The following is a 72,089-nucleotide window of genomic DNA, read 5'->3' on the forward strand; positions in this document are numbered from 1 at the left end:
ATCTGCTCCACTGCATGGCCATTATACACCCTCATCTCTGCCAGACCCTAGCAATCACCTCCTGGGTGGGAGGCTTCATGAACTCTGATCCAGACAGACCTCCCAATGGCCATGTCCCTCTATTGACATCAACTGAACCACTTTTGTGAGATGCCTGCATTCCTTAAGTTGGCTTGTGTAGACACAAAAGGAACAGAGGCGAAGATATTTGTGGCCTAAGTCATCATCCTGGTTGTTCCTGCAGCACTCACTCTTGGTTCCTATGTGCACCTTGCTCAGGCAGTGCTGAGGGCCAAGTCCACCACTGGGTGCAGGAAGGCTTTTGGGATTTGTGGGTCCCACCTCCTGGTGATTTTCCCTTTTTATGGCTCAGCTGTTTACATGTACCTCCACCCCCCCCCCAACAGTTATTCTGAGAGGGAGGGAAAATTTGTCACCCTTTTTTGTACTAGTATTATCCCCATTCTCAATCCTCTGATTTATATACTAAGGAAAAAAGGATGTGAAAGGGGCTGTGTGGAAGGTACTAGGGAGAGGCAGAGACTTGGGGTAGGGGGAAAGGAGGGCCAGTAAAGTCCTTTGTAATAGCTCTCTGATCATGGAGCTTATTCAGTCAGGAGGGAAGTTGGTCAGTAGAAAACAGCCTTTAGTAATTCTTGGGGCTTTAGTACCTTTCTTGTTTGAAAATTGGAAGTCAGCATTTTTTTGGACTCTTTATTGTTCAGTGTTTACGATCATTGTATAGTCAGGAGTATGTGTTGATCTACATCACAATTTTCCAGAGAAAAGAGCTTAGGGAAAGGGTGTATTGTGTCCACTTGTTGAGAGTGGGATGGGTTCTAGGCAAATCTGAGAGTGATAGAAGACTTGATTTGGGATGACAACACCTTTCCAAAGTCAATGACTCCCAGCGTGGTGCCATGCAGATGGCACTGTGCCCACAGGTAGAGGACATGAGTTTCCCCTGCTCTTCTAGTTAGTGTGACCTGACCATGTCCCCTCACATCTCAGGGCCCATTTCTAAGATCTCTAACAGTGGTTGTCTGTCTGTGATGCTTGGAGCAAATAAGGAGATCATGAACAGAGGTACTTCATGGGGCATGTAGAGTTTCAGACTTGGGTGTCATTTACCTACTTGAATAAAAATGCAAAATCATTAGGGTGGTGCTGAGTAAAGGGAGGCATCAAAATTTCATCAGCTGCACCAAGAATCTCAGACATGCTGCTTGGTGCCATGGACAAGATATTTCCCATGCAAAGGAGAAGAGAATAAAGAAGAAATGAGCATATAGATAATAAACCAGGAGGAATGGATACACAAATAGAGTGGCAAAAATACAAAAAGGGATTCCTGGGAAGGGAGTGGTAGGAGGTTCAACAGGCCTGAGGCTGAAGTGTGGAGACAGTGGATTCTTGAAATGCCACCACCATCATTTCATTCTATGTACAAGATTTCCTGTCAGAAACATACACTGGGAAAAAGAATCCTTATTCAATAAATGGTGCTGGGAAAATTGGGTAGCCACATGTAGAACATTGAAACAGAATTTGCACCTCTCATCTCTCACAAAAATCAACTCACAGTGGATAACAGACTTAAACCTAAGGCATGAAACTATAAGAATTCTAGAAGAAAATATTGGAAAAACTCTTATAGACATCGGCCTAGGCAAAGAATTTATGAAGAAGACCCCAAAGGCAATCACAGCAACAATAAAAATAAATAAATGGGACATGATCAAATTAAAAACTTCTGCACAGCCAAGGAAACTATCATGAGAATGAACAGACAACCTACAGAATGGGAGAAAATATTTGCATGTTACACATCTGACAAAGGGCAGACAACTGGAATCTATATAGAACTCAGGAAAATCAGCAAGAAAAAAAATCAAACAACCCTGTCAAAAAGTGGGCAAAGGACATGAACAGAAACTTTTCAAAAGAAGATAGACTAATGGCCAACAAACATATGGAAAAATGCTCAACATCTCTAATCATCAGGGAAATGCAAATCAAAACCACAGTGGGATACCACTTATCTCCAGTGAGAATGGCTTTTATCAAAAAAGTCCCAAAACAATAAATGTTGGCATGGATTCGGAGAGATAGGAACACTCATACACTGCTGGTAGGACTGCAAACTAGTACAACCTCTGTGGAAAGCAATATGGAGATACCTCAAAGAACTACAAGTAAACCTACCATTTGATCCAGCAATCCTATTATTGGGCATCTACCCAAAAGAACAAGACATTCTATAAAAAAGACATCTGCACTCGAATGTTTGTAGCAGCACAATTCACAATTGCAAAGATGTGGAAACAACCCAAGTGCCCATCAATATATGAGTGGATTAATAAAATGTGGTATATGTACTTATACTGAGTATAGCTATAGTATAGTACTATAGTATAGTACTTATAGCTGAGTACTACTCAGCTATAAGAAACAATGGTGATACCTCTTGTATTTTCCTGGATAGAGCTGGAACTCATTCTACTAAGTGAAGTATCCCAAGAATGGAAAAATAAGCACCACATGTACTCACCATAAAATTGGTTTCACTGATCATTACCTAAGAGCACATTTAGGAATAACATTAATCTGGTGTCAGGCAGATGGGGGAGGATGGGTGTATACATAAATGAGTGCGATGTGCACTGTCTAGGGGATGGACATGCTTGAGGTTCTGATTAGGGGTGGGGAGGGGGAAGGGCAGTATACATAACCTAAACTTTTATATATGCAGGAATAAAAAAAAAGGTAATTCATTCACATTTACATAAAAGGGGATACAGGTGCTCTTCAATGGAGTCATGTCTGGAGAAGCCCATCATAAATTGAAAATAGTGTATTTTGATTTTATGATATTTTCAATCTATAATGGCTTCATCTGGATGTAACCCCATTATAAGTTGAGGAGCCTACTGAACCTAGGTCACTTTTCCACCATTATAAAGTAGAAGAATCATAAGTTGAACCATCATAAATGGTTCCATGTACAAGGACATGTATCCTTTCCTTCTCCACCTGGTCGTCTTCCATACACATAGCCAATGTTAGTAGTAGCTTTTTGAATATGTTTCCAGCAATATATTTTACATACACAAACTAATGCTTTCTGCTGAACTTTTTTCTTTCTTTATTTTTAAAAATAGCACATATGGTAGAAGGTTCTACTAACATGCTGCAACTTGGTTTTGTCACTTAATATATATTCCACATCAGCTTAAAATAGTCTTCATTTTTTAGGGCACTTTTTGTCTTCCAGGCATGGATGGTGCCTCACTTTGTTTTGCCAATCCTTTGGGTTGATGAGTTAGATTGTGTCCTGTCTTTGCTACTGCAATGTTGCAATGAATAGCCTTGTATACACAGCATTTTGCACATTTGTGAGAATATCTATAGGCTAGATTTCAAGAAGTGAATTGCTGATTCACAGGATTTGTCATATGTAATTTTGATAGATACCACAAATTTCTTTCAATAGTTTGTTCCAATTTACACTCCTATGATTAAACTTTTTATGTTTACAAAACTGAATGTGAAGAATGGTACTGTAAAGTAGATTGAATTGCATTTCTCTTATGAGTGAGATTGAGATCTTTTCTTAGTTTTGGAGTTATTTGTATTTCCCTTTGTGGGAACTCACTCTTCACACCCCATTTTATCTACTGTCTCATTATTGTCTTTCATAGAAGCTTTTTAATAATTTAGGGAATTTAGCTGTTTATGTGATAAATTTGTGAGTTGTGAATATTTATTACAATTTCAATTTTTCTTTTGACTTGGTTTTGAAGGTTTGTGAAACATAGAAGTCAATTTATGAATCTTTTTTATGCTTTTTGGCTTTGTGTTAATGTTAGAAAGGCCTTCCTGCAGGTTCAATAAAGAACCCAGCCATGGTATCTTCTAGTTATCTTCTAAAGTCTTTTTTTTAGGGGGGGGGTAAAATATTTTTAATTTCCTTTGGTCCACACTTTGAATCTAAAAAGTTTCACATATTAAAAGCCAAGCTGATAGATTTGCAGAAACTTGGGTTAGAGGTTGTTAGAGGTAGACAAAGGAATGAAAAAAAAAAAAACAGAGATAACTGGAAAAATAGCAAATTTAAACATATTGTCCCATATTTTAATAATTATTTATTTATTTTTTAAAAATAAAGTATATTTTATTTTAGGACAAAATATAATTCAAAATTGTATGATAAAGTACATTCTAATATAACATTTAATAATATGTATGACACCTAAAAGTAAATTTTTACTTTTTTATATTTAACAAGTGCAAATAGTTTAACTTACTATTTAATTATGTAAGAAAAGGCATTATTTATGTGCAAATGAATTATTTTAAGTGTGTTGAATTTGAGTTTCAGAAGGACCATTTGTATTAAAAATAATGGATTGAGTCTGGGAGAAGATGGCGGAGTGGTGGTGACTGCCTGGATCTGCACTCCCGGTGAGGAGGTCGTCGATTCAGACCTGCCACAACGCTAGAGGACGGCTCCCACACAGGAACAGCGGTGTGAATCCACAGAGAATCAGCGTGGGACAAACAGAGCGAGTGAGGTCTGAGGTGAACGAAAATTAGGAACGTGGGATTCTGCAGAACGTGGGACAGACACTAGCCAGCGGAGCGCGGGTCGGCTACACCCGCCCCCAGCTGGGGCGGGTGCAGCCTCTTGGGAAAGCGGCTTGCTCTCCTCAATGTCCTCTGCTCCCTATTGAATAGAGCCCTGCCCCAGGCCAGCGCAGAATCACTGAGGGATATGTGGGGCATTGCAGACAGGAGGCTTTTTTGCGAAATTACCTTAGAACCTGGGGGCTCTCAGCTGAGACAGTGCTTGGCAAGGAGGGACGGATCTGCACCAGGGCGGAAAAACACAAAAGATTCCCGGACAGCAAATAGTGTTGTACCCCGTGCTGCCTTTTTCGGCAGTTCTCCAGCCGGTCATCCGCAATAGGTGTCCTTGCTGACCAGTCCCCGGGCAGTGGCGGTCTCTGCCTGCCGGGGAGCCGGCCCCCTCCAGGCCGGAGCTCTGCAGGTGCCACCTTGAAAGCGAGGGCGAAACCGCTCGGGAGCCATAAAGTGCCCAGCGGCTCTCTCTGCCCGGCGCCCTCCGCTGGTCTCTGAACCAACGCCAGGAGTGCGGGATATGCATGAGCACGCTGGGCAGCAATAAAGGGAGCGGCTTGGACCCTGGAGCAATCTCCCCTGGGGCCGCGCTCGGGGTGAAGGGGCAGAGTTGCGCTAAGGCGTAAAAAAAAAAAAAAAAAGAAAAAGAAGAAGAATAATAGGCTCGCTGAACTGTATGTTTTGTTCTTGGTGAATTTTTTCTGGGTTTTTTTTTTTTTTTTTTTTTTTGCGGGGGCTCACAAGCCGGACAGCCTCCTCGGGCGCCTTTGCCCTCCGGGCCTCTGGCTGCCGCGCCTTTTTGAGTGTGGAGGCTGGATCCCCACCACCCTCGGAGCTGTGCGGGCGTGCAGACGCCATCTTGAGATCCACTGCGAAACCGCCCGGGACCCAGCTGGTCGGGCGTGAAGGGGCGGAGCTGCGCTAAGGCGTAAAACAAACAAACAAAAAAATCATTGAGTCGCTGAACTATATACTTCAGATTTGTGTATCTGTCCGCTTTGCGGTGTGGTGTGGTGCTATGTAGTTTGTTGTTGTTCATTTTTGTTGGTGTTTTTTGGTTTGGTTTTTTGTGTTTCGTTTCTTTTCTTTTTCTTTCTTTCTTTTTTTTTTTTTTCTTTCTTTCTTTCTTTCTTCTCTCTTTTCGCCTTCTAACTGAGGACCCACAGTGAGCTTCGGAATGGGCGAGGTCCCCGACTCTGGTACATACCGGATGCTGAGCAGTCACCCCCAGCGCTGGCGATCTGCGGGCGCGCAATCGCCATCTTAGTGCCCACAGCCAAGTCACTGCAGAGCAATAGGGTACCAAGAGGCTCCCTGGGCGGCCTCCTCCCCTGGTCCACGGACCTTATATAGGGGCCCCGCCCATGTGTAAACACTGAATACTTCTCCAGAAGTATTCTTCCGCCCTGTGCACATGCTCATAGACTAACTGGTGGGAACAGGGCGTGAAAAGCAGCCTACACTTTATTCCCTGTGTCTGCTGTCCTGGTTCACACAGCTGTGTCCTCTGGAGGACAGATCCCTTTGCCCATACAGGTCTGATAGGGGTGGCATTTTCCTAATTCCCATAAAGGTGCTTATAATCTATTTATGATTCTGAAAACCAGAGAGCACTGGATAACATATATGAAGACCAACATGAATCATTTGAGCCAACAGAGACACACTGGGAAATCCAATATTGTGTTCTATTCATTGTGAAGGTTGGGTTGTTGGGAGATACCTGTTTTGTTTCGTTAACAAGGTCCAATGTAATCCAATACACCAGGCCAAACTTACCTAGAAAAATGAATTCACACTTAAAAAATTTTGGAATCCAGCTAGCTGTTCCTATTGTGTATTCCAGGAATTGAGTAAGTTTAGGTTTCCTTTTTTGCGGCTTCCTTTCTAACAGTTACAAAGCCAGAGCTAGCCCTCCATCTGCAGGTGACATAAAAATTAAGGGTATGAAGGGAGATGAACTTATGGCATTACTGTATTGTAGGCATATCTTGGAGGCCTCATCCCTCATGCACATACTCATTCCAAAGACTCAGCTGGCTGAGCGTCTGTTTGTCAGTGTTATTAACAGTGAGAGCTCAAGCCTCCAGTAGGTAGTGGGAAGAGGCAGAACTTTCTGAGTGATAGGGTAGGAAAATTCTCTTCTTACAGCTTCATTCTTTTATCTCAGTAAATAATAACTAAACAAAAATGTTTTCAATGAAAAGAGCAGCATTATAAATCTGTATTTACATGTATTTACATGTATAAATCTGTAATTACATGTATTCTTTTGAAGAGCTTTTGTAATTCTATATTATATTTGAATAACATTTTACTTTTTCTTTTTTTGCCATTTTTTTCTCAGTTTAACTTCCTGTATGGGCCGGGCGCGGTGGCTCACGCCTGTAATCCTAGCACTCTGGGAGGCCGAGGTGGGCGGATTGTTTGAGCTCAGGAGTTCGAGACCAGCCTGAGCAAGAGCGAGACCCCATCTCTACTAAAAATAGAAAGAAATTATATGGACAGCTAAAAATATATATAGAAAAAATTAGCCAGGCATGGTGGTGCATGCCTGTAGTCCCAGCTACTCGGGAGGCTGAGACAGGAGGATTGCTTGAGCTCAGGAGTTTGAGGTTGCTGTGAGCTAGGCTAACGCCACGGCACTCACTCTAGCCTGGGCAACAGAGTGAGACTCTGTCTCAAAAAAAAAAAAAAAAAAAAAAACTTCCTGTATGTACTTAGGTGAAATATTATATTTTATAACAGAAAAAAGCAGAGCTAACTCAGAAGGATTTAGTGATACTTGTTTGTTCTTTTAAATTTGAAGAAAAACTTTAGTATATTTGTAATGTTTTTAGCCATTTAAAATTATTTCCCAAAATATAATATTTTTCAACATTTTCCATGAACTAGCTTTTGGGAGATAACCTGAGGGATAATTTTGGTTTATTCTGTTAGGGTAATTGCCAATACATAATTTTTTAGTCATGACACTTGTTATTATAAAACTCTCTAGAATTATCTTATTCTGTTATATATCATGTTTTTGTAGAATGACTGGCTAAATTACAAATATGTGTGCTTACAATATTAAGCATGTTCACAAAGGCTTAAATATAGTTTTAGTATTATATATTCAAGTTACATACAAAACCTTCTAAAATGCTCCATTTTACATGTTATTTTAAGTAACAATTTTTATTAATGGGAACACAATAATATTCAAATTTTGAAGGATATAACATATCCTCATTATTAAAAATCTTCTAAGTTTTATTTTCATATAGATTCCTCTAACAGTTTTAAATATGGAATTTGCTCATTGAAACATATACTTGCAAATGCTACAAGTATATTTTAATTTTATTGTTGAAATTTATAAGGTTAGTCTGTGAATTTAATAGGGATAGTGTTTTCTGGTGTCCATGTTTCTTCAAAAGGAAGACAGAGAAAAAGAAGTAAAAGCAAGTTGAAAACCAAACAAAAAAAGATGATGATAATAATTGCTCGTTTGAGGCCCATGACAACATCAAACCCTCAATAAATTGAACAGTACACAAATTCTATGTCTCCGAACATAAGAAAAGGAAATTAAAACATTTCTACATGCTTTCAATATTTGTATTTTATGCATTGGAGGAGGATAATATAAGACAGGAAGAAAATTAGCTGCTCCTAATCAGTGTACATACAGATCAAAGCACATATTCATCCAAGTTCCAATATCAAATTTGAAAGATCCCTCCAAATTCAGTAATGGATGTACTTGGTAAGATTTTCATCATCACTTTAATGTGATACACAGGGCAATGATTTCATAAGACCTTGTGGACCATTGGAAAAATAAAAGTGTTACATTTGCTGGAATCTTAATTGAAATGATCAGAAAGAAAGATACTTCTAACAGAACTTTTAGATTTTCAAAAATTGCTAACACAGAATTTATGATCAAATACCTCCAGTGTTTTTTCTGCAATTTACTTTTGTAGTGAAACTCCATCTGGCTGTGCTTTCCCTCAAGGCAGCTGTGAATTAAATGTCTTGGAATTATAAATATTCTTGCCAGCAAACATTGCATTTGTAGCAGCATCTGCAATACTAGTTCAATTTATAAATAGTGGCAAATGCATTCCAGCCATTCATCAGCATATGATGCCTGTCATATTTATTCTTCTAGCCATTGTCCATTTCATAAAGATATTTTCATGGAATTAATCACGATGGGAATGTATTTTCCTTTAGTCAATTTGCCAGCTGATTTCCTCAGGTTTTCAACTATTGCCATTCATTAACCATCCGTTCAACTTTGTACCTGAAATTCTCATAATCATATATACTGTCAATTACCAGTCTCAGGTCTTAAAAGGCTACCCAATGAATGTAGGAAAACGTATGATGAAAATGACACTTTTAATTACTATAGTAACAAAATGTGTGTTTTTAATTACATGGATTACATTCTTAAATCTGCCAGGGCAAAATGCAAAGTTCACTATTCAAATAATTTTATTCAGAAAGTAACATTACTCTAAAAATATTATGTTAAAAATGAGAAAATAGATTTTACCAGCATTGAAAAGCTAAATCACTGTGGGAAATGGCCTCCCGTATGGAATATCATGAAGGCAAATGAGTCCCAAACTCTTGACCTAACAAGGCAATGATGATGGGCTCTGATACAAAGAGTTTGAGACAAATGTTAGAATGGCCTAAACCCCTCACATTTTATTGTATAAACCATTCTAATAAAAGTGATGGTTTTTATAGGCTTGGGGGTCTGGAAGGGCAGAGGACCTGCCTGCTTCATGAGATCTCTGAAGCAAGTAGTTAAAGCAATAAAAACAGTAGTAAAACACAAAAGTATTCATGCAATGGTATAGAGTGAAAACACACAAATGTGCACTCCGTGATATTTCTTCAAGTATGTGAACAGGCACTTTGCACCCGCCTCAGTTGCCAGTGGGCAGAAATGGAGGCCAGAATCTTTTGGAGGGTTCTGTGGGCCACTCAAGTGAAAAAGCCTTAGAACAGAGCCCAGGGAATCCCCACATTTGTGTCTGGCATCTGGGCCCACCCAATTCTTCTTGGGTCCCTGATTGTGGAGACCACTCTCTGTCCACTCTCACCCTAGAGCAATTGTGGCCATGGTTAGTAGTGTGCTTTGTCCAAGAATATGGAGTAGTTGGCCCCAGCAAACAGCTTCTCACTGATCTTTCACATGAAGCTCTACAAAGAGACTACCTGGTAGCCAGGCCAAGAGGAATCAATTCCTGCCTGGCTGTCCATACAGGGGTATGGACACACTTGAAGCTCTGACTCGGGGGGATGGGTGGGACATGGGCAATATATATAACCTGAACTTTTGTACCCCCATGATAAGCTGAAATAAAAAAAAAAGAATATATCAAAGCCAACGTAAGAGAGAATAAATGACATTGAAGAAGAAAATAAATAAATAAATTATGCTTCACAGATTAGACACAGAGGAACATCTCCATAGATCTGTAGCCAGGAAGAAAACCACATGACAGCTCAAGTCTCAGAATCAAATCTGGGTAGATCATCTTGAGCCTCAACACTCTAAGTCCCATCCTGTGAGCCATGACCTGGAGCACAAACAGAACAGATTTAGAGTTCCAACAACAATCTACTCCTGCCCATGATGGTCCCCTCATCTCTTGCTTTCCCCCAACAACCCCACATAGTGATGCAGAGGGTGTGAAGGTCTTTTCACATGAGACCACAGATGAGGACTGAGCTTGATGGGCCTGCTCTCCACTGCCCTGTGTTACATTTAGGTGCTTCTTGCCAAATGCCCAGAAACATATGAGGGGTGTGAGGCATGAACTAACATCTCTCACTTGAGCTTTCCTGAGGCAAGAGCCTGAAAAAGTCACAATACAGCAAGAGAACTTCTTTTTCTCATGAGAGTCTCCTGGCAAGTGAGCTGGATACATGGTTGTCTTTAGAATGTGGAAGCCTGATTACCAGTGTTGTAAGTTGTATTGGGGTCTGTCACCAAGGAACTCAGGTAACTTCTTCAAGATTTTATCACAAACCTCCTTCCTTCAATAAGGCCTACCCAAAGGCCCCACTGGGCTGCCAACTTCTCATTCTCATCCCCCATGTCACCTCCTCCCCTGTACATAATTATGCAGAAACAGCCCCCCTCAGTTCTCTGGGAAGAAATGAAAGTATCCAGGGCCCCAGGTTTCAGGAGACAGGGTGTGGTCAGAATCTCCAGTTTCCTTCCATTTCTGTGACCCTAGATAAGTCATTATGGTTTTGGTTGCTTCCCCATCCTCCTAACATGCACGGTGAGGAACATGCTAGCATCTGCTTCCTAGGGTACTCATCAGGTGTTTATGAGTAAAGCTTATTAAAAATCATGTTGTGATGTCACACGTAGGATAATGCACAAAGTTAGAGATAGAAAAGCTACAAGAAGAGGTGAGAGGTAGCATGGAATACAAATCAAACAGGCCTGGGTTCTAGCAGTTGGATCTTGGGAAAGTCACTTCTACCTTTGTTCCCATTTCCTGAGATCTACCATAAAGGAGTTGATATTAAATACAATTTAGATTTTGTCATCCTGTGGCAATAAAACTTCCAATGCCTTCCCATTGTCAGTCCCAACACAGTCAGGCCGAAGTGAGTTGCCTTGGCTCATGTTGTGAGCAGTGTCTAATATGGCTCACAGTGATCCCACCTCCAAGAATATTCATCCTTGTGTAACCGTTAAGTGTTTAGTGATTCACTTGTAGTCAATAGAATACAGGTACATATATGGTCTGTCACGTCCAAGATTGAATTACTTAAAGATTGTGACTTGCATTTTACTTTGTCTCATTTCCTTCCTTCCTGCCTGCCCTCTGAAATAACTTGCTCTAGGGAAGGAGCTTCCCTATTTACAGGTCATGTCAAAATAAAGGCAATGAATTGGGCAATAGATACAAAGAAAATCAGGCCCTCATTTCAAACTGAATGATGCCAACATCCAACCATATTGGGCTTGGAAGCCAACCCTCCCCCAGTCCAGCTTCAGTTGAGAACAGAGTTCAAACCTCATGAGAGGCATTGAGTTGGAGGCTAACGGCTAAACTGTGCCGAGATGCCTGGTCCACAAAATCTGTGACATAAATCATGTTTGGAGTTTTAAGCCACCATGTGATAAGGTAACATTGTCAGAGAGCAGTAGATAATGGCAATCTACCAGACCCCAGCATCTGACCATGCCCTCTTCCTTTGTCCCTTCATCTCTCCCAAGGCTTGTTGAAGATGCCCTGGCTGCCTTTGTAGCCTTCTCTGACCAAAATTATTTTTTCCTGCAAGACTATGCACCATGGGTTCCTTCTAACTATCATATTGTATTATCCAGTGTTCCCTAAAAACAGAAAACCAATAGCATTTATAGAGATATACAGGAAGAGATTTATCATGATACTGGCTCATACAATCATGTAGGCCAGGAAGCTCCATAATGTGCTATCTGCAAGCTGGGGAACAAGTAATGTCAGTGGTGTAATTCAGTCTGAAGTCCTGAGAATATAAAACCAGGAGCAGGTCCAGTGACAAGAGAACCAGGAAATTTTAATGTCCGAGACACAAAGGTCTTACTAATAAGTCTGCAGTGGTTGCTACTTCTTACTCCCTGAGTCTGATAAGCATAATGTCATCAATGTAATACACCACTGGGCCATCTTGTGGAAGGGAAAGGTGATCAAGGTCCCTGTGAAATAAATTACCAGATAGGGCTGGAGAGTTGATGTACCCCTGAGGAAAGACAGTGAAGGTGTATTTCTGGCCTTGCCAGGTGAAAACAAACAGACTACTGGGGGGCCCTATGGGCAAGTATGGAGAAAAAACAGCAATAGCCAGATCAATAGCTGCATTCCAGGTACAAGGAGATGTGCTCTTTTGATCAAGCAGTGAAACCACATCCGGTACAGTAGCTGCAATTGGACTCACCCCTTGGTTAAGCTCAGGAAAACGCACTGTCATTCTCCAGGATCCATGTGTCTTTCACACAGGCCAAACAGGAAAGGAGAATGGGGATGTGGTGAGAATCACAACTCTGACAAGTTTGTTGTTTCTACAAGTTCTAGATGGTGGCCCTGGTCTCTGAATTCCCTGTGGGAATGTGGTGTTGCTTTTAATTTACTAGTTTTCTAGGTGGAGACAGCTCCAAATGCTTCACTTCAGCCTTTTCCACCATAATAGCCCTCACTCACAGTTAGAGAACCAGTGTGGGGATGGTGCCAGATGCTAAGTACAGGCATTTCAATCATGCATCTGAAACTGGGGAAATAATCCCAGGATGGTTTTGGAAACCCACTTGACCCACTTAGAGTCACACCTGAGTTAAAAAGCCTGGGAAGAGAAAGTATGTGTAGCCCCAGGCCGCCAACGGCAAAAGATTTCTCTGGCTCAAATAGGCTTCCTGCTTGCCCTTCAGGCCTGCAGAGCCCCTGAGGTTTGAGGGCAGACTTACTGTAGCCAGTTCCTGCTCAAAGGGGACAAGGTAGGCGTAAGAATGTGTCTTTCACATCTAGAGCATGGCAGTTGTGTGGACATAAGTGAGGGCAGGTGTTCTCAGCTTTAAACAAGTATAAAATACTAGCTTGAATGCACCTGCTGGAGCTGCCCTCTGGGGAGCCATGAGCTGGTGTGTTTATAACAGTGGGATGACAATGCATGTGATCTGTGTAGAATGCCCTTTTTTTTTTTAATTAGCAATGTGCATATACAATTGATCCATGACTTTGCATGACTTCACAGATTATTCTTTCCTCTAGATGAATAGAATTGCATTGCATAGAAATATCCTCTCTTGCTTAATCATGACTTTTTGAACATCATGCTGCAAAATTGATGGAATATATTTGCAATGGTCTGTTTTGGGCAGTATATTCCATTCCATTTTTCTACTCATCTATACCCTCACCAATATCACACTGTCTTTATTACTATAGCTTTATATTAATAATAATCATAGAGGTATACAGGTCTAAGTTGTTTACCTTAGTTCTTAATTCATATATCATCTAGTCTAGTTTAGAACATGGGTAATTGAGATCTTTGCTGGGACTTTGACTGGGATTCTGCTCAATCTGTAGATCCTTAGAAAGAATTGCTATCTAAACAATGAGCATATTGCTCCTGAACAAGAGATATCTCTACATTGATTTATATTTCTTTGGATTTCCTTGAAACATGTTTCAAATTTTTCTGAAGCATATTTGTATGTATTGTATTAGATATGTATTTAAGAACTTCAGTTTTGGTGTGGTATTGTAAATGGTATCCCATTTTTTTGCTGTCTCCATCCACTCTTATCAAGGCATAGGATGATGGGTTTTACTTTAGTTTTAATTTCCAAAATTATGGCTTGGAATAATCAGAACACTGAATTTAGGAGATTTATTGACACTGCCAGCATAAGGCCACCTCTAAACAGTCAGGAATAACTGTTCCGTGTTGCACCCAGTGGCCAGTATGTGACATGCACACCCACCTTCTGATCCACCTACCACTCTATATGTTCTGCCTGAGGGCTTTCTGCTGCATCCCTGGTGAGGACCAGAGCTTCCTTCTCCTCAGAATCATATCAAGAAGATGCCCCACAGCGTTGTAACACCTGGGGTAACATGAGAAATAGGTGAGAGAAAGTCAGGAAAAAGAGCTTCCAGTTGGAGGTCCTGAGTGCTAAGGAGGGAGCTTTGCTGTATCTTTTGCTTTCCCAGGTAATATTGTAGCAAGTCAGTTTATGTAAGTAAAGTGGCGGTGGAGGTGGAATCAGGGGTGATATAATTCAGACAGTAAAGTGTAAAGAAATAGGAGCTGAGTGAAGAGAATGAGAGGTTTCCAAGAGAGGAGAAGTTTTTGTGGGGGTAGAAAAAGCTTCTGCAGCATTTTTATGCTCAAAAATTTTTTAGGAAACCTTTTGTTTCCCTCCTACAGGAAAATAATTTTATCTGAACCTTTGTGGATTCCAAATATCACTGAAAGTAACTTTCCCACTTATTCTGTATTATTCTAAAGCCAGTGTTTTCTGATTGAGTATGCAAATAAATTAACTCATTTTTTCCATGAACGTCACCTAGGCCATCTCAATTTAGGTTTGCCAGAAATTACATGTAAACCTTTTTCAAAATATTGACAAAAGGAGGCACCATAAGTATTGTACATGAGCCTAGTTGAGGTTCTAAATGTGGATCACTCCTTAATGTGAACTCTGTTTTGGGGGCTGATTGTTGATATATTTTCTTTATATGTGGCCAAAGTTAAAGGAAAATATGTTCTGGATGAATGTAATGCTTATGGGAATAGCTCCCTCATGTGTCTTCCTGTCAGTTTGTAGGAGGAGATGACCTTGGCCTAACCTTTTCTGCCAAAGGAATATTCTGTCTGATATCCAGCTTTACATATTTATTAGCACATAGCACAAACTGTACAATAAAAATAACCTTTGGTTAATCTTTATTGCAATATTAAAAAAAAAATCCGTATTTGCTAACTTTAACTTCCTTGTTCTCCCTTTTACCCAGCAACATGCCGTAGCCAATCGGGTAAGGGCAAGATTGTGCTGTCAAAGTCCCTACCAGTGGGATGAGACCCAGCCCTAGATCTGCTTTAGGGAAAACAAATGAAGAACTTCCTCGTAGCATGCACTGGCTGGTTGTTTTTGCCGCCACTATGATCAGAAGTAAAGATTTTGCCTTGCCGAGACAATTTGCAGTGTCTGACTATTTTCCTAACAAAACCATGGGTCACTTCTAGCAAGTTTAAAACCCAGGAACTCTGGGCTGCTCAGAGCACTGGGACGTTAACCGTTCTTGTGTGCCTGTCTGCTTGAGCAAATTCCCTTCATGCTGTTTCCTGGGAATTCCTTATAGGACCATTTCTTATCATGAGCAATAAACTCTAACATTCCCACATGGCTCCAGTCACCAGGGGTGACTTCAGGCTGAGAGGAACAGTGTACCTTTGTCTTCAGTCCTTATTACATCCTCACAAAGATTTTTAAATACATTTTTACTCACTCAAAAGAAGAATCAAATGTGGCAATGTGAACAGAGCTTCCAAACCTGGGCAGTTTAAAATCACAATTATTGCTTAAGCCACAGACATTTCACTCCCTCCAGATAAGTCAAAACTCCTTTCTCTTTAACCAAATTTGAATGAGAGAAAAGTTGCAAACTTAATCAAATAAGATGAACAAAATTATAACCTCAAAAAGAGTAAAACCACAACCTACAAATGGAAGAATCTCTAGAGAAATGACAAGGGAAGCCCCTAACTTAAAGTGGCAGAGCTTCAATTCTAGCCATGTGAAGCTAACAATTTGGTCACATGAATGAAGTCCGAATCTCACTTAAGCCAGGGAGATTGGACCTGCAGAGGGCCCTGGGAAGGGCTCCTGTAAACGTTCATGAAAGTCAGTGAGATGAAACAGTCCTGCCAGCATCAGGTGCCTATGGATGGGGTCAAGGCAAAGGCTCACTTCAGGGTCCCATCTAGGTGACCAGACATGTCAAAGAGAAATTATCAAAAGGTTTAGAGTTCTATATAAAAATGTTTATTTATTAAAAAGCTGTGAATGGCCATTCTGGGCCACAAAACTCCAGAAAAATGAGGTCAGTGCTTCAAAAGTTATAAGCTAAGTACTTCCTTATATTGAAATAAGAGAAAGAAATTTAATAGGAAGACAATATTTTCTATACCATGCAGGTTCAGGAGTTACAACAAATTAATTACTATTTGTTTACTTTTCTACAGGGCTTCTTCTTTTGTAAGTGGTTTTCATTTCATTTCCAATTTCAAACAGTGTATTTAGCATTCCATCTCAAGGCAAAGTGATAGCCATGAAGTCTTTGTGTAAGATAGGCAAAAGGGAAGTCACCCTCTTTCCTATAATAAAAGTCAACACCTAAAGTCCTGGTGCCCTTAAGCCATTTACAACATTTTACAAAACAACACAGCTAAGGGGAAAAGGCTTCATTCCTCATCAGAGACACAAAGGGTTGCAGCTGCCTGGGCAACAGATGCCTGCCACATGACTCAGTGCCTGCGATGTACATTCCTTTAAGGTTCAAAATAATTTAGTCTTCTGACAGCTTAGATTTAGAATTACATATTTTCATCATATTTTCATACTAAAATGAATTATTCTTGATAGTTGATATTTACATACTGTTTCTATGTGCTGTATAACTTTTGTATAATGGAAATGTTTATTTTTGCGTTCATCTACTTCATTGGTGTTTTTCACTGATACATTTATACATTTATAATACATTTTATGTTTTCTACTTTGTTTAAATAAGACTTCCAATCTTCATGCAAATGAACATAGTTTCCCCATTGTCAGCTAGTAATATTAACCAAAGATTTTTTTACCATAATCTTTAGAATCATCTGGAAAATTTGAGGGAATAATATTATATTTTATCTTCTAATAGATGTCAAGTCTCTGGATGATATTTATATAATAATCTAATTTTATTATACAAATCAATTGCATCTTTGATTAGATTCATTCATTTATTTCAAGTGCATCCTTTTTCATAAGTCCTGGAATGGATAGATAGATAATAGACATGCAAATCTTACATATAGATAGATAGAGAGATGTTAATGGAAGAAAGCAAACTCTGCAATAGAATTTAAAGAGTTTTATTCTGAGCCAAATGTGAGTCATCACTGCCCAAAGTTTCACAATCTCAAGGACCTGCAGGTATGACCTAATCCTTTTCTTGCATGGTCTGAGGTCCTATTTGTAATTTGTTATCTTAATGTCAAAAAGAGTCTGTCAGTTTTACGATCTCTATTTTAACATTAATGCTTATCTAAACTCCAAAAGGGAGAGGCTGTAAGGGGATGTGTGCAATCTGCCTCTTCTCTGAGAAATAAAAACATAACCCTACACCCACCAACTAACTGAACAGACCTCCTCATGGCCAAAGGGACCCCAGAGAAGCCTTAAAATGAAATCCCAACCATAACAGGATGGAAGGTCAGACATGCCTCATTATACCCTCTCTCACTAACCACCATTAGACTTTCTTCCCTCAGGGCTAAACAGAACCAGTCCTTTAAAAAATTTTCTCCACTGCTGTTTTCAATCTGGTGATTGTTTTCAATCAACTGCTCCTCCGTTTTTGTGATTTTGACACAGCAACAGACCGGCATTCCTTCCTGAGAAGAGGCCACCAACCATGGAGTTGTCCTGACCAGTCTGCAGAGACTGCAAAGAGGCGGATTCTGTGTCTTCTGCTTCACCTTTTCACATCAGAGGGCTGAACGCTGCACCCACGGATCATTATAACACTGCCATTTTCTGAACGTGGGCTCGAGGAAGTATTAACAGCATAAAGCTTAATTGCACATGTTCATGTTTCTTCTTTCATAAATACTCATGAATCTATTAAATATGTATATTTGGCCACTCTGTTCAGCAGAAATTTCTGTACCTTTTCCTCTCTCTTCAAGTATTTGATTTTCATTTTCTCCTGGAGGCTCTTTTTTGTATAAATTCCATGATTTTTCTCATTGGAAATCTCCCATATGATTGCCATGTTGTGGGCACTCACTTGGGGTAAACATTTCTAAAAATCCTTTAGATATAAAAGTTTGTAACACAGGCAACAAGGGAAAATTGGATTTAACATAAATATTAAATATCAGCTGTGTTGAGTAAAACACTTTAGATAATATTTGGAAAGATCTAATTTTTCAAAGTATATTTGAAAACATATTTAAAAAAATACTTTAAAGAATGCACTTTAAAGAGGGAAAAATGCAAGTACTTAAAGAGGAGGGGGGTGTGTGGCATCACAATACATAGAAAACACATACATAGAAAGTAAGTAACAAAAACAGAATCTGCTCTCTTAATGCAGTCATCATCTGCTTCATTACTTTACGTGGATCATGATTTCTTTTGTGCATCATCACATCTGCTTCTTGTGAAAGGACCCACCACACATTACGAACCATGCTCCACTTGCTCATTTGTGCATTTTCAAACAAAGCTGGGGTGAAAACACCTTAATGCTCATGAAGTAGTAATTCCTGATGAAACAACCCAAGAGATACTAAAAGGAGGGGGAATTAACTTGTGCTCAGGTTTCTGCCACTGAGGCTGATTATGTGCAGTGAGTGCCCTGGCAGAGCTTAGGATAACTGGGCACCTGTGAATCTCACCCAGAATGGGTCACGAGGGGCCCGCGCTAAAGGGAGAGTCCAGATTTCTTGGGGCAGGAGGTTCTTTTCTCCTCCACACAAGCTGTTGCAATGCAGAATGTCCTGTGATTCCACATCTCCTCCTGAGGTCAGTAGGGACTGAGGGCACACGGAGAAGAACTTCTGCGGTCAGACTCTTTCCCAACCCCTGCTGCCACCATGTGATTGCTGCCCATTTGTGCACACGCACACTAGGCTGTGGTTTGGCCACTTTTCTCCCTGGACAGGATGCCACCCTCAGGAATTCCATCTCCAGAACATTTGTTCCTAAATGTTCCCACTAAAAACCCACACAAGTGTCTAGAGGACTAGACATGCCATGCCCCTCCCAGGACAAAGCTCTACCCTCAGTAGTCAGGTCTACCGTACTTTAGCTCCTTGAATTTACTGCTGAAATCCCACAGGTGGCTAGAGGACTCCTGGAATGTCCCCAAACCAGACCCTTAATCTGAATTAGTAACCAGGTTCCTCCACCAATTTAGGAATCAGGACCACTTGATCGTAATCTAATCTTGCAACATGGACACAGAAATAAGCCAGAGAATAGTCCTGTCTCAGCCAGTGTCTGTAGCACAAACAAGATTTACCACCACCATCTCACTGTTCTCCACCCATGCAAATGAGTCCTTGGTAGCACCTTCCCCTTTCTGGATTTCCAACCAAAACCAAATCCCGTTTTTGGTGTACAGTGTACAGAAGGCCATGTCTGAGGTGCCTGAATACAGGCCAAAACAAATTCAGTAGCCCATGTGTTCAACACAGTCCCTGGACCTGGCTGTTGTAAGTATAAATACAAAGTAGAAATAAGAGGCTTAATTTTCCAACTTGAAAGTAAGGGAAGATGTTTTCCTTCCTTCCATTTTCTCAGAGCATTTAATTTAGAAAATGTATAGTTGTAAGTTCTTTCTTTGCCTCTTTGAAATGTATGCAAATTCTCTTGTAAGCTAAAAGAATTCTTTTTCCATCAAAAATGTTTTTTTTTTTTCTGAACCTGAGAAATGTCTCTTTAAGATGAAATATCAAGAAAGACACTGCCTTCACAGTTTCCATATGAGGGTGGGACGTAACTTCAGGGAGCACCTAGCTTTAAGATGTGAAACTCTCACTTCTTATATAGACTTGAGATGTGTATTTTTCTTTGACTAAAAAAAGGTAGCAAACACAGATATCCTCACCAATTACCAAGTAAATTTAGGTAAACTCTTTATGACAAATAGTGTTGTCATATTTTCTTACTTGAAAAATATTATTTACCTGGAGAACATATATGGAAAATGTTGAGTTGAGTTAGTTACATAAAGCAATGACTTTATGTATGTCTTTGAAATCTCTCAGTGTATTGCTATTATGCATGTCACATTCCGGTTTAATAGAGCAATAAAAAGTTTTTTATTCTCTTTTAACATTGTGGAGAGGTTTTCAGGGTTGGAGACTATTTATGTTTAAAAATATTTCCTGAACACTTTCCAGAATCAAAAAGTACAGCATAAAGATTAAATGTGCCCACCAGGCTTTACACTAGAGGGACTTTGCCCACCAAATTCCTTCTTGACCTTCCAGCCCCCAACCCACCACTGTGCAGCACAGAGCTTGGCTGTCCCAAAGTCTGCACACAGGAAAGTCTCTCTGCTTCTTTGCAGAGACCATGGGGCCATGACACAAACAGGGACAAGTTCTTGTGTACTGAGATGGACTTAGAAACTCTACTTCTGCCCTCTCCTCTTGCCTAAATGCCAGGGACTGTGCAGTGGGTGCTACTGAATCCATACCTCTCTAGAGACCTGAATCTGCTGCTCTGAATTCTGCATCCAAGGCCTGACTTTCTTCAGGATGCATTAGAGCAGGTTCTATAGAGGATTCACTCCTCCTGTTTTTCTTCCCTCGCTATAACACCCAAGAATACACAGCAAGTTGAATCCTATCTAGAATCTACACGTGTGACCTGGCCTCCACCTGGAATTCACAAGAGAGGGCCAGCCTTTGGACTGACAGTGTACACAAAACAGAGGGGGGACATTTTCTACAGTGTTAGAGGTCAACAAGGGCTTGCTAAGCCTGAAAGGTCATTTTGGGGGTTAAGGCCCAGAATTTTCTAGATCTTGTCCAATGTCCCACAATAGCCCTGCAAAGGAAAAATCGAAAGGCTGGTTACCGTATTTAAATTTTTCTGGAAATTATGGGACATTTAGTACCCACCTTTTCTGGTATTGTAAGAATCCAGTCACAAAATGCAAAGGTTTCTTCACAGTGCACCTTACCTTACTTGTGAGCACATAGTACATGCTCAGTAAACATTGCATTATGGTGGTCTTGACTTGGAACATAAGTATTTGTGCCATAAGTGTAGGGCATAAGGCACTCTGTGTGCTGTGCTTTTTATCTCTAGCTGAGGGCTACTAGAAATGGATTTTGGGTGAGCTACATCAGCACTAAAAGTGGACTAGATAAAGAAGCCAATTAATGTACCCTTTCCACAACTGCAGATCACATTTCTTAGAGTGAGGCCCAGAACACCACATGATTTATATTTACATTGATGGTTCAGACACAATTTTTAGAGGTGAACTGCTGAGCCCAGGATTTCAATTAGGATCCTATGGCCCATTTGAAGAAACACCATCATCTGTTCCCCTCTTCTGGCTCTTGGTCTGGGTTGGGGCATCCATGTGATTTTAATTTTCACAAAATAATTATAAAGTGAGACCAAGTTCAAGCATAAGGGACTCCCAGATACATTCATGAGAGTTGATTTCAGCCTTTGTTCCAGAGGTAGGTCAGAGGGCCGGCTCTTCTTGCTTTGGTGGCAGCAGATCAGTGTTGTCCATATTCCCACTTCTATAGCAGAAAGTGCTGGCCTGTGTGTCAGGAGAGAGCATATGAAGGCAAAAAAAGGACAAACTTCCAGTAGGTCTCCATGAAGGACCTCATCATGCCTGACACTTTCCTGTGACAAAGAACGAGAAAGTGTAGCCTATTCTGCACTTCATGGTCCTCCTGCTTGTGGTTGTGGTGGAATAGAGTGAAGAGATTGTGCTGAATCATTTAAGGGCTTGGTCTCAAAGTGCAATTCTAATTTTTCAAGATGATCTCACATGAAAAGAAATTTCAAAGTAGGAGGAGGAGATTAAATGGGTGGTTCTCAGGTTAGTGTGTCCCAGTATAGGGGCTGTGTCCACTATTTCTCTTGGATTGCCATGTAGAATCTACATGTTTAGAACTTTAAAAACCTCTGCTTCTTTAATTCTTGTGTTTCTACTTAATGAGTTTGTTTTAATTACTTGTGTTTTGTTTTGTTTTGTTTTGTTTGCCATTTCTTCTTATGATAGCGAGGGAGCTCTGGAAACTCCCTCTTCTTTATATACCAGAGCCTTCTTTCCATTCTCTCCATCCCAGTTTCTTACATACCATGATCTGGTTTCATAACAAGTATATGGCATGTAATATTGAAAATGTTCCCTTTGGGACAGATCAACTTAGAATAGTGTGGATGTCCAAGATTTCTGTTGGGGATGGGGTCAAGTCTTTGGATATGTGTGAAGAAGAGGAACATGCACTCTTGAGGTTTGATCTTTATGCTTTGACAGGTCTGTACAAAACAGTATTAAGAAATGCACACACATGATGGGATTAATTGCCAAGAATAACTCAGAAAGATATGAAAAAAGAAAAGATTTTTTTCTGTGTGATACTAAAGAACGCTATTAGAGATTACAGAACATGGGAAATACCAGTAGCCAGAACTTTGTATAAAGCTGATGTTTCTTCATGATTACATTTTTTGGCCACTACCATCCAGCAGTAATGTTGTATCCTCCTGTGTGCAATGGTACCTACTACAAATTTGTCCAATTACAGTTGATGTTAATTTCATTCACTTGGTTAACGTGCTATCTGACAGATTCATCCACTATAAAATTAATTATATTTTCTTTATCAATAATAATTGTCATCTGGAGATTTACTGACTGATGTTCATGAACTATCACATTTAATCTGGAAGCTCCCCTTTCTTCTTCAAACTTACCTTGAATAATGAAGGCTCTCATCTTTATCTACTGGTTAGATGAACTGAGATAAACTCAAAATTTACCACTTACTGGATGTTTGACAAAATACTCTCCTTAGGCCAGAAGCATTGGCTTCACTGGTGAGGTAATTGGAAATGCAGATACCCAGAGCCTACCCCAGATCTCCTGAGTCTGAATGTACATTTTAACAAGAGCTCCACTTCATTCTTGTACATGTGAAAATTTGGAGATACCTTCTAAGTCACTATATTTCTCTATGTGAGAAATATACACAACCTATTTTTGGCGTGGGTGTGGAGAGACAGGAACACTAATACACTGCTGGTGGGACTGCAAACTAGTGCAACCCCTGTGGAAAGCATTATGGAGGTATCTTAAACAGATTCAAGTAGACCTGCCATTTGACCCAGCAATCCCATTACTGGGCATATACCCAAAGGAAAAAAGGTCATTCTGTAACAAAGACACATATACCCGAATGTTTATAGCAGCACAATTCACAATAGCAAAGATGTGGAAACAACCCAAATGCCCATCAATACATGATTGGATTAGTAAGCTGTGGTATATGTATGCCATGGAATATTACTCAGCTATAAGGAATGATGAAGATACGACATCTCTATGGTTCTCCTGGAGAGAGTTGGAACCCATTATATTAAGTGAAGTATCCCAAGAATGGAAAAACAAGCATCACATGTACTCACCAGAAAATTGGTTTCCCTGATCATCACCTAAATACAAATCTGGGAACGACACCAATTGGACATCAGACTGAGGTGGGGGGTGGGGGAGGGGATGGGGGTATGCCTACACAATGAGTACATTGCGCACCGTTTGGGGAGTGGTAACACTTGAAGGTGCTGACTCGGGAAAGGGGGGGTGGGGAAAAAATATGAAACTGTTGTTTTTAACTTGCATTGTTCACTTAATATTTTATCATGAATATTTCCCATATTATTTCATATCATTGTACAAGAAATAATGTATACATTATGAGGACATACTGTATCTAACAAGATATACTGTTAGACTCTTTGATTCTGTAAAATTAAATTGTTATTAATGATAAAATAAAAAGAAAAAATAAAAAAATAAAATGGTACCAAAAAAAAAGAAATATACACAACCTATTTTGTATAATGTAAATATAGCACCCATAAATTTAAATTCAAGTCCTCAATTTTGTATTAAATACTTTATTATCCAATACACTATCATATGTACACTAGTTTTATTTATTTTTTTCCCATCTTCAGTCCTGAGAATTAGAGAATACTTTCAAGAATATCACTGTGTTAAGACAATATTTTTGGATAATTCCAGTCACTCATATGTCAGAAACAATTCTCAAAACTTTTATTTTCCTTGTAGTCAAATTAAGAACCCAATCCATGGCAACTTGGGAAATATGTGTCTTTTTTCAGGAACTGGTGACATTCAAGGATGTGGCTATAAAATTCTCTCCAGAGGAGTGGGCATGCCTTGACAAAGTTCAGCGGAATTTGTATAGTGATGTGATGTTAGAGAACTACAGAAACCTGGTCTCACTGGGTGAGGATCACTTCAATACACAATTCATATTCCACGCTAAGGGCATTAATTTATTTGTGTACATTGTTTCTTGGGAGTTTGTGCTTCACATGAATGAATTTTATGTCCCACTTCTAAAGAAAATTGGAAGTTTTCTTGGTGTGGAAAAGAAAATCTCAAGATGTCTCATCTTAAGATGAGCTTTCCCTTTTCTTCAGATGATCTGTATCCTTCACTCTAGATTAGTGGTTATTCTAGAAATTTAGGGTATAAAAATTTTCACCTGTACCTCAGAGTCCAATTTTCACCACTTACTTTTTATTTGGTGCTAGTGTAATGGGTGCTTTGGAGGCATAAATTAGAAATTTTTCTTATCTTTCTTAAGTCTCTGTCATGAAACAAAATCTCAACAAATAATTTTTTAGAACCTTCTATAATGTTCTTTCTACTGAAAATAGTACTAGATTAGTAATTGGAGAATCCTCAGGAAGAGTCATGTGAACTCTTTCTAATAAAACAGGTCTTTCTGTCTCAAAGGCAGAGCTGATAACATGTCTGGAGCAAAGGAAAGATCCCTGGATTGTGAAGAAAGAGGAAACAACAGCTAAATATCCAAATAAGTGAGATTCAGTTAAACAGATAACAAAGATTAGAGATCCAAAGCTCAAGGAGAAAGGCAGACATTGAAAAGAAGTTTGGAATGGTGTGCTCCATTACAAATTATTTTTAAGAAGCCTGTGTATGTTTCCCATTCTTTCACAGAAGGCCATCTTCTATCCCATGCTCTTAGACTCTCTAAGAACTCTACCCCTGCAGTGACCATCCTTAGAATCTTCCCTAGAAGTTAGAGGACCTTGTCATGACTTAAAAGGGACTACATTATCTGACAGCACTTCTATTGTTATGGGGGATATGGGAATATCCATACATATTTTTGAAGACCTCTACATTAAACCGTCTTTTGACAGGGTTTTGCTCTGCTGCCCCATCTGGAGTACAGTGACTGATCATAGCTCACTGCAACCTGAAACTTCTGGGCTCCAGGGATCCTACTACCTCAGGTCTTCCAAGTACTTAGGACTATGGGCCTGAGCCACCATGGCCAGCTAATTTTTTCTTCTTGTTATTTTTTGTAAAGATGGAGTCTCATTATGTTCCTGAGGCTGGTTTCAAGATCTTGGCCTCAAGTGGCCTCCTTCCTTGGCCTCCCAAAATACTGGGGTTACAGTATCCACCATGCCCAGCTCCATGTTTTCAGTTCATTTTGTTGCCTCATTTCTGAAATGTGTCAAGGGGAATAGTGGAGATATTGGGATTTGTTTAATAATCCTTGAAACACTAGGGACAGAGGTTTCAGGTTTTCTGTATTATGATTTCCAATTCTATGGCAGTTTCATAAGTGATCCTACAGAAATTCAGACCAATTTTATAAAAACATATACTATCTTCCTAAATATAAGAAACCCTAGTGCTATTTTACTTCCAAATATCCTTTTTTCTAGTATGAAATAAAATTGAAAGTGTAAAGTGTATTACGCCCAAATTTCCAAATGGTAATATAGTTTATTTTTTAATCTGCTCCTAGAATTCATAAATATACTATGTCATTTTGGAGCTTTGAATTGCTCATTATACTTATACTCCCAATTGATACCTAATATTTCAACAACTTATATTCCATAGTTTTCCTCTGTGTGGTATGATCAGAAATCTATTACTCATGTTTCTGTATATTTGTTTCTGTGTGTGTATATGTGTATGTGGGAGGGAGGTGGTGGATGTAACATGAATTTTTCCACAAATAAAAACTGTGTAAGTCTATATATTTAGTTTGTACAATGTAACGATTTGATATGTGTATAGATGGTGAAATAATACAATCAATGTAATAAACACATCCATCATCTCACATATTTACTATTTATTTACAATAAGAACATTTAATTTGTCTTAAAAAAATTTTTAGCATACAAAACATTATTATTCACTGTAATCATGATGTCGCACATTAGATTCCCAAGTCTTATTCATCTTATAACTGCAAGTTTTTACCCATAAACATCTCCCCACTTTCCCTGCCTTCAGGCCTTTGGAACCACTGTTGTGCTCTTTGCTCTTCATTTCTATAAGTTCAACTTTTTTATATTACCCATAGCAGTATTTATCTGTCTACGTATGGCTTCTTTCACTTAGCATGATGTCCACCAGGTCCATCCATGCTGTTGAAATGGTAGGATATTTATCATTTTCATGGCTGAATATTATTCTATGATATGTGTCTGCACACTCATATTTTTAACCTATACATCATGAACAGGCTGAACAGGCATGAATAGGTTGTTTCCCTTACTTGGCCATTGTCTATAATGCTGCAATAAACATAGGGGTGCAGAATTTTTTGAGATACTGATTTTATTTCCTTTCACTATATACTCGTAAGTAGAATTGCTGATTTATATGGTAATTCTATTATTTTAATTATTTTCACAGATCTCCAGGATGACATTACCAATTTACAATCAGTAACAGTGTACAGATTTTGCTTTTCTCCACACACAGGCCAGCACTTCTTAGTTGTGAGGTGATATCTCATCATAATTTTGATATGTGTTTTCCTCATGATTCGTGATGTCAAGTCACATTACATATTGGCTACTGGTATGTTTTCTTTGAAAAAATATTCAAACTTTTGCTTATTTTTCAATAGGATGATTATGATCATAATGATTAATATTATTTTGCCTTTGAATTATAAGTGTTTCTTCTATATTTCATTTGCTAACATCTTATCAGGTATATAATTTGCAAATATTTTGTCCATTCATATTTGTGTTCCTATTTTGTTTTTTCACTTGCTGTGTGGTAGCTTTTTAATTTTTTTTGTTTTTGTATTTTAATGTTTTTTATTTCAGGAAATTATGGGGGTACAAACATTTTGGTTACATGTTATAAATTTGCCACACCCCAACCATAATTTCAGACATGTCCTTCCCACCCTAAAATACTCACTATGTCCATTAGTTGTGAGTTTACCCACCTTCAAACCCTCTAACCCAAAAAGAATATTACTAATGTGTTAGCACCCTAGTATTGATCAGTCAGAGCCAGTTCGATGGCAAGAACATGTGGTGCCTATTCTTCCATTTTTCTGGTGCCTCACAGCAGAGGATAGGCTTATGTGCTATCTAGAAAACAATAAGAGGTGCTAAAGCACCATTGTTTTTTATAATTGAGTAGTATTCCATTATATACATATACCATACTTTATTAATCCACTTATGGATTGGCAGGTGCTTGGGTTGTTTCCACATCCTTGCAATAGTGAATTTTGCTGCTATAAACATTCAAGTGCAGATGTCTTTATTATAGAAGGACTTTTATTCCTTTGGGTAGTTGCCTAATAGTGCTATTGCTGGATCAAATGGTAGTTCCACTTGTGGCTCTTTGAGGTATCTCCAAATTCTTTTCCACAGAGGTTGCACTGTGGAATTTTCAGTCCCACCAGTAGTGTAAGAGTTTTCCTATCTCTCCACATCTTCACCAGCATTTGTTGCTTTGGGATTTTTTGATAAAGGCCAATCTTATTGGAGTTAGGTGATATATCATTGTGGTTTGGATTTGCATTTCCCTAATGATTAGAGATGTTGAGCATTTTTCTTTTTTACATATTTGCTAGTCATTAGTCTGTCTTCTTTTGAGAAGTTTCTGTTCATGTCCTTCACCCATTTATTGATGGGGTTCTTTGATATTTTCTTGTTGATTTTTTTTAGTTCTAGATAGATTCTTGTTATCAGCCCTTTATCAGATGCGTAGGGAGCAAATATTTTCTCCCATTCTGTACGTTGTCTATTCACTCTAATGATAGTTCCCTTGGCTGAACAAAAGCTTCTGTTCAACATGGTGCTGGAAGTCCATGCTAGGGCAATTAGTCAAGACAGGGGAATTAAGGGCATCCAAATGGGGGCAGAAGAGATCAAACTCTCACTCTTTGCTGATGATTTCATATTATATCTAGAAAATCCCAAGGATTCCACCAGGAGAATCCTGGAATTGATAAATGAATTCAGTTAAGTCTCAGGATACAAAATTAATACACACAAATCAGAGGCATACTTATATGCCAATAACAGTCAAGCTGAAATTCAAATAAAAAATGCATTACCTTTTACAATAGCCTCAAACAAAATCAAATATCTAGGAATATATTTAATGAAAGAGGGCAGAAACATATACAGGGAGAACTATGAAACACTAAGAAAAGAAATAGCCCGCTAGTTTATTGGGTAATCACTCTGTGATTCTCCCTGTGAGCAAGATAAATAAGTATCTTTCTCTTATTAATCTAACTCTTTGTGAGTTGTTTGAAACTTCTGGGCAAAGGGGAAGTTTCCCCTCACCCTGACAGTTTGGCATAGCTGGCAGGATCTTCTAAGCCACTCTACTATTTGAAATCTGCAGTGAGGAGAATCTGGACTTGATCAGCCAGTAACACAGTAAGATACCTTAATGTACCATCCAGACTCCCAGCTTTCCTGTGTCTCTCCATTGACTCTGATTGAGCAGGCGGTTTCACACAGAGGATCTATGGCGGAGTGGAGGTGACCTCCTGGATTTGTGCTCCCAGAGAGGAAGGCATGGACATCGGTCTGCTACAACGCTAGAGGATCACTCCCCCACAAGAACAGTGGTGTGAATCCATGAAGAATCAGCGTGGGACACAGAAAGCAAGAAAAGACTGAGGTGAATGGGAAATAAGATCACAAAAATCTGGAGAGTGCAGGACGGACAATAGAGAGTGGAGCGCGGGACAGCTGTGCCCACCTCACCAGCAAGTGAGGTGGGTTCAGCCCCACAGGAAAGCGGCTTGTTTCCCCACTGACCTCCACCACCACTCAGTTAGGGATCTGCCTGAAGTCGGTGCAGAATCACTGTGGGAGACGTGGGGCTCTGTGGAGAGGAGACATTAGTGGGAGGCATTTTGGACCCCAGAGCTCTGTGCGCGGACTGTGCCTGACGGGTGAGGGTTTGCACTAGGCTGCAGTGAAAGGCAGCTAGGAGACACTGAACTGTCTAGTTTACTTGGCGGGTTTCTAGCCTGGAGACTGCAGGTGGCTCACCTCCCTCGATCCCTGGCTATTCTGGCCCCTGCTGGAGCCTGAACATTCACCCCCAATGCCAGCGATCTGTGGACGGACAGCTGCCATTGTCAGGGTCCACAGCCTAGCCACTGTGGAGCCATTGGGTACCGGGCGACTCCCTGGGTGGCTCCCTCCCCTAGTCCATGGACACCAACTAGGAGCTCTGTCTTTGCATGAACACTGAATGATTTCCAAGTCGTGAGGGAGTGGAGTGTGGACCTTGTGGACATTGGGGCAGGGCAGACCATCCATCGCCCATGGAAGCTGCAGCAGCTGGGGTGCGGGATGAATGAGGGCACCACCCCCTCACCCTAGGCACTGTTTTTTGCATGGGGAGAGGCAGAAACCACCTCTGGAGTGGAAGAAACAAGAAAAAGATGCTTTCCGTCTGCATCCAGGATAGCCCAATGACTTAACGCGTCAAACCAGTTTTAGGTCAAATTAATTCTCTGTGGCTGGACCCAACAGGAGCAGCCACCCAGCTGAGGTAGCAAAATCCTAAACAACACAAAACAGGCTACCCCTAGTGACAAAGGAAGCAACTCACCTAGGCTGCTACACAACCTAAGAACAGCACGCATGGCGTGCCTCTATTGATCCAGATGGGAATGGCTCAGTGAAAGAACTCTGGGAGTATAAAGAATCAAACTTAAATCTTGCCAAAACGAGGAATACCAGCTCTCTACCAATTGACACAAAACAGATTCAAAATAGCAACATGTCACAGGAAAAATTTCAAACATGGATTATAAATAAGCTGAACATTATGCAAGAAAAAATTGATAACCAACACAAAGAAACCACAAATAAGATCCAGGACTTGGAAGAAAAATTCACTAAAGAATTGAAATATTGAAGAAAAAATCAAACTGAACTCCTGGAAATGAAGATTTTATTCAGGGAGCTACAAAACACAGTAGAAAGTCTCAAGAGCAGGGAAGATCAAACAGAAGAAAGAATCTCAGAGATCGAAGATAACACTTTCCAACTAAATAAGCCAGTCACAGAGGTAGAGAAAAGAAATAAGAGAAAAGACCAGGTCTAAAAGAAATGTGGGATTATGTGAAGAAGCAGAATGTGAGAGTTATGAGCATTCCTGAGGGTGAAGAAGACAATAAGCAAGGGTTGGATAAGCTATTTGAAGACATAATTGAGGAAAATTCCCCAGGCCTTGACAAAACTCTAGATATACAGGTTAAAGAAGCTCAAAGAACCCCTGGGAGATTCATACCAAATCGGAAGACACTACGTCATGCAGCTTTCAGACTGACCAAAATATCCACTAAAGAGGCCTTTCTTCGAGCTGTAAGGAGAAAGAAACAAGGAACATACAAAGGAAAGTCCATCTGAATCATGCCAGATTTCTCAACTGAAACCTTACAAGCAGGAAGAGATAGGGGCTCCATTCTCACTCTTCTGAAACAGAATAATGCCCAGCCTAGAATCTTGTACCCAGCTAAGCTCAGTTTTATATATGAAGGTGAAATTAAGACATTCTCAGATAAACAAAAACTCAGAGAATACACCAAGACAAGACCAGTTCTTCAAGAAGTACTCAAAACAGAGTTACACACGGTCCAGCATAAGAAAGACCCATGAATGTAAAACTACTCAAGAGCTAAAGATAAAAACAGAGTTATCACAATGGCTCAAGAGAGAAAACAGATCAATGAAATTCAACCCGACATAAGGAACAGAAATCTGTCTCACTTGTCAGTTCTCTCATTAAATGTGAATGGATTGAATTCCCCACTCAAGAGACACAGACTGGCCCAATGGATAAAAAAATACAAGCCAGGTATCTGCTGTCTTCAGGAAACTCATCTAACCTGCAAGGATGCATTTAGACTGAAAATAAAAGGGTGGAAATCAATATTTCAAGCAAATGGAACCCAAAAGAAAGCTGGCGGGGCAGTTTTAATCTCCAATAACTTAGTTTTTAAATCAATAAAAGTATGAAAGACAAAGATGGTTACTATATACTGGTGAAGGGTACAATTCAACAAGAATATATAACTATACTTAATATATATGCACCAAACTTAGCTACACCCAGATTCATAAAGCAAATCCTACTTGATCTGAACCAAATGATAGATAACAACACTTTAATAGACGGAGACTTGAACACGCCGCTGACAGTATAAGACAGATCCTCCAAATAGAAAGTAAACAAAGAAATAATGGACTTAAATAGAATGCTAGAACAAATGGGCCTGACTGACAGCTACAGGACATTCTACCCAAAACCCACTGAATATAATTTCTTCTCATCAGCTCTTGGGACAAGAACCAAAGGGAAACAAACAAACAAAGAGAATTTTGCTCTACTACTACTGTGGACCCTGCCTGTCTTCTGAAAGACCACAACACAGTGTCCTAACTCGCCAATGCAGTCTTGGATCACTCCAATCCTCTAGGATTGGACCCATCAGAAGCAGTCCCTCAACTGAAATAGAAAAATCTCTAAAGAATTCACAACAGTCTCCCTATCTTGCCAAAGGAAGCAAAATACCTAGACTGCTTCACAGCCTAAGAATAGAGCACAAAGAGTCCTGTTAACCAGACTAAATCTATAAGAAAAGACCCAATGATAAATCTAGATGGGAAGGGCCCAGCGAAAAATCACAGGGAGCACAAAGAATCAAACAGAAAGCTCACCCCCAAAGAGAAATACCAGCTCTCAACCATTTGACACAAACCAGACTCAAAACACCAACATGTCACAGGAAGAATTCCAACTATGGATTATAAACAAGCTGAATAATATACAAGAATCAATGGATAATCAACACAAAGAAACCACAAAAAAATACAGGATTTGGAGGAAAAATTCACTAAAGAAATTGAAATATTGAAGAAAAACCAAACTGAACTCCTAGAAATGAAGAATTCACTCAGAGAGCTACAAAACACTGTGGAAAGTCTCAAGAGCAGGGTAGATCAAACAGAGGAAAGAATCTCAGAAATTGAAGATAACTCTTTCCAACTAAATAAGTCAGTCACAGAGATAGATCAAAAAAGTAAGAGAAATGATCAGAGTCTTCAAGAAATGTGGGATTATGTGAAGAAACCTAACTTGAGAGTTATTGGCATTCCTGAGGGTGAAGAAAATAATAAGCAAGGGTTGGACAAGCTATTTGAAGACATAATCGAGGAAAATTTTCCAGGCCTTGCCAATACTCTAGACATACAGATTCAAGAAGCTCAAAGGACCCCTGGGAGATTCATAGCAAATAGGAAAACACCACGCCACGTAGTCATCAGGCTGACCAAAATATCCACTAAAGAGTCCCTTCTCCGAGCTGTAAGGAGAAAGGAACAAGTAACTTACAAAGGAAAGCCCATCAGAATTATGCCAGATTTCTCAGCTGAAAACTTACAAGCAAGAAGAGGTTGGGGCCCCATTTTCATGCTTCTGAAACAGAATAATGCCCAGCCTAGAATCTTGTACCCAGCTAAGCTAAGTTTCATATACGAAGGAGAAATTAAGACATTCTGAGATAAACAAAAGTTGAGGGAATTCACCAAGACAAGATCAGCCCTCCAAGAAGTACTCAAAAGAGAGTTACACACGGATCAGCACAAGAAAGATCCACGAATGTAAAACTACTCAAGAGCTAAAGATCAAATTCCAGATACCACAATGGCTCAGGAGAGAAAACATCGCAATGAAGTTCTACCCAACAAGCTGAACAAAAAACCGTCTCACGTGTCAGTTTTCTCAATAAATGTGAATGGCTTGAATTCCCCGCTCAAGAGACATAGACTGGCCCAATGGATAAAAAAACACAATCCAAGTATCTTCTGTCTTCAAGAAACCCACCTAACCTGTAAAGATGCATTTAGACTCAAAATAAAAGGATGGAAATCGGTATTTCAAGCAAACGGTAACCAAAAGAAAGCTGGTGTGGCAATCTTAATTTCCAATAACTTAGCTTTCAAACCAACAAAAAGAATAAAAGACAAAGATGGCTACTACATACTGGTCAAGGGCACAATTCAACAAGAAGCCATGACTATACTCAATATATGTGCACCCAACCTAGGTGCACCTAGATTCATAAAGCAAACCCTACTAGATCTGAACCAAATGATAGATAACAATACTGTAATAGCTGGAGACTTTAACACCCCACTGACACTACAGGACAGATCCTCTAACCAGAAAATAAACAAGGACATAATGGACCTAAATAGAATGCTAGAACAAATGGGCATGGCTGACATCTATAGGACATTCTACCCAAAGTCCACAGAATATACATTCTTCTCATCAGCTCACGGGACATTCTCTAAGATTGACCATGTCCTCGGACATAAAGCATGTCTTAAAAAATTCAAAAAAATAGAAATTATACCATGCATCTTCTCAGATCACAGCGGAATAAAAGTAACAATGAACACAAACAGAAACCCTCACTCTTACTCAAAGTCATGGAAGCTAAATAACTTTCTCCTGAATAATTATTCTATGAAGGAAGAAATCAAGATGGAAATCAAAAGTTTCTTTGAATTAAATGACAATGGAGACACAACTTATCAAAATCTATGGGACACAGCTAAAGCAGTCCTGAGAGGGAAATTCATATCCATAAATGCCTATGTCAAAAAGATAGAAAACCTGCAAATAGAAAACCTAACGAATAGACTCAAAGAGCTGGAGAAAGAAGAACAGAACGACCCCAAACCCAGCAGAGGGCGAGAAATTACTAAGATCAAATCAGAATTAAATGAAAAGGACAACAAAGAAACTATAAGGGAAATTAATAAAACAAAAAGTTGGTTCTTTGAAAAGATAAAAAAAATAGACACACCCCTGGCTTGACTAACCAAGAGCACAAAAGTAAAATCTCTAATAACCTCCATTAGGAACATATAAGGAGAAATCAAAACCAATGCTACAGAGATACAAGATATCATCTATGAATTCTACAAAAATCTTTATGCACACAAACTGGAGAATGCGCAGGAAATGGACAAATTTTTAGAAACACATAGTCTTCCCAGGCTCAACCAGGAAGAAATAGAGTACCTGAACAGACCAATATCAAGAACTGAAATAGAAACAGCAATAAAAAACCTTCCCAAAAAGAAAAGCCCTGGTCCAGATGGGTTCACACCTGAATTTTACCATACATACAAAGAAGAACTGGTGCCCATCCTACATAAACTATTCTCCAATATTGAGAAGGATGGAATTCTCCCCAACACGTTCTACCAAGCCAATATAACATTCATACCAAAACCAGGAAAGGACGCAACAAAAATAGAGAACTACAGACCAATTTCTCTCATGAATATAGATGCAAAAATTGTCTATAAAATACTAGCAAATTGAATCCAAGTACTTATCAAAAAAAGAATCCACCACGACCAAGTGGGCTTCATCCCAGAGATGCAGGGGTGGTTCAACATACGTAAATCTATAAATGTAATCCACCACATAAATAGAAGCAAAAACAAAAACCATATGATACTCTCATTAGATGCAGAAAAAGCATTTGACAAAATTCAACACCGTTTTATGATAAAAACGCTTAACAAAATAGGCGTAGATGGAACTTACCTAAAAATGATATGAGCCATATATGACAAACCCACAGCCAACTTCATTCTGAACGGGGAAAAATGAAAGCACTCCCACTTAGAACTGGAACCAGACAGGGCTGCCCACTGTCCCCATTACTTTTCAACATAGTATTGGTAATCCTTGCGAGAGCTATCAGTGAAGAGAGCAAAATCAAGGGAGTCCAAATAGGGAAGGAAGAGATCAAACTCTCACTTTTTGCTGATGATATGATGCTATATCTGGAAAACCCCCAGGATTCAACCATGAGACTCTTGGAATTGATTAAGGAATATAGCAAAGTCTCTGGCTACAAAATTAATATACACAAATCAGAGGCATTTATATATGCCAATAGCAGTCAATCAGACAACCAAATTAAATACTTAATACCCATCAAAATAGCAACAAAGAAAATAAAATATCTAGGTATATACCTAACTAAAGAGGTAAAGGACCTCTATAAGGAAAACTATGAAACACTGAGAAAAGAAATAGCAGAACTTGCAAATAGATGGAAAAATATACCATGCTCGTGGATCGGAAGAATCAACATTGTTAAAATGTCTATACTACCCAAAGTGATCTACAGATTCAATGCAATCCCTATTAAATTACCAACATCATTCTTCACAGACGTAGAGAAAATAATTATACACTTTGTATGGAACCAGAGAAGACCCCGTATAGCAAAAGCAATTTTAAGCAACAAAAACAAAATGGGAGGTATTAATTTGCCAGACCTCAAACTATACTACAAGGTCGTAGTTTTTAAAACAGCCTGGTACTGGCACAAGTACAGGGACACAGACCAGTGGAACACAACAGAAACTCCAAATATAGAGCCATCCTCATATAGTCACCTAATTTTTGACAAAGCAGGAAAGAATATACTCTGGGGACAAGAATCCCTATTCAATAAATGGTGCTGGGAGAATTGGTTAGCCACTTGTAGAAGACTGAAACAGGATCCACAGCTTTCACCTGTCACAAAAATCAAATCACGGTGGATAACAGACTTAAACCTTAGGCGTGATACAATCAGAATTCTAGAAGAAAATGTAGGAAAGACTCTTACATACATTGGCCTAGGCAAAGAATTTATGAAGAAGACCCCCAAGGCAATCACAGCAGCAACAAAAATAAATGAATGGGACATGATTAAATTAAAAAGCTTCTGCACAGCCAAAGAAACAGTCCAGAGAATAAACAGACCACCTACAGAATGGGAAAAAATTTTTGCATACTACACATCAGATAAAGGACTGATAACAAGAATCTATTTAGAACTCAGGAAAATCAGCAAGAAAAAATCTAACAACCCTATCAAAAAGTGGGCAAATGACATGAATAGAAACTTCTCGAAAGAAGATATAAGAATCGCTAACAAACATATGAAAAAATGCTCAACATCCCTAATCATCAGAGAAATGCAAATCAAAACCACAATGAGATATCACTTAACCCCAGTGAGAATGGCCTTTATCAAAAAACCCCAAAACAATACATGTTGGCGTGGATGTGGAGAGACAGGAACACTCATACACTGCTGGTGGGACTGCAAACTAGTGCAACCCCTGTGGAAAGCATTATGGAGGTATCTTAAACAGATTCAAGTAGACCTGCCATTCGATCCAGCAATCCCATTATTGGGCATATACCCAAAGGAAAAAAGAGCATTCTGTAACAAAGACATATGTACCCGAATGTTTATAGCAGCACAATTCACAATAGCAAAGATGTGGAAACAACCCAAATGCCCATCAATACATGATTGGATTAGTAAGCTGTGGTATACGTATACCATGGAGTATTACTCAGCTATAAGAAATAATGAAGATACGACATCTCTATGGTTCTCCTTGAGAGAGTTGGAACCCATTATATTAAGTGAAGTATCCCAAGAATGGAAAAACAAGCATCACATGTACTCACCAGAAAATTGGTTTCCCTGAACATCACCTAAATACACATCTGGGAATGACACCAATCGGATATCAGACTGAGGTGGGGGGTGGGGGAGAGCATGGGTGTATGCCTACACAATGAGTGCATTGCGCACTGTTTTGGGAATGGTAATGCTTGAAGGTGCTGACTCGGGAAGGGGGGGTGGGGAAGGGAGGGATATATACCTACATGATGGGTGCAACGTGCACTATCTGGGGATCAGACACGCCTGGAGCTCTGACTTGGGGGGAAAGGCGGTGCATGGGCAACGTATGTAACCTGCAATTCTGTATTCCCCATAACAATAAGATGAAATAAAAATAAAAATAAGAAAAAAGAAATAAAAATAAAAAAAATAAAAGGAGACACAACTTATCAAAATCTGTGGGATACAGCTACAGCAGTCCTGAGAGGAAAACTTATTTCCATAAATGCCTATACCAAAAATACAGAAAACTTACAAATAGACAATCTAATGAATAGACTCAAAGAGCTGGAGAAGGAAGAACAGACCGACCCCAAACCCAGCAGAAGGAGAGAAATTATTAAGATTAAATCAGAACTAAATAAAAAGGACAACAAACAAACCATAAAGGAGATTAATAAAACAAAAAGTTGGTTCTTTGAAAAAAATAAATAAAATTGACATGCCTCTGGCTAGACTCACCAAGAGCAGAAAAGAAAAAACTCTTATAACCTCCATCAGAAACATGAAAGGAGAAATCACGACTGATGCCACAGAGATACATGATATCATCTATGAATTCTACAAATATCTTTATGCACACAAATTAGAAAACGTGGAGGAAATGGACAAATTTTTAGAAACACGCAGCCTTCCCAGGCTCGACCAGGAAGATATAGAATTCCTGAATAGACTGATATCTAGATCTGAAATCGAAACAGCAATAAAAACCTTCCCCCCAAAAAAAGCCCTGGACCAGATTGGTTCACACCTGAATTTTACCATACCTACAAAGAAGAACTGGTGCCCATCCTACATAAACTATTCTCCAATATCAAGAAGGATGGGATTCTCCCCAACACATTTTACCAAGCCAACATAATCTTGATACCAAAACCAGGAAAGGATGCAACAAGAAAAGAAAACTACAGACCAATATCCCTTATGAATATAGATGGAAAAATTCTCAATAAAATCCTAGCAAATCGAATCCAAGTGCTTATCAAAAAAATAATCCATCATGACCAAGTGGGCTTCAACCCAGAGATGCAGGGATGGTTTAACTTATGCAAATCCGTAAATGTAATTCACCACATAAATAGGAGCAAAAATAAAGATCATTTGGGGGTGCGGGCCCAGCCCCCGAGTGTTACAGCCCCCTGGCAGCAGCGCTTGCCAAATCCCGGGGAATTAAAAAAATAAATAAATAAAATAAAATAAAAAAAAGATCATATGATCCTCTCAATAGATTCAGAAAAAGCATTTGACAAAATTCAACACCCTTTCATGATAAGAACACTTAACAAAATAGGCATAGACGGGGCCTATCTAAAAATGATACAAGCCATATATGACAAACCCACAGCCAACATCATACTGAATGAGGAAAAACTGAGAGCATTCCCACTTTGAACTGGAACCAGACAAGGCTGCCTACTGTCCCCATTACTTTTCAACATAGTATTGGAAGTCCTTGCGAGAGCTATCAGGCAAGAGAGCAGTATCAAGGGAGTCCAAATAGGGACAAAAGAGATCAAACTCTCACTCCTTGCTGATGATATGATGTTATATCTAGAAAACCCCAAGGATTCAACCAAGAGACTCCTGGAATTGATTAATGAATTCAGTAAAGTCTCAGGATATACAATCAATACACACAAATCAGAGGCACTCATACATGCCAATAACAGTCAAACGGAGAACGAAATTAAGGACTCAATAATCTTCAAAACAGCAACAAAGAAAATAAAATACCTAGGAATATATTTAACTAAGGAGGTAAAGGACCTCTATAGGGAGAACTATGAAACACTGAGAAAGGAAATCGCAGAGCATGTAAATAGGTGGAAAACCATACCATGCTCATGGATCGGTAGAATCAACATTGTTAAAATGTTTATACTGCCCAAAGTGATCTACAGATTCAATGCAATCCCTATTAAATTACCAACATCATTTTTCACAGATATAGAAAAAATAATTTTATGCTTTGTATGAAACCAGAGAAGACCCCGTTTAGCAAAAGCAATTTTAAGCAACAAAAGCAAAATGGGAGGTATCAATTTGCCAGACTTCAAACTATACTACAAGGCTGTGATTATAAAAACTGGTTGGTATTGGCACAAGTGCAGGGACACAGACCAGTGGAACAGAACAGAAAATCCAAATATAAAACCATCCTCATATAGCCATCTAATCTTTGACAAAGCAGACAAAAACATACTCTGGGGAAAAGATTCCTTATTTAATAAATGGTGCTGGGAAAACTGGATAGCCACATGCAGAAGACTAAAACAGGACACACAGCTTTCACCTCTCACAAAAATCAAATCACGGTGGATAACAGACTTAAACCTTAGGTCGGAAACTATTAGAATTCTAGAAGAAAACATAGGAATGACTCTTACAGACATTGGCCTAGGCAAAGAATTTATGAGGAAGACCCCTAAGGCAATCACAGCAAGAACAAAAATAAATAAATGGGACCTGATCAAATTAAAAAGCTTCTGCACAGCCAAAGAAACTATCACAAGAATAAACAGAATACCTACAGAATGGGAAATAATTTTCGCATACTACACATCAGATAAAGGGCTGATAATAAGAATCTTTTTAGAACTCAGGAAAATCGGTAAGAAATAATCAAACAACCCTATCAAAAAGTGGGCAAAGGACATGAATAGAAATTTTTCAAAAGAAGATATAAAAATGGCTAACAAACATATGAAAAAATGTTCAACATCTCTAATCATCAGGGAAATGCAAATCAAAACCACAATGAGATATCACTTAACTCCAGTGAGAATGGCCTTTATCAAAAAGTCCCAAAACAATACATGTTGGCATGGATGCGGAGAGACAGGAACACTCATACACTGCTGGTGGGACTGTAAACTAGTGCAACCCCTGTGGAAAACAATATGGAGATACCTTAAACAGATTCAAGTAGACCTGCCATTCGATCCAGCAATCCCATTATTGGGCATCTACCCAGAAGAACAAAAGTCATTCTATAAAAAAGACACCTGCACCCGAATGTTTATAGCAGCACAATTCACAATTGCAAAGATGTGGAAACAACCCAAATGCCCATCAATTCATGAATGGATTAGCAAAATGTGGTGTGTGTATATATATATATATATATATATATACACCATGGAATATTATTCAGCTATAAGAAGTAACGGCGATATGGCATCTCTTTGGTTCTCCTGGAGAGAGTTGGAAACCATTCTATTAAGTGAAGTATCCCAAGAATGGAAAAATAAGCACCACATGTACTCACCAGCAAACTGATTTCCCTGATCATCACCTAAGTGCACATTTGGGAAAAACATCAATTGGGTATTGGACAGAGGTGGGGGCTGGGGGGAAAGGATGGGTGTATACCTACTTGATGAGTGCGATGCTCACTGTCTGGGGAATGGACACACTTCAAGTTCTGACTGGGGGGTGATGGGGGTGGGAGGAGGGAATGGGTGCATACCTACATGATGAGTGCGATGTGCACTGTCCAGGGAATGGACACGCTTGAAGCTCAGACTCAAGGGGATGGGGGGGCATGGGCAATATATATAACCTGAACTTTTGTACCCCCATAATAAGCTGAAATAAAAAAATAAAAAAATTATAATGTAATATTTATTTTCAAGCTACAATTAGCCATCCAGGAGCATCCTGTTGTTCTACTGCTTAGTCATCGAAGTTACATTGACTTCCTGATGTTGTCTTTTCTTTTGTAGAACTATGATTTACCTGTGCCAGTTATAGCAGCAGGAATGGGTAAATATTGTTTTTCTACTTTTTTTTAAACTATAAAAATTAAAGTGTTCACTGGCATGATTCCAGCAATACTAAGGTATTTGAAGAAGACGATGCAGATGGCCTCTCATTCTGTGCGGCTTGACCTTCCCTAGATGACACACACAGGCATTTGTGCACATGGGACTCCTTGGTTTAGGTTTGCAAAATGAGACTATACTACCTACATGTATTACCTGCCTTTTACCTTTTTTATTTGATAATATATTGATGGCTATCTATCCAGATAGCAAATAAATCTAAGATTTTGAATATATTTTTAATTGTGATAAAATACACATAACATAAAATTAACCATCTCAGCTATCTTTAAATATACAGTTCGGTGGCATCACGTATATTCATGATGTTGTGTAACTGTCACAACCATCCATTTCCAGAACTCTTCATCTTACAGAACTGAGAAGGTGCCCATTACACACACTCCCCATCCTACCCTCCCTCGGCAGGCAGCCACCGTTCTGCTTTCTGTCTCTATGAATTCAACTACTCTGGATACTTCATATAAGCGGAATCATATGGTATTTGTCTTTGGGTGACTGTATGGTGAAATATATGCTGCATTTGACTTAGCAGAATGCCCTCAAGGTCCATCTATGTTGTAGCGAATGTCAGAAATTTCTTCCTTTTAAAGTTGGAAAAACATATCTGTTCAAGACCCTGCTTTTAATTTTTTCAGATGTATGCCAAGAAATAGAATTGCTGGGTCATGTGGTAATTTTACTTTTAATTTTTTGAGGAACTACCATACTGTTTTCCACAGAAGTTGCACCATTTTACATTCCTACCAACAGTGCACAGGGTTCCACCTTCTCCACATCCTCGCCAACACTTGTTATTTTATGAGTTTTCTTTATTTAATAATAATCCTTCTAATGGGTGTGAAGTGGTATCTCACTGTAGGTATGATTTTCATTTCCCTAATGATTAGTGATACTGAACATCTTTTTGTGTGCTCATTGAGTTTTATATTAATAGTTTCAGGTCTCACAATTCAGGTCTTTGATCCATTGAGTTAACTTTTGTGTATGGTATAAAGTAAAGGTCCAACTTCATGTCTAACATTATTTTTAACAGTTTGTAATATTCAGCAGTTTGGACATATCATAATTTAATAGCTTTGCTGTTACAAAGTGTTGCAATACATTTTTATATCAGTGATTTTATTTCTATAAGACAGAGTCTTAAAAGAGGGATTGCTAAAGCAAGTAAATTGTTTATCAACTCCCTCTCAGGGTAGCCAGGAAAGCTGGGATTCAAGTGTACACCTTTGTCAATAAATGTAGTAAACAGTGAGGTAGAAACTGCCAGGGACTTAAGCACTTTCAAAGCATTTTCATCTAAATAGACATGTGAGGAAGTCATTTGAAAATTAGGGAAAATGAAGGTAAGGACTGTTTTAAAACTGCTGGTGGAACTCTTTCTCTCATACCAGACTTCCTTTGTTTAATCTCTTCCACTAAAAGTAGGATGATATTTTTACTTGGTGGGAGAAGGAGGAGAGCGGGATTGGTTTGCCGTCCCAGGCATGAAGGACACATGTTGGTCCATTGTCAAGTTAAGCAGGGCTGGCTACAGAAATTGACGCCATGATGTTGTTAAGTGGTGACATTACCCTGTTGTCCCTGGTGTCTAGCTGGCCTGGTGGTAAGTGCAGTAGTGCACAGAGTGGCACAAGGTGACCTCCCAGGAGCACCCAGTGCACAGAATCTCTTCTTCATAATTCTATTAGGTGTCTCTTAAGGATTTTAATTTCAGAAGGTATAATTATTAACATCATAGGGATATTTCATATACACAAAACCTGTCTTCATAGTGTCTGAGTTTAGATCTTTATAGAAAGTTCCAAGATCTGCAAATAAATATTAACCCTTCTGTTATTTTCTAGACTTCCTGGGAATGAAAATGGTTGGTGAGCTGCTATGAATGTCGGGTGCCTTTTTCATGTGGCATACCTTTGGTGGCAATAAACTCTACTGGGCTGTATTCTCTGAATACATAAAAACTATGTTATGGGTAAATGCCAATAATTACCCAGTACTTTCAAGCTATACTTTCTTTTCATTGATATTTGCTTATTTAGATTCTTAACTTCTGAATCGACCACTTAGCTATTTTTTTGCCCTAAAAGAATGTCCATAAGCTCAGTAATGTGTTTAATCTGTGTGACTCTCTTATTTAAGTTTCAGCATAAGCAGTATTTGTTCAGGGAGCCGGGAGGGGGCTTGGGAAAAGGAATCAAAGGAAGCATTCATCATTGTGAGAGTAGGCAATGGGTTTCACATTTTGTTTTGTTTGTTTGTGTTTTCTCTTTAAAGAATGGTTATTCTCCTGTTGAATTTTTCCTCGAAGGGACAAGAAACTGCCCTGCCAAGACGTTGACTCCTAAATTTGGTAGGTCACTGCAGGTTAGAAGGAAAAATACAAACCCAGAGCCTTTAGGTGTGGTGTCATCATAGCTGCTACATAGAACTTGACACCCTTTCTTTAACAAGATATATTTTCTTTGCAAGTATGATTATTTAACTGTTCATATTTATGGGCTTAGCGTATAATGTGTACTTTTAGTATCTTCCTGTGTATGTGCCCAGTGTTGCTCTGTTCTTCAGTATGGACAATAAAACATTTCTCCCTGTGTTCACAGCTCTTCTGAATATTGTGATGGAGCCATTTTTTAAAAGAGAAGATTTTGATACCTACTTTGTTCCCATTAGCATCAGTTATGATAAGATATTGGAAGAAACTCTTTAGGTATATGGGCTTCTAGGGGTTCCTAAGCCAAAAGAATCTACAAGTGTACGTAAAGGGTAGCCAGACTTAAATTTATTTGAATTCAGAGAATATGCTAACTTACACATCAACTAATTTCAACTAATGTACTCCTTTTTGTTTCCTTTTCCACTGTTCTGATACTATTAGGGGCTGTTGAAAGCCAGAAAGATTCTCTCTGAAAATTTTAGAAGCATCCATGTCTACTTTGGAGACCCCATGTCATTTCGATCTCTGGCAGCTGGGAGGATGAGTCGGAGCCCATATAACTTGGTTCCAAGGTGCAAGGCCTATGTTTTAGTAACTATCGCAAGGATGAAAATCTAAAAGGATGAATTGTGATTCTTGACCATTTCTAAGACTGAAACTTGGTTTACCTAAGATCACATAGAAAATTATTGGGGAAGCTGTATCATTCCATTTTCATCAGTGGAAAGCTTCAATTAGAAATGAATTATGTGTTTGCCAAAAAAGTGATCAGCCACAGGAGATACATGTCAATGAGCAAAGTCAGACAATGATCACTCTTCTTAACTTAAAATTGGGAAGAAATGATGCCATTAATATGTATATGTACAAGAATTGTTGAACACTATTGGTAGGCCAGCCAAAGTAGGTACTAAGTATTATTTTTGATCCTAGAAAGGATTGCATAATAATGATGAATGGGAGCAATTCTCTATTCTCAAGAAGGTTGTAGTTGTATGGGCAAGAAAATGTGTTAGGTTCTTTCAGGATGCAGGGTATGGATACGCGTTTGTGTATACCCGGACAGGAGAGGGAGACAAGCCATCTGCCTGCACAGCCAGGCCTCAGATGCCTGCAAGATCTTGAATAATTTATCTGTGGCTTGAGCAGCTCCCCAGCAGCTGCTTTCGTCACTGCAGAAGAAGATGTTGGCTTTTGGCTGCCACAGGCTTCCTCTCCTTAGATCGCAGGTTGGGCTGGCCAGTTATTATCTAGTACAGAGCACCCTTATGGGCTACAGCTTTCACATTAAGCTACCTTATTATGTGGCTGCTTTTAAGTCACGTGTGTATCTCTGCTCCAACCAGCACTGTAGGCCTTATCATATGACTCAAAGTTTGGTCATCCGTGCATGAGGTCAGGCAAACTGGACAGCCTATCCGGTATGGATGTCAACAGTTACTGTGTGACCTGATACGTGTGTCTACAATAGAGATATGTTCAATGTGCTGTGGATTCTGAAAAGACAATAATTCAGTCTACTGGGGGAGGTGTCAGTTTTCACTGAAGTGCTGTATCCGATTTATGAAGCAGCAGAAGTTTTTTTGTCTGGAACTGGGAATAATAGGACCTTGAGTATTTGTTTATATCACCTCTCAAGAGCATACCCTGGAAATGTGTGGGTCGGTTCCACTACAGTAAAGCAAAGGAACGCCTCTTGCACATGGCCTGGCCTGAGAGAATTTGGTTGGCAGAAAGTATGAGACACCTTCTAAAGGGTTGTTCTTCCCCCATTCCCATTTGTCTCGGTGGCAGAACTGTAATCTGTTGTTCTGTGCTCTTCCTTTTAGATAGATTCCTCAGAAACAGTCCGCGGACATGCACGCCTTTGTCACTGAAGTTGCCTACAAGAGGCAGCTTCTGCAGATTGAGAACCTGGTTCTGAGCCCCTGGTCCCTAATAGTTGCTGTTCTACTCCAGAACTGGCCATCCATGGACTCTGATGCTCTGGTGGAAAAAGCTTTATGGCTGAAAGGCTTAACCCAGGTGTTCGGAGGGTTTCTCATCTGGCCCGGTATGTAGGTGAGACGTAGGTGGTGAGAATGTTTGTTGCAAACATTGTAGCCTGGACCTGAAAAACCTATAGAAGACTTTCAGCAAAGCGTTGCTCAGAGAGAGGAAGAACACCTAATATCTTTTTATCACTATGGGACATTGAACACAGCATGTTGATTATTTGAGAATAATTATTTACATATCTTTTCCCCCGACAAGACTCTGAGGATCTTGAGGACTAGAATACCATCTCCTTGGCAACTAGCAGAGTGGAGAATGAAGTTACAAATCCTCTTGTAGTCCACACCCCCTTCCGTCCACACCCACCTCTTCAAACAACACTATATTTGCAACCCATTGGTCTCACTGCATTGTAAGGATTAAAGGTTGTGTCTTAGAACTTCATGCAATTCTCTATAAAAACTATGTAAAAACCTCATTGGAGTTATGAATACCATGCTGCGTGTTCAGGATATATATGACAGTAGTTAGCTTAAATTGTTTTTAATCTCTTTGGTTTAAAATTGTACAGAGTTGGAAATGCAATCCTTTCAAGACCAGGTAATTATTTATCATCAGGTATGTACTATTATTCACTCATCAGTCCTATGTTGAGTACCACACTGGTGCTGAGTCCTACCAGGATACAAAGTTCACAGGGTGGATCCCTGTCCTGGAGGCTCTCCTGGTTTGTAGAAAGCAGGGCTGGGTGGGTGATGTGCACACTAGTAACGAGGGTTCAGTGGAGTAGAGACAAGGAGCTATGCGTGCGTTCTGGAGGGTTCCTGAGCATTCTGTGGAGGAAAGGCCCATGTTGTGGAATCGGGAAGATTTCATAGACGTGACCTTTGAGCCGATCTTGATAGAAAAGCAGGGGCTCTGCAGGGAGACGGGGAGAGGAGCCTTGCAAGGCAGGGATGAGGAAAGGGGAGATGGGCCAGGCACCAAGGAGTCACTGGTGATGCTAGAGTGGTGGCTGCGGGTGAGGGAGTGACGGGAGATGAGGGTGTGGAGACGGCTGATCACAGGCCTGCAGGCCTTGGGGCTCAGGACTGAAACCTCTGGGTTAGTGGAAGCACTGACAGCTTTGAAGCAGGGAAGTAGTGCAGACTGGCTTTTAGGAAACAAGCTGGAGTCAGTTTTAAGGTGGACCCCAGTGGGGAGAGACTGGCGGAAGGGAGGCGAGGTGGGGGCTGCTGTGCCCAGATGAGAAGTGAAGGGGCTGGGCCCTGGCAGTGGCAGTGCTCGGGGCACAGCCGCAGGGTGTTGAGGAGGAATCACTGACAGGTGCCAGTCGTCCGCGTGCCATTCGCCAAGAGGGAGAGAAATGAATCAGACGTGTTCTCAGTGCTGTGAAGGTCTGGCCGGAGGCAAAGGACTTGTTAGTTCTCATGCACGGTAGCAAGTGTTGCTGCCACGAGGCAGGAATAGGTAAAGTGCTCAACCCATCACTTTTTGGCCCAGCAGCAGATGAAAACATAGGCACCCGTCTTTCTACAGTGTTTTGCTTTTCCAAGATGGGATAAATATGTGACCAATCCATAGCAGAGTATCTGTCCAGGCACTACGGTAATTTGTTACTATAATAAAGTGAGGGTTGGTGTCCAAGTGACAGTAACTGGGTGGGTGATTAAGTATGATTCCTAAGGTAGGAGATGTTACTGATTTCCCGTGCTGAGAATATTTGTTAAATATCGCCATCTCTTCATGATGCTTCTGTTTTTCTAGCTGCCTGGCTCTCTGCAGGCCCACGTCGTGTCGGGTGACAGTGTCGGGAGCTGTCACGGGATTGCTGCTTGAGTCGTCCTTGATGTGGGAAAACGGGACTCTCCTCAGCTTCCCTCTGTGCTCGTGGAGGCCGATGGCCAGACTGTGCCTCTTTGGGTTGCCTTTGGTCACCTGCAGGGTGATCTTGCCACCTTGTTCCAGGTTTCAGCAGGCTGTGTGTGTGAAGTATGTCTTAGTGCAGCGGTCCCCAACCTTTTTGGCACCAGTGACTGGTTTCATGGAAGACAGTTTTTCCACAGACCAGGGAGGGGGCGGCTGTGAATACAGACAAAGCCTCAGCTCACTTCCTGCTGTGAGGCCCGGTCCTCACAGGCTGGGGTACAGTGCCGGGGGTTGGGGACCGCAGTGTTAATGTGCTCATAACGCTAATCATGGGCCTTTCGGTCTCAGTGTGGTCGCATTCACATGCGTGTGATTATCTGGTTTACGAAACTTGCTATGACAGAACTGTGGGTACCCTTGGTTCCCGAGGTAGACAAAGTGTTGATTTTCAGAGCAGAAACTTGGGTACATTTCAGAATGGCTGACAGATTTGGGGTCAGTAAGAAAGTATGCCACATGTTCTTAGACAGGGATTTGATTTATCAAATAGCACTTTTAAGATTTTTCTTCCATATGATATTGTCACCTCAATTGGTAGAGACTAAAACCTGACACTTGAGAATAAATGTCTGTCAAGTGACCAGCATTGAGCATGCGAGGCCTGACACTCCACAGTGACCCATCTCCTTTGAATGGCGTGTCTTTGTGTGTGGATAGCAAACCTGCTGAAGAAGTTGTCCAGTCCAGCGTTCTTCTGCATTCCAACCTCGCCGGCGTGGCCAGAGACTAGGTGGTTCTGTGCGTGGGCTCTGGAGACTCCAAAGTGGTCAATGGACTCACTTTCCAGCACATCACTCACCTCATGTGCTCAGCTTACAGGAACCGGTTGCTCAACGTTTTTGGCTGTCCATCCTTAGTAGCTGTGGCGTTGCAGATGACACCTGGGTGCAGGAAAGGCAACTTTCAGGAATGTGACCTTGAATTTAGAAGAGGCCCAGCCATTCCATTCCATGTAGGGAGGGAGCCACATTTGAAGCCTTGTGCTGTTCAGCCACGTCTGTGCAACCCTGTAAGGAGCAGGCCTGTGCGCTCAGAGGAAATGGGCCTTGTCCCTAAATGCATGGCCGTCTGCCTAGAATGTTGGAATTGGAAGGGCCTAGAAACCATCTAATCTAAACCTCTCCTTTTATGAATAAGGAAATTTAGGCCTACAAAGTTACGTAGTTACTCAGAGAAGGATCTGGCATTTGAGCAGAACTCTCCACTTCCTGGTCTGGTGCTCTGCTTCTGCTGTACCAGTTCCCCGATGCGGCAGAGGCTGGCGGGGTGGGCGGGCCGTCCAGCAGCGTGAGCACTTCCTAGCTGCACAGCGGCATCCTGCTTGCACCGGGGAAGGTAAAACTGAGTGAGACATGGTTCTTCTACAGGAGTAGTCAGGGCTGGGGGTTCTGCCCAGGCCACGTGCTAGAATTATGGCTGGTGCAAGGGGGCGGGTGAGCCTCACCCCAGAGGTGGTTCTTCCCTTGGTCTGGGGTGTGGGCGAGCCAGTATGTTTTGTTTTGGTCTTAGTTTTTCAAAGCTCCACAGTTGAGTCTAAGGAAAAGTGCTAAAGATGCAGTAAAGATACCAGGAATTGTGAATATAGAGGGAAATTAAGAAATCAGTTCCTTCTCGACTAGGGAACAGTGGGGCAGGGAAAGTGAAGTACCCGGCTTCTAAGGACTGTGGTGTCTTGCTCGTTACCAGACTGGCTCATTACGGGCCTGGTGGAATTTTAGATTCAATCATTTAAAAACTATGCTAGACTGTAGTTTGCTTTGTAAGTAAAATTTGGATTGACTTTAGCTTCTTTTAGGGGACTTAATTCTTATCCCTGTTATACGAATAAAAATATGTCTTTGAAAGCATTTGGGCATATCATGGACTTCCTGGTACTCCCCAAAAGTTTAAAAAGCAATGTTGTAATCTTATGTAATGAATTTATTTCTAGAGGATATCTACAGTTGCTTTCGTTTCCTACTCGATGTTTTTTCAGACGAGTTCATCTTCCTTCCAGAAAACACAGTAAAGGTAAAGTCCTTACAACACAGAGCCAGGGTGCTTAGTGTGAGTTCTGGAAACATTAGGCATGAGTTCACAGACGTGTCGCAGGCAATGTGTCGTGTCTTTCTTCAAGGCAAAGTGGGGCAGAGAAAACGGGACACTCACAGCTTAGCAGACTCTAGTTTAAACCCAGGTCAAGCTTAATTAATGACTTAGGATTATTTGGTGAGAGGAGGATCATTCTTTGAACCATGAAGGAGGCCACTGTAAATAAACTAACTCTGTTTTAGTAAACTTGAAAAAATCCGCACTCATTTTCCTGTTATCAGCTTGTTGGAATGAGTCAGCCAGGCCAATGCCTTTTGTTTTGAGAGTAGGGAATGATGGTCTTGCCTGGTGGTGTAGACAGTGAGGAATCGCCAGGCTCCCCGGGCTGGGCTGCTGCTTGGCTGGGACAGCGAGTGACAGAGGAGATGAGAGGGAGGTGTTGAGTTCTTGTATGCTGTGCTAAGAACAGGTTTTATTCTTTGGGGAGTAGGACCAGGGGTATTGGAGGTTTTTGAGCATAAGCGTAATTCTAAGTGTTTTTAAGAGTTGCCATATGTGCTTCCTATTTAAATCAAGGAATGTGGCTATGCAAAGTGAAAGAAAATTGATCATCCAGGTCATGATTTCTAAGGCTTATGAATTTCTTGTGTCTGAGGTTCAATATTTTGAACGTTAGAACAAATGCTTCTCTGGCTGCTGTCTAACAACCAGCCGTGTTCGGGGAGGGGCTGTGGAGGTAGCTGGTGTTCTCTGAGACGTCTGAGGGCTGTGGCTGCGTACACTGAGATCAGCAATGCACACGGCCACCTAAATGAGCGGTGTCTGGTGGCTTTCCCTTCCCCTTCCAGGACTTCAAAGAAGGCTGTTACCTGCTTTGTAAAAGTGACGCCATACAGGTGACTACGAGGAACATCCTAATTACAGGGAAAGGAAATACCGTGTTAGAATTTTTAATAGGACTCTTTAAGCCTTTTGTGGAGTGTTATCAGGTATGTAAACTCAGCATTCTCCTTCATGCTTCCCATGTCAAATATACTAAGACTTCCTCAGTCTGCTCATTTCTACTCTGAAGGACCGATAGCTTCCCCAGGCAAATGGTAGAACTAGAGATTGATTAATACGATGAATGGTTTCACTTCTCCAGTGAGATTGGAAATGCTTAGTGCATATAGGAGGAAGCTTGGTCCGTTATAGACCCAAGAGGATAACAGCTTAGCGATGCCATGAGCACAATATTTATGTGACCACAGTTACACCCGGTCATTGTTTGTCATACTGTATCTTAAGTCTTTTGTTCAGAGTGTGTAGCAAGGTGTTTGATATATTGATATAGTAGGCACTCAGTAAAGGCAAGACTTGAATGATACAGGAAGTCAGTTATTTCTATTGCTAAATGCTAATATTATAAGGAAAAGAAAAAGTTCAGGTGAAATTATCTGAGTTTGTCAGAGCTCTTAGGAGTGGTTAGAGAGAGGAGATGGTTACGTGCCCAGCAGAACTGTGCCAGGAGTCAGAGGGAGAGAGGTAGTTTTAAATGTAAGCCATAGGCGAGGCCTGCACGTGTTTGAGATGAGAGGATTCTGTGGCTCTCAGCTCTGTTTACATGCGCACTGGCCCCTGGTGCCGGGACCAACTTCCTGGCAGAGTGGTGTCTGTGGTCCCTGAAGTGACCCATGCCAGCCTTCCTCGCGCAAAGCCTAGCACTTAGCGAGCTCTGGTAAGTGTTAGTTCTACCCTTCATCACCTTCCTGCAGTAGAAATCATCAAGTATTTTAGGGCCTGGCACTTGGGTAGGTGTATTTAGAGAAAAAAATCAAAATTACAAAAATCTGTTCCTTCTCTTCCTGAGTAGCATAAGAGATTAAGCTGATAGTAATTAACTTGCAGCCCATTCATACTAATATGAAAAATTATACTTTAATAAATACCAATATTATTTCAAACTCCCTTTTTCTGATTATAAAATGTCGTATAAGCTTGAAAGTGCTGTCCTAAAAATTCTTCAGCTTTTCTCTGCTCCAGGCTTGGAGAGTTTTTAGGCTGTTCTAATATGTCATTCTCTTAAAAAGGGCAATGGAAAGTTACTTACTGTTCTGTTGTGTTCAGCTACCCTTTTTCTATTCCCCTTATCCTCCCTCTTAAAATCAGATAATTTGCAAATACCTCTTGAGGAAAGAAGCAGATCACTTCAGTGAGAAACAGTACTTGGCCGCAGTCAGAAAATTCACAAGCCAACTTCTCGATCAAGGTCAGTCACACCTCTGTGGGTGGTGATTTGTTTTAGTTGATAACAAAACAGTGGTCCACTAACTCCGACTCTTCCTCACCCTCTATTTTAGGTGTCTCTCAATGTTATGATGTATTATCTTCTGATGTGCAGAAAAATGCCTTAGCAGCTTTTGTGCGGCTTGGTGTGGTGGAGAAAAAAGAAGGTGTAAGTAGTCAATGAGACCCCATGGGTGGCAAAGGGGCAAGGACAGGAATGACATTTGAGCACAAAATCCAGAGACACAAAAATGTTACTAGATCATAGTGTACTAATTTTATAGTGTATTAGATTGTTAAGTATGAAATGTCTGATTTCCATAAGTACTAAGTTTGTTGATCTCTCTGATATTTGACTTTGACATGTCTTGTTTTATGTTTATTGTGTCTTTCAAATGCACATTTTGGCTTGTGATTATCTTTCAAATTTTTTTTAGAGCAATTTTTGTGAGTCAAAAATTTGTGTTGTTTTCGAATAATGAGTTCTGTTGTGGAACCAATGCAGCGCAGACAGCTCAAAATATCAACAGAGTGTTTGGGAAGGATGTGGCTGACAAACACATGGTACGTTTGTGGTTTGAGAAGTTTCATTCTGGTGATTTTAATCTTGAAAATGAGTCACGTGGGCAATTTGAGACCAAGGTGAATAATGATGAACTGAAAGCTGTAGTGGAAGTGAATCCATCTCAACCTACACATGAATTAGCAGCAAGGTTTGATGTTACTATTCCAACAATACTGGACCGTTTGAAACAAATCAGCAAGGTAAAGAAGCTGGGTAGATGGGTTCCGCATGAATGAACCAAGCATCAGAAGAGAAATCGTCTCAAATCTTGCCTTTCTTTGCCGCCACGACATAAAGCTGAACCATTTCTATACCATATTGTTGCATGTGATGAAAAATGGATTCTTTTTGATAATCACAAGCATTTGGCACAACGGTTGGATAAAGATGAAGTGTTGAAACACAGTCCAAAACTGAATACTCATCAAAAAAAGCTAATGGTGTCTGGTGGTCCAGCTCTGGTATCATCCACTACAGCATCAGGAAACCTGGTCAACCAATTATACTGGGTGTCAACTGCAACCAATTAGATGAAATGGTGAGGATGATTGTGATTAAGCAGCTGAGATTGGTCAACAGAGACAGGCCAATCAATCCTCTTGTAAGACAGCACTGGACCACATTGTCACACAAACAACGCTGCTCAAACTACAGAGGCTGGACTTGGAAACTCTCTGTCATCCACTGTATTCACCAGACCTTGCACCAACTGACCACCACTTCTGCCAGGCTTTGGGCTACTTCTTGCAAGGAAAATGTTCAATTGTTAACAAGCCATGGAAAACGCCTTTCGCTATTTCATCGCCACTCGCTCTCTAGGCTTCTTCGCTGCTGGCGTAAACAAGCTACTGTTAAGATGTTAAAACTGTGTTGATAGTTTAGGTGCATCCTTTGATTAACTGTACTGCATCTTGTTTGAGATATAATAAACTACACTTTTGATTTGAAATCAGACATTTCACATTTAATGACCTAATACTTTACTTATCCATCCCCTAATTAGTTAAGTCAGTATGACCCTGAAAATTTTATGTGGTTATGAATAAAAATGAAGCAAAGAAAGAGAGTACTCGAGGCCAGTATTTGATCTAAAATTGAAATATGTAGATTAATTACAAGAAAGATTTTGGGGGGAATGTAGTATGTATGTACACATACATATATACAAATACATGTACATTACATATATACGACATGTATGACTGTATATATGTATAGATACGTAGATATTTATTCTTCTAAGTAAACAAATTTAACAATAATAAAGCTTAATATGTAAACTCTGACAATTAATGTCTATTATGTGGTCCAAAGATGAAATAGGAAGCCAAGAGGTAGGGCAGGAACAAGAGGTCTTTCAACTGGGTAAGACTGGCCTCGAGGGAGACTGCTGGAAAGTGCTCTTGCAGCATCTATGATCAGCAGCAAAATACAATCATGAAAGTTGTCTTTTCCCCATAGTTTATGTAATAACAAAGCTTATTAATTCTTTTCTCCTAGAAATAATGACTATATGTTTAATGTGAATGAACCTACCATAACCAAATTAGAAGAAATGCTTGGTAAGTGCAGTTTTAATACGATATGATGCATTTCCACATTGTATTTATAAATATATATGAAAACAAAAAAGTATACGTGGTACCAAATACTTTATCAAAATGAATAGTAGTGGAGTTCTAATATAAATGGCAACTACTTATATAATCTAGAATTTTCTCAAGGACACTAAAGAGGAAGTTCAGAGAAAATTAACAAAAAACACAACAAGCATAAAGTAGGCAGTCTTCTACAATATAAAGTTTCAGTTCCTAATGTCACCAATCTGAGTCAGAAACCCAGACCCTTCACATCCTAGTCTTGGTGAAAATGTCTCTAATGTTTGTTCTTTGATTCACGCTGTCCTTCTCAATTCCTGGCTCCCTTCTTTCCCACGTGAGAGATTGGGGTCAGTGTGCATATCACGCAAACTTTCCAAACTCAGAACTAGGGACAGTAGCACATCCTTGGGAGAATAACCCCATGCTTACTCTTCTCTAGAGCCTATCAGGTATAAAGAAATAGTCCCACCCATTGGTCTATGGTACGCAGTTAAAGTCAAGAATGTTGACATAACAGAGATACGATGCTCAGTGGAGTTTGAGAACAATTCTCCTAGCATTAATGGGGTGGCAGTTTGAGGAGGGTGTTGAGAAAAATAATTATCTGTTGATTATATTGAATAAACATGACATCCTTGAATGCATCTTCTTACAAGTATTTTGCTACCTGATCTTAATTCAGTACATTTTTTATGCTTGCATAGAAGAGTTTTAGATAGATGTCTGTTGGGGTTAAGTGAGGACCAGGACAGGACACATGGACAGAGGAGAACAGTTGAAGAAAAAGGCTAGAAGGGCAATGGGCTGGTTGCCATGGGTAGGGAGGTGGAAGTACCAGACCGTGTGGAAGGAAATACGTAGGTTGGAATCCCAGTCTCCCATTCATATCGTGTCTGCAAATCTCAGAATATGCAGCATTGAAACTCAACTTCAAATTTGGTAACAGGATATATAGCTAAGATAACCCCCCAAACCCATCCTTCTGTGAAGGTGACAGAATCAACTTTTTAATCTCAGGAAGCAGTTGTAATATGAGTGTGAACATACTAGAACATACTGAACTTGAAATTCAGAAAAGACGACAGGGTTCAGCTCCTGGCTCTGCCCCTGTGGCCCTGGCCACGCCCCCTTGGGCCGCCCCTGCAGAGGGGGCCGACATCCCTGCTGGTTGCTGCACTTGGAAAGCTCTGTGCAAGTGTGAGGTGTCGGTCTTGGGTGGTGGCTTAAGAAACAGTTGGATGAGGAAGGGCAAAATCAACATCACTTCATGTGCTGTCTCTCTTTTTTTATCCTAGGTGGTAAGACGCCAGTAGGAAAACTAGCCACTGCAAAACTTTAATAATTGCCAAGTACTTATAGAAAATTTGGTCACATAATTGCTCTCATCAAAGGACTCTTTGAAATAAAGGAAGAGACACATCTCGTACTTTGTAAGACTTTGAGAGCAGCGGACTTAGTAGCCAGGAAGAGGTGATCATTGTCAGCAGTCGGTGTGATCTTCCCCACCACGATGGGTAAAAGGCATTTGTATCCAACACTGTGTGCGTTTTAAAATAAAACAACCTTTTGGAAATATGTTTGGAAAAGCAAAGCTAAGCTCCTATTTCACTAACACTTTTCAACTTAACTATTCTATTGAATTTTTATGTTGACTTTGGAATTAAAGTGTGCTATCAACACTAAAGGCTCCGGCTATTATCAATAAAAGTACTGCATAGGATATACCTTATGTATTTCTTGTGGCCTGCTTTAATTAAAGTTGCCTCCAACAAGTACAGGTTTGGCACAGGTGTAATAAATTAGCTAGCTTACTTTCAATTTTGCCACCCAAGGGCCTTAATTAACAAAACTGAATTAGTCAAAGTAGGTGCAACAGAGAGATGCCATGTGACATAAATGAGCTGAGCTGCCCACGTCAGAGACTCACACGTCCCCCTGCCTGCCCCGCACACAGCGCCTTACCTGAGCTCGTCCTCCAGGGTCGGCGTCTCTGCCCACTACTCCTCCCAGAAGTCCAGCCTCACCCCCAGCACGGACTCCAGGACGTCCCTGCACTCGCCACACTCTGAGAAAGACACACACGCCGGCCTCAGTGGGAAGCTGTGGCCACTGCACACAGGGGAGGTGGCAGGGTCCCTCCCAGGGACCAGAGTGTCCCCAGTCCCAGGTCCTATGTGGGGATTTCTACACCTTTAATTCTCACCCTCCTGTCTCCATGGCCTTTATAATCCCTATTGCAAGATGAGGAAAGAGAAGTTGAAAGGCACATAAAGCTACTTGGCAAAAATTAAATTGGGATTTAGGAGAGTCAGAGTTCACATCCCCCAAGGTTGACTCTGAATCAGGGGCCACGTGACCAAGGTGCAGCCTGTGACGCAAATCACTGCACTGGGCATGACGCAGTGACGCCTGCACAGCTAGGAAGGCCCCGAGGTCCCCAGGACTGGTGGGTCCCTCGTGCTGGGAATGCAAAGAGCGCACCAGCCTCTCACAGGTAGAAATTGCATCGGGAGGCACCTGTGGGAAATATCAGGCGTTAGACCACGAGGACCTGAGAGAAAATTCCCACACGCTAGTGAGGCTCGGGTCACACTGGAAGTGAGAGAACTGGGAGCTCGCAGTGGCTCCTCTTGCCAGGCTCTGCTGTAACAACACACACCTATAGTCCTAACTACTGGGGAGGCTAAGGCAGGAGGATCACTTGAGCCCGGGAGTTCCAGGCTGCAGTGAGTTATGATCTTGCCACTACACTGCAGCCTGGGCGACAGACCAAGGCCCTGTCTCTCAAAAAATAAATAAAAAGATTAAAATGTTTTAAAAATGAACAGCCTGACAAGTTAACAAGCAGCATGCTTACGGTGACCTCACATCTGGGCTGTTCTAAGAGAGTCCCAACTTCATACAATGTTCAACACCCTAACAGCTCTCGCATCCCAGGTGCATTCACTGAGCAGTATTTGGCACCTCTGCTGTGCCAGGTGCTGGGCTGGGCCTGTGACACAGTCAGAACCAAGGGTAGACTCTGCTCTCGGCTCACTGACTGTCTTATGTGGGGGACTAAGGATTATAATAGAGTATGTAGCAAGCAGATTACCAGGTTATGATAATAATAACCTAATCTCTCCTTCAATATTGTTAGAACCGCTTGCCGTTATTCTGACTTGATGCTCTATTAGGATATAATGGATTTTAACAAAGTTCCCCAGAGGAAAATACCTCCCAGTGCTTTGGGGATAGAAGAGAATGTGCACCTGACCTTGGCTATGCTAATCACGAGACCTCCTGCCAATCATCTATAGTATGTCCTTCCTTGTTTCAGTTACTTTCTGTCTCGCGTGCAGACCACTTGCGACCGAAAGATTCTTATCACAAAGAAGGAGTAATATTGTATAGACAGATGTTTATAGATGGATGGATGGAGGTGGGGGGAAGGGTGGTCAGGTTGGACACATCATTTTACAAGCCTGTATGCGCCCCAAGGTGCATCTTCTGGTTAGTGGGTTGCCTGATAGTCATGTATTGTGTGGGATTTTTATTAGCTTCCTAATTAAATTTGTAAACCTTTTGGAGTAATGCTCTTGTCATAAGCAGTCACACACTGCCATCTGGTGACCAATTGAGAATATGAAATGACTGCTTTGGGCTGTGCTCAGTTTGTGGTCCTTAGGCACAACGTGGCTATGGTCACTCCTGTGCAGGTGTCTTGGGGCACAGGAGCCCACCTGCCTCTGGTGACACAAGAAGGAGTGGGATTCAAGAGTCCTGTGTTATGCCAATACAAGCCTTTTGGAGGTTAAAAAATTTGAAAAGCCAACCATGCAGATGATAGAACTCACACAAAGATAACGAAACAAAAACGAATGTGCATAAAGCACTGGACATTTCGATTCAGGGCTGTGGGTCAGAGTCCTGACCACTGTGTTTCCCCCGCTCTATTCACGCTGCACACCCTGACCTGGGGTGGCTGGAGTCAGGCTCAGCAGTGGGACGGCATGACCTCATGCGGTCCAGGCTGCACGTCCTTTTCATGGGGGACATTCTTGTTCTTTGGACTCTCCAGAACCACAAGGTGAGGGTGTGGCCAGTGCGGGTCTGGGGAGGCGGGTGGTAAAGAGGACAGCTCTGTGCATCATGTAGAAAGTGCCCTAAGCCTGGGGAGTCCCAGTGGAAGAGTCCCCAGAATCAGGGAAAGGATGAGCAGTGAGATGCTGCTCTTGTGGGAAGACAGAGGCTGCAGGGGGAGGGACCAGGGTGAGCTGTGAGCAGAGAGTGGGATCTAGGGGTGACCTAGAGAGAGGGGCTGCCATGCTGGGGCCAGGGAAGAGAATCACCTGTTGTTCAGCTCACACTGCCCCTCCTCCTCCGCCTCTCGCCCTCCTATGCCCAAAGCCTGCCTGCCCATCCCCCTCTGGCTCCCCCTCCATCTCAGGATGCCACACGGGGGTGCTATGGTCTGAATGCCCAGGTCCCCCCATTTGTTATGTTGAAATCCTAACCCCCAAGGTGGAGGTAATATTAATAGAAGGTGGGACCTTTGGGAAATGATTCCTTCATAAGGGCAGAGCCCTCTTGAATGGGACGAGTGCCCGCATAGAAGACCCCAGAGAGCTGCCTTCTAGCACATGGGGACACAGAGAGAAAGGGCCATCGATGAATCAGGAAAGGGGTCCTCGCCAGACAGTGAGCCTGCTGATCCCTCTTGGACCTGTCAGCCTCCGACCTGGGAGAGAACGAATTTCCATTGATCATGAGCCCCTGGTTCATGGTATTTTGTCGCAGGAGCCGGAATGAGCTAGGACGGGGCCACAGGGATGGGCACGGTAGGCTCACAAGCACATTTTAATTTATTTTAAATAACTTTATTTTAAGCCAGAGAAAATGTTTTAACATAAAATATTATGCTTTCTCTTTATGATAAATATAGGGTAATATATGGGAAAGGGTATTGTATAGAAATAAATAGGAAAATAAAAATATTTATTCTGAATTATATCCACGTCAACTGTTAAAGTTTTTTTCAAGTAGAAATGCTACTTTCTGTGAAACACTTTTAGCTTTTTCATGGTTCCAGCAGAACTTGGTATCTGAAAAAAGAGAAAAAATCCAATGAGACTCTGTCAGTCCTGCTGGTGGCTGTGTCGAGAGGTGTGGCTGAGAGGGACAGACCCAGGATCACACTAGGCTCCTGTTAGAGGCTGGGCTGAAGTGGACAGTGACACCCACAGGGGAAAAGAAAACCTCCCTGAACTTAAGGTCACCCTGAGGGACAGGATATAGGGAACCTGTCCCTGCCCAACCGGGACCTGGTTCTATCAGCCACTCTCCTCCTTTGTTTGCAGAAAAGTGATGGCTTTTCACACCTGCTGGTGAGGGACATGCTTAGTGGCAACCACGACACTCAGAGACAGACACCTGCAGGGGGAGAGGCCCTTTGCAGAGAAACAGGCCCTCTCATAACCCCACGTCCCAGACTTTCAGGGAGGGGTGGGCAGCTGTGGGAAGAGCCCTGGCTGTGAGAGCCAGCAGGGACCTCAGACTCATCCACATCCAGTCCCCCTTGGACTGACAAGGAGAGCATGGTGCCGAAGGGCTGAGAGTCCACTAAGGCCATATGACCTGTTACTGACAACCCCGGAACTAGAACCCAGGCCTCAGGCCCTTTCCACACTGTTTGGAAGGAGGAGAGAAAGGGTCCAGTGGAGAAATCAACAAGCCAGTGGAGGCTGTGGGTCACCCTGGCTAGGACAAGGATCAGGATTTAGAAACAGTGAAAGTATTTTCCTAGAGAGGGTTAGCAAAGAAAGGAAGAAGGAGAGATTCCAAATGGAATTGCACAGAGAGAGCAGGGACTCTTGCCTGGACTTGCAGAGGGAGAAACGAGAATGACATGGACAGAGAGCAGATACCTCAGCACCCCATGGTCTAAGAGGATTGATGTCCTGCCCTGTGCAACTACTTCTGCACTGATGTCACTTTAGGGTCCCTTGAGTATCCTTCACCTAATGTCAGCTCAAATGAGTCCACGGTGCCTGGACACTGAGTCCCTGGAAACGCCACCCCCGTCACACAGCCCTGCACCTCTGGGGCTGGGCACAAAGCTGACAAGGCCAGTGCAGGTCTCCTGCCTGGGACCCAGGTTGTACGTTAGTTTTTGCCATGAGAAAAAAATGTGCTCATTTTTAACTGTTCTCATTCAGAGGTTGAAGGGAGTGACAGCAGGGACCTCTCCTAGGGAGCTACAGGTTCCAAGGATGGAAAAGAAGGAAAATTCTTGAGTCCTGGCAGGCGCGTTGCAGGCACCTGGCTGGCCTTGCAAAGTCAATGATCAACTTGACCATCGAGAGCAGACAGAGGTTACAGCGGCTGTTGGAGGGAACACACGTGGCACAGAAAGAGCAGCGGGAGAGGAGCTGACCCCTTGCACAGAGAGCAGCAGGAGTGCGTGTGTGTGGGACCGCAGTTGGGGTTACCTCTGCACCTGCAGCTGCAGGCCTGGGAAACTGCATGCAACTCTCTACTTGCTGAACAGCAACTTTCTCTCACTCTTCCTCGGTTTCAGGGCACTCGGGCCAGCGAGCAGGGGACAGACTGTCTGCGTCAGCCGCGGGAGTCTTGGCTGGGCCCCTGGGAATGCAAGAACTAGAAGACAGACCAGAGGGAAGGGCAGAGGCTCAGATGATACAAGTTAGCAGGACACGAGTCTGGGATTCGCGTCCTGTGAGCACTGAGCCCTTCACAGGAGCCCTCCCCATGGGGCCAGACTGGGGCTCCTGACCGCTCGTGACCCTCATCTCGTCCTGGGTACCTGGGGCTTGTCATCTCTCAGATGAGGGCATTGTCTGACAGAGGAGCCCCAGGCAGCCCCACAGGCTCCAGCAGGAGATGGAGAGGGACAGAGAGCAAAGAGGGGCAGGACAGGATGTGGGGGCTGGGAGCTCTGTGTTAAGACAGTCTCAGCAGAAGTGGGTCCTTCTGAGAAGGAAACTGAGGACACGGCCCGGCCATGCATGCAGGTGATGAACTAGAGGGACAGTCACAGAGGAGACTGATTCGGACAGTTTACAAAAAAGGTTGTCCTTTGCTTCAAAAAGAAGATTAAGGAACCGGAATAAACCTGGATATGTCAGGAGACTGACCAGTGGGCCCAGGATCAACACTGTTAAAAAAAAATCCATGTGAAATCGCTATGTAAGTGATAAATCGCCGAAAGATATAAGGACTAGACATGACATGGTCACAGCTTTCATTGAACAATTGTTACTGAACCAGCCACTTTGGAAATTGTGTTAATAATCACATAAACATTTAAATATAGATATTATTTTTCAGAGCTTTCAGGTGTGTGAATTTAAATGTGAAGACCTAAGAAGACAAGTGACGTAGCCAAGGTGAACAACCAAGAAGTGTCATGACAGGACCTGAGGGCAGGTCTGAGCCAAAACCCAAGACCTTGTTCTTTTCACAATGGGAGAGCACCGTGGATTTCCACCTGGCCCTGAGTGAGCATGGAGGGGCCCCACTGTCCCCTCCACCCCCTGCATGGTGACAGCAACCCCCGCATCAGAGCCTCCTGCTCCCCTGTCCTGCCCACCTGGGAGGAGAAGCCACTGGTGCCCAGAGTCAGCACTGGATGCGAGGATCCAGGGGTCGCAGGGGAGGCTCCATGTGGCGAAGCCACAGCCAGGACCCCACTGCTGGTCCAGCTGCAGCTGCAGACAGTCAGTCACCAGGGCGCTTGGCTGCAGCTGTGTGTTTGCAGCTTGCACCTGTGACACGCAGGGACTCAAGTCTCCACTCCAAGGCCCTTGGGGACAGGCCTCCTGCGTGGGGGCTGAAAGGAGAAGAGGCTTCAGTGGGAACAATCCTAGTGCTCTCTTTGCTATGTCCTCCCAGAACACCCATCTCTGATGTCCCTGAGGGTCAGTGAGACCACCCAGTGACCGTGGCAACAAAGAAAGACATTGAGTACATGAAGAAGATGTCACCTGTCAGGTGTGTGCTTGGGGAAGCAGAGATCCCAGGTGCCCAGGCTGGCAGAGACACGGCCAGGCGCTGGGCAGATGGCAAAGCTCCCAGACCCACCTCCCCTCTGTGCGGAAAACTCTGCCCAAGCACCTGACAGGAACCAATGAAGTCTACAGGGTTGGCCATCAGGGACATCACTCAGCCCAGGCAGAGGATTGAGCACAGCGAGGCCACCTGGGACGCCAGTGAGACTGACCCGCTTTATCATAGGAGGACTCAGCCGCTCCATCCAGAACAGACTTGACCTCAGGCTCGGCAGACAGGGAGGCGGCGCTTCTGATTGGCTCTTGGCAGTCAGACAGGTCAGCACCACCAGGAGGGAAATCCTGCTCCGTCACTGCCTGTGACAGTCCTCCAGTCCCTGGGTCCTCCTGCAGCTCACTGGGCACACTGGGGAGAGGAAGAACCAAAGATGAAGGCAGGAGGGATGAGACCCCTGAGCACCCCGCAAGGCCTGATGGGAAGCAGAAGGGTGGGGTCCAATGGCGTGTGGCCTCCCATCACAAAGGAGGCAGGACACCCCCTCCTCTGCCTTGGGCACAGCTCGGCTGCCTTGGCCATGGGGGTGACAGACAGAGAGAGACAGAGAGACAGATAGAGAGACAGAGACCACACGGCAGTGCAAACTGCACTGACAAGTGAGGAGCTAAGGAGGAAGAGACCCCAGACGCCCTGTCAGGTGCAGGCAGGACACACAGCACACAGGGACCCATAACCCTGGGTCAACCCTGAGGACAGATGACAGAGAATTTCACATGCAGCAGTGCAGGGAACATGGGGCCTGAGGCGCTATATGCTCTATGAGATCTTGTGCGTTCTGGGTCTCGTGTGTCAACATTGTGCCATGGGAGACTGTTTGCACTGGTGATGTTGCTTGCGAGGACATTCCTATCAATGACCCAAGGCCACAGTGTAGACAGCAGATACGCATGCCCTGCTGGTCACAGCCTCATGCAGGAGAACACGGGATCCATCCAAGGGCAAGATGACCCTGAGACTGGTCAGTTCCCTTGGTCACACTCAACGCTACTAGTGCCACGAAGGAGATGGACCACGGGGAAGGTGACGCCCTTGCTGCAGGGCTCTGCCAGCTCCGGGGCAGTGAATGCGTCAGTACAACCAGTGGGCTGGGTTTGCCTCGAGTGTGAAATCTTGGTGACTTTGGCCTCACGTTCTGTCCTTAGACACCACCCTGCCTGCCATGTCATAGCCTGGCTTCTAGCCCCTGAGAATTCATTGTCACCTGGAGGCCAGTGATTCTAGATCTTCTTCATCTTCCTCATCTTCATAGTTCTCTGCAAACAAATTGAGAAATGTCCAGAGATTAAATAGTGCCATTCCCACCATGACGCATGCTGGGCCCATCTGGGCCTGGAGACAGATGACCCGTGTGACCTCGGACACCCTTAGAGAGCTGCCCATCTCGTCTGTGGACGTTGATGCAGTGGGGAGGGACCACGTGCTGATCTGTCCTGTAAAATGCCCCCAATGTGGCGGGTCATTGTCATGGTGAGCTCTGAACTTACTGGGAAAAGTTAAAACATGTCGGTCTCAAGGTCACAGGACACTTGCACGGTTTCTTCTGGATTTCTCCAGCTATGTGCCCCGTCTCTCTTGATATCAAGGACAACCCCAGATGTGGCTGTGACAGGTGTATTTCCTCTGGTATTCCGACACAGGCTTGGCAAGGATCAGTTGAATTAGAGGGGACAGAGAGATTGCACATGAAATCCAGGAACTACGGTAACACCTGCACAGACACAGGCAAGACCACCAACCTACTGGGACAGTCACTGGTGCTTTTGTAACAATTATCAGAACCTGCAGGACAGATCACAAGTCCCAACATGAAAGAACGGGCTCGTGCAGACCCCTGCCATGCACAGGTTTCAGCGGTGGCTGAGAGTCGGTTACAGTTTCTTCAGTCTTCCCACTCTGCCTAGCTCTGTGGTGCCCACTGTGACCTTGTCGTTGAGTCCCAGGGTAACATGTTTACCTAGGATTCGGGAGTCGCCTGGCTGCCTGACACACCTGATGTCTGTGCCTAACGCTCAGGCGGCCACCCTCATCCAAATCAGTGTGTTTCTGGGGCCTGCTGGCATCTCTCTACCTCACGACAGATACGGGGCACAGAGATCATGGAGGCTCCCTGGGAGGACACTTGGACTCATCTACTTTATACCAGACACACTCACCAGCTGTACCCGGGCAGGCGCAGATGTCTCCCGCATCATGCAGCAGGGCAGCACTGTGGGAAGGGTGGCAGGACTCAGAGGAGTCCTGGCCACTGGAGAGAGTGACATGCTGCTCATGCAGTGAGGTCTGCTGGGAGGGATTCACCTCCTCCTCCTCCCCACTGAGCCTGGGGGTGTGCAGGAAAGAATGTTAAGCTGAGAGAGATCAGGCACCATGGCTTCCCCAGCTGGTCCTGATCAAGAGACACAGGCAGAGGTCCCAGAGGCGGAGAGGCCAGCCCTGAAACAGGGAGAGGAAAACAGCCCTCCTAGGACTGTGGCTCAGAGAGGCTGCCGTGGGGTCTGAGGAAGCGGCAGGCGCTCAGTGCACCGGCCGCAGGGCACAGTGACCAGGAAAGACGCCGCCCTCCCCTGCACGGTGCAATCAGGACACGCAGCGCAGTGAACCACAGCACTTGTTGCAGCTGCCGTGTGTTTGAGTCCCGCTCTCCCAGCCCAGCTGCAGTGAATAAACGCACCTGAGGCAGCGTGGCCTTTAGGAGATCTTGGGCCTTCTAGGCTTTGTTCTCCAATACTGTGAAATGATGTGAAATTTTTCTTTTCTTCCTTGTCTCCATATACTACCTGCTGTGGAATCCCTGCCAACAACCTAAGGCCACCCTTGCAGAGAGAAGCTGTGCCTGTCCTCCCGGTCACCTCCCATGGGACAGGGATGTGGTCACCATGAATGCAGGGACACCTGGAACTGGTTAGCTCATTTCGGGTCACAGGACTGCAGCTTATTAAACTGGAGAAATTCATGGGAAGTGAAACCAGTGTAAGAACCACCAGGTCGACAGACGCACTCTTGTCAGGCAGGCTGGGTGAGGCGGATCTAGTCAGCACCTTCTGCTGCTCCCTGGAGTGAGATCTCCAGGGGGTGCCGTGGGGCTCACAGCCCGTGACTGTCAAACTCACCTGGGCTCCACAGGCTCTTGTCCTTCCTCTTGCTTCTCGTCACCTTGAGTTGCTGCAAATACATTCAGACAGGACCAGTCACCACAGGTACTTGCCTCATGGTCAACACAAACCCAGGGGCCTGGGTAATGCATGGAGGAAAGTACTGCTGGTGTGAGATCAGTATTTCATGGAGAATATTCCAGGTGACCTCAGGTTGTGTCTTCTGAGAAGTGGCCAGGCTTCCTGTTCTGAGTCCTTGGGCAGAGTGTCCCTGAATTGGTCCATTAGTGTCACACTGTCCTCTGTCCTGAGTCTGGGCAAACAGTGAAACATATTTTCCCAATGAACAGGAAGAGCTTGCCTAGTGGCCCTAGACATGTGGCTATAAGATGCGGTCTTTAGTCATCAGCTGCTGTGGTTGCTATGGGTACAGATGGGATCATCCACTAAGATCAGATGATGGCTGCAATCTCCATACCCTTAAATAGGAAAGATCTTTGCTGCTACTTAGAGAATAGGACACTTTTCATTCAAGGATATGGAGGGTGTCAAGGGCCTTGCCCTGTTTTCAGGGATAATTCCAGACTCTTTCGAGACGTGTTTGTATTCTGGTGGTTAGACGGCCATTTATCAAGGACAAGTCAACATAGAGAAGAGAGAGACCATGGTATGGAGTTGAAGAGTCAGCAACACTATCTACAAAGACATAGGCAAGAATATCCACCCACTCGGCCACTGATGCTCAGAGTACCCTGTTTGGGATCAGCATTTACAAAGGACATTGCAGGAGACAACAGACATCCCATCTGCAAAGAATGGGCTCCTGCAGGCCTACCTGTGTGCACATGCATCAGTGGTAGCTGTGGTTTGTCACAATTTCTTCAGTCTCCCCACTCTGTGGGCCTTGTGTTCACCACCCTGAATCTTCCATGGAGCCCAGCAGGCACAGAGTCTATTCGCAGGACAATGTGGAGTCATTCTCTTTATAACAGAGCACTCACTAGCTGCATCCAGTGCACTGGAGACTCCCTGCTCAGCAAACAGGATGGCACCGGTGCAGGGAGGCTGGTCGGTGTCAGGCAGGTCATGGTAACTGGCAGAAGTCGGGTGGCCTTCATCCAACGGGCCCTGTAGGACTCCATTCGCCTTCTCCTTCTCCTGCTCCTCTCTGCTCAGCCTCGTGGGATAAAGAATAGGACTGAACCAAGAGGATCGGGACACCAGATCCAAGGCGGTGCTGATGAGAGGCATGAAGGACTGGCCACAGACAGCAAGGGTATCCCTTCAAAGAGAAAGAAAACTATCCTCTTATGAGAAAGGAAGAATTGGGTGCTTCAAGTGCAGGAGTGAGAGAGGAGCAAGTGCTCTGTGCACAGCCATGTAAGGAGCTGGTGAGGAAGGGGACACAACTGTCCCCTTTGGTACAGTGTTGGAAGGCAGCACACACAGAACCACACAGTGGCTCAGCCTCTTGCATGGACCGTGTTGACTGTTCCCGCAGCAGCACAGTGAGCACAGACTCCTGACAGTGTAGGTCCAGGAGCTCTTGTGTCTTCTAGGACCCCTCTAGCGATACGGTGACATGGTGGAAATATATCAGTCTTCTCATATCCCCTGCTATGGAGTCACTTCCAACAAGTGAAGGCCAACCACGCAGAAAGCAGATGGGCACCTCGTACTGAGTTTAGCCACGGGAGAGAGAACAGGTGGATTCCATGATTGTAGAAATCCCTAAGACTGACTTTTTCTCCTAGTTACTGGGAAATGCCTTGAAGACAGTGAACAACCTTGTTAATAGAAGGAATTTTTCACCGGTTGCGTGAATGTCATCAAAGAACAAACAGTTTTCATGCACCCTTGCTGTGAAATCTGTGGCTACTTTGACATCTTGGCCAGTGCAACTGGGCCCTCCCATATTTTACCCACCCTCCTCCAGGCCCTGTTTGCTCATTGCTACCTGGGGGCTGGTGGTTCTTCTTCCTTCTCCTCCTCCTGTTTTTCGTGGTTTTCTGCAGACAAATTCAGAAATGTCCAGTCATACATTGAGTAGCTCCACACCAGCCCTACAAACACCACAACATATCTCTACATGTGGACGGTTTCTATGGTAAGAAAACATAAGGCATAATTGACCAATTGCTGGAGTATGAGTCTGCAGAAATTTGAGAAATAAAACAATAGGGAGTTGTAGTCATAGAAGTGCCCAAACCGTCAGAAGTGTACTCCTACTGAGCATCACACTGGAAGGTCTAATTGTTTCAATAAGATGAGGAAAGGAAATAAAAGCTAATGTCTATATAAAGTCCCAAAGAATTAGCAATGAGGGCACCAAGAAAATGCTTCTGGAATGAATGAGCTGTTGGTAGCAAGGTTGCAGGATACAGAGCTAATATATGCAATAATTGATTAGTTAAATATCAGCAATGAAGAGCTAGAATTTGAAATTAATACACAATGCCATTTAAGGTAGCTCAAAAAGACATTCTTAAGTATGAAGCTAATTAAATATATATATGGTCCACTGAGGAGTGGGGAACCTTGGGCCTTGGGGCCACATGTGTCCTTCTGGATCCTTGAGTGTGGCCTTTTGACTGAATGCAATTTTACAGAACAAATCCTTGGGATTGGTCACCTAGATTTGGGTCCTTGGACACAACACACAAAAGCAAAACCCATGAAAAAAGAATTGATAAATTCAAGGCTATGGTGCATCAGGAGAAAGGACAGAGTGGGGACACTGGTACCTCCACCCTGAGTATTCTGTCCTCTGCTCCCGCTGGCCAGCCCTGATCCTGTTGTGGCCATAAATGTGAAGTGCAAACCAGGACAGCTGGGTAAAGAGCCACATTGTGAGTGGAGTGTCTTGCGAGCTGGCACCTGGGAGCAGCTCAGAGTCCTGAGGGCCTGTGGCCACTCACTTGGGCTGAGTGTGTGGGTGAGGTGCTCTGCCACCCTGTGCCCCTCCGCCAGGTGCTCACGGAGGCCCTGGCCCTGGCAGCTGTCAGGATTGTCCTGGAGGAGGAGGGCCTGCAGGTGCTGCTTGAGGAGAAATGAGCCATCTCTCCCCTCTCGCAACATCTGCCTCAGTCGGGTCAGCTCTCCGGCCTGCTGGTCAATGACCCTATTGGCTTCCCTATGGTGGGAACAAAAGCAAACATGAAAAGGCACAGTTGACAATAGATTATATGGGCCGTGGCAGACAGTTCTATGAAGATGTCCACAGGAAGCCTTCCAAGTGCAATTCTAGCACATATTTGGTGAACTGCTTGTGGCAAAGAGAGAGAAGAATGTGCAGGGAAAGCCTTCCCTGCGTCAGAACTTGCCACTGTGAGATTCTTGATGCTCCTTCCTGTTTCTCCTGTAAGAGGAACCAGGTGTCTTCCTGAATCGGCTTCACAACGGTGTCCCTCAGTCCCTCACTGTGGCCAAGGCCTTTTCCATGTGAAGACACACCCAGCACGTTCTGCAGCGACTGGACACACAGCCACAGGAAGCAATGTGGCAGGTCCAGCTGGGGCCAGTTGAAAGCATGAAAGACACAGGATGACCAGGCCAAGAGGACAATGTTCTTTGGGTAACAGACTCAGAAGCCACATTCAGTCAGGGTGAGTGTGATTCAGAGTAAATGGGACGGTGACTGCACAACATTGTAAAGTTTTAATTGTATGACTGTGAGGGGTCCAAGTGCAGTGTTGTCACGGGATATATCGCACAGTGTGGAGTCGGGGCTTTTAGTGTTTCCATCCTCTGAATGCACAGTGTGACTACACTCAGTGCTGCTGAGTTGTCACTGTACTTGGTTAACTTTATGTTATGTGACTTTCACCTTAACAATTTCTTGTTTAAAAGGAGAAAACCTGGCTCTGAGTCACAGCTGTGGGCCAGAATACATCCTTAGTTTTTGTTTTATTCTTTTTTTTATTAATATCTGTGAAAAACATGCCAGCCTCATCCATTCCTGCCATTCCCCTAGCCCAGGTGAGCTCTTAGATGTCACCGCTGAGCTGCCCACGTCAGAGACTCACACGTCCCCCTGCCTGCCCCCCACACAGCGCCCTTACCTGAGCTCGTCCTCCAGGGTCAGCGTCTCTGCCCGCTCCTCCTCCCAGAAGTCCAGCCTCACCCCCAGCACGGACTCCAGGACGTCCCTGCACTCGCCACACTCTGAGAAAGACACACACGCCGGCCTCAGTGGGAAGCTGTGGCCACTGCACACAGGGGAGGTGGGAGGGTCCCTCCCAGGGACCAAAATGTCCCCAGTCCCAGGTCCTATGTGGGGATTTCTACACCTTTAATTCTCACCCTCCCATCTCCATGGCATTGAGAATCCCTATTGCAAGATGAGGAAGGAGAAGCTGAAAGGCACATAAAGGTACTTGGCAAAAATCGAATTGGGATTTAGGAGAGTCGGAGTTCACATCCCCCAAGGTCTGACTCTGAATCAGGGGCCACGTGACCAAGGTGCAGCCTGTGACACAAATCACTGCGCTGGGCATGACGCAGTGACGCCTGCACAGCTAGGAAGGCCCCGAGGACCCCGGGACTGGTGGGTCCCTCGTGCTGGGAATGCAAAGAGCGCACCAGCCTCTCACATGTAGAAATCTCATCCGGGTGCACCTGTGGGAAATATCAGGCGTTAGACCACGAGGACCCAGGAGAAAATTCCCACACGCTAGTGAGGCTTGGGTCACACAGGAAGTGAGAGAACTGCGAGCTCACAGTGGCTCCTCTTGTCAGGCTCTGCTGTAAAAGCGACACAGGAATTAATGAATGTATCATTGCCACTCCAATTAATAGGTGCTACAATAGCACCAGGTAAACAGAGGAGGAAACTGAGGCACAGCATAGAGAAACAACTTGCATTGGCTCCCGGAGACATTCCCAGGGTCCCTGCTGTACACACAGTCTTCAGCCTTCTTCCATCTTCTTCCTCTTCACAGTATTTCATATGCTTATGTTATGATTTGATGGAAAGGTGTTAATAAAACACAGTTTATCCTTTCCCAGAACTCATCTCTTCACTTCCATAACAGCCTTCAATTTTTATTCTTCTCTTTAATTCCTTTTGATTAAAAATAATCCTCTGATTTATTGGAAAATAATTTGGAGGAAAAGGATGCAAGCTCAGCCTCAGAGTTGCGAGGTTCCTTCCAATCCTGCTGCTGTGCACATGCCCTGCTCCCAGGACCCCTCAGTTGCTCGGGCTTCTCTTCCTGAGCAGGACAAGGGCTGGCAGTGGCCAGGCACACTGGGGTGGGGGTGGGGGCCCATCCTACACACTGCTTTGCTTGTCACAGGGGCTGCTGCTGTCCTCCTCGTCCCTTGTTCACACGTGGGCCAATGTCTCCTAGCTCAGACTGTCACGGTCCACCTGCACCTGCTGGCCGTCCTGTGTCCCTGAAGGTTCCCCAGCTCAGGGGACACACAGGGGTGGGAAAGTGTCCCTGAAGCACCATCTACCTTCCAGCTGTTTCAAATGACTTTATGGACTCAAAGTAGAACTGGTGTCCCAGGAAGCAGAGCTTCTCTGCCACCAGTGTCAGCCCCCTGGACGGGGTCACTAAGGAATGTCACAAGTGCCGTTAGGAGCACACTGCTCTGGAAGCTCCTCTGAAGCAAGGGCTGTGTCCCACCACCTTCCCCAGGGGGCAGCTCAGTGCTTTCCTGTTGGGCCTCAACACAAGCCTGAATTGAACGGAAGCTCATCAGTTCCAGAAGTTACAACCACAGTAATGTTATATGACTGCAGTATTTGGTACAGTACACAGGCTCCTAAGACAAACCGGTGTAGCCTGTGCCCCGAATCACAGGCACTTCCTTGGCAGCTGCAGGAATAAATAACTGACATTTTACCCCATGCCCCACCCTACTCCTCACCTGGAATTGTGGCCAAACTCTGTGTGCCTCAGTTTCTCCATCTTCAGAAAAATGAGGTTAAAATACCCCCTTTTCCCTTCCTGGGAATATAGTCAGGATGGGATTTATTTTGATAAAGGGAAGAGAAGCACCAAGTCTAGAGACTTTCTTTTCTCAGAGAGAACACACACAACCGTTCGTCACTGAGCATGGTGAACCTACAGTACTTACTGTATTTCTGCAGCTGGTTGGCCAGGGAGAAAGCAGTTGACTTGGAAATGTTCAGTTTCTCCCTGAGGTCCAGAATCTGCTCTTTAGTCTCGGCCAGCTGGGAGCGCAGTTCCCTGTTGTGTTCCCGGATGTCTATCTCCGCCCTCTGCCTGGACAGGGGGCAGAGGGACCCTGCCATGCTGGCCGCTGTGGCAGAAGAGGCACAACCAGGGACTGGGGGGAAGAAACCCAAACACATGGTGGGTGAAGAACAAATGAAATCCCATAGGTTTCGTCGGGACTGAGGGAGGACCAACACTGGAGTTCTTCAGTTACTGTCGGAAAAACGTGATCCACACCCCACAGCACTCGACAGTCCTTCACTTTGCAGTGAATCAGGCTCAGGCCACCAGAGCTCAGAGCTGAAGTCACCTCCAGCAGCTCAGAGCCCAACAAAAGTGAGCGAGTGGAGCTCAGCGAGCCACGTAACAGTCTTCGGTCGTCATAACAGAATTCTGTGTAGGTGCACGGAATGTTAGGAGCCCTGCCCCCCAGGTGCCTGGACCATGCCGATGCACAAGCCAGGTGGTCTGGCTTAAAGGGGACACCACTGATGGGGACACCCCCTGAGCGGCCATGTTCCAGAGTGGTGTAGACACGTGCTCATGCTACAGACCCCTTCATTTCTCAGTAAATCTCAGCATGTTTCTTCTTGTCCATTCCTGTGTCTGTATGGAAATATCTAGGCAGAAACAGTTTCCCCACAAGTTTTATTTCCTTCATGGATGTGAAGTGGTCACCCCATCATTTCTTTACCACTAAAACAAACCTTAGGACTTTTCCTAAATTAAATAATGTCAAATTTTTGCAATGTAAAAATGTAAATCTCTCATGACTTTCTTCTCTGTA

At 42.7% G+C, this 72,089-nt stretch overlaps 2 protein-coding genes across 2 annotated transcripts in view; both read left to right on the plus strand.

Annotated features, from left to right (window-relative positions):
• The window catches only part of OR2Y1 (olfactory receptor family 2 subfamily Y member 1), a 921-nt gene extending 368 nt beyond the window's left edge, over positions 1 to 553 (plus strand). The window contains 3 exon segments of the mRNA XM_069473978.1: positions 1 to 82; positions 84 to 492; positions 494 to 553. The exon segment at positions 1 to 82 is cut by the window's left edge and continues 92 nt beyond it. Of these exon segments, the coding sequence (XP_069330079.1) occupies positions 1 to 82; positions 84 to 492; positions 494 to 553 (551 nt within the window).
• Positions 554 to 30,616: 30,063 nt separating this feature from the next.
• Positions 30,617 to 53,889, plus strand: LOC138385877 (dihydroxyacetone phosphate acyltransferase-like). The gene is given in 13 exon segments (XM_069472073.1): positions 30,617 to 30,871; positions 40,923 to 41,052; positions 42,980 to 43,107; positions 43,410 to 43,485; positions 43,736 to 43,887; positions 44,011 to 44,154; positions 45,403 to 45,626; positions 48,151 to 48,389; positions 49,424 to 49,503; positions 50,373 to 50,513; positions 51,673 to 51,772; positions 51,864 to 51,958; positions 53,855 to 53,889. Coding segments are annotated over 13 exon segments (1,770 nt in total). The 3' UTR covers positions 53,861 to 53,889.
• Positions 53,890 to 72,089: the final 18,200 nt, after the last annotated feature.

This window comes from Eulemur rufifrons, chromosome 7, assembly GCF_041146395.1.
Source record: "Eulemur rufifrons isolate Redbay chromosome 7, OSU_ERuf_1, whole genome shotgun sequence".
In the NCBI taxonomy this organism is placed as follows: Eukaryota; Metazoa; Chordata; class Mammalia; order Primates; family Lemuridae; genus Eulemur; species Eulemur rufifrons.